At 47.7% G+C, this 72089-nt stretch overlaps 2 protein-coding genes across 3 annotated transcripts; one reads left to right on the forward strand and one right to left on the reverse strand.

Annotated features, from left to right (window-relative positions):
- The first annotated feature begins 8801 nt into the window (after positions 1-8801).
- Positions 8802-10750, forward strand: LOC125538909 (uncharacterized protein At4g06744-like). Its single transcript, XM_048702231.1, has one exon. The coding sequence runs from the start codon at positions 8941-8943 to the stop codon at positions 10294-10296; it is 1356 nt and encodes a 451-aa protein (XP_048558188.1). The 5' UTR covers positions 8802-8940; the 3' UTR covers positions 10297-10750.
- Positions 10751-12128: 1378 nt separating this feature from the next.
- On the reverse strand, positions 12129-15604 carry LOC125533683. Of its 2 annotated transcripts, XM_048697051.1 has the most exons (4): positions 15275-15604; positions 15118-15207; positions 12921-13043; positions 12129-12546 (listed from the first exon to the last, which is right to left on the reverse strand). In XM_048697051.1, exons 1-4 carry the CDS (start codon positions 15431-15433, stop codon positions 12541-12543), a joined length of 378 nt encoding a protein of 125 aa, XP_048553008.1. In that variant the 5' UTR covers positions 15434-15604; the 3' UTR covers positions 12129-12540. The 2 variants fall into 2 exon arrangements, with proteins under 2 accessions (XP_048553008.1, XP_048553007.1); XM_048697050.1 differs by lacking the exon at positions 12129-12546 and having other exon boundaries at positions 12553-13043.
- Positions 15605-72089: the final 56485 nt, after the last annotated feature.

Here is a 72089-nt window from a genome sequence, read left to right on the forward strand (position 1 = left end):
CCTCTAACATCAAAGGAATGTGCTTCATGGCCACTTCATCATTGCAACCGCCAATCTGCACAGCCACTCTGTAATCCTCAAGCCAAGTGTCAGGCTTGAACTCACCAGTGAACTTACTGACTCCAGTCGCCAACCTGAAGTTGGGAGGAATCACCGCAGCCCTGACGGCTCTACTGAAGCACTCTGGACCTGAGACATGCACTCTGCTGCTGGTTGGAAAATCTCTGTCGGGGCCTTCTCTGTGAGCTCTGTTTCTGTCGACCAGACCCTGAACGAGAATAGATCTCGCATCAAAGCCCGGTTCCCTGGGGTCAACTGGAATCCTTCGCCCACCACTGTGAGGATGTCTATCATCTTGCTGCGGAGGCACGTATGATCCACTCCTTGGGGGAGGCGTGGGCACTCGACGATGATCATCGTGATCGAGTCGGTGATCATACTGCTCACGGTTTCTGTACTGATCTCATCGGTCTCCACGTCCCTCACGCCTCGGGGGCGATCTTGGGCTGTGAGCCGACTGGACTTTGTCTGCTACCACGGATCTGCTGTGAATCCTATTCCGCGACTGAGATACTACTGTATTCTGCTCTCCCGCGACCCGGAGCAAAGCGCGGATCTGCACCAAACCTCGACCAGCTTCCGACTGGGAAGGTTGAATTGACTCCGCTATTCGGGCCGCAGCTGCGAGATTCCAGATTGGAGTTCGGTATACCTGAGTCGGAGGTGGAAAAAGTTGACGTCGACTGGATTTGGGAGCACGCTCGTCGAGTGCGCCCTGGAGGTTCTCCAGTCGAGTGCGCTCAGCCAAGTTGGCCAGACACGCCTCCTCCAAGGCCTGGGCCTCAGGGGTTTCTCCAACGATAGGAGTGTGAAGTGCATCCATGTTCCGGCGGCGAAGTTCCTCCCTCCTCTGCGAAGAGAGGGGTTCGGGTCGGTACTCTTCGTGGACACGCGACGGATCGCCGCCACCATCGCCCACGTCCTCACGGGTGAAGCCAGGAGGACTACGTGGTCCATTGACCATCAAAACTTCCGCCGCGGGGTCGCTGCTGTCACACTCGGATGCAGTCTCTATGGAGCCAGTCGACAGGTCGAACAGACCGTAGAGAGTTTCGTCGGGCTTGATTGCCGCGACTTGGGGGTGGCCGACTGGCGAGCCACCGCATGCTTCACCCACCGTTGAAGCCTCGATCGACCGGAACGCTTGCTCCGGCGGGCTGCAGGGAGCGAGGTCGGCACAGGAGCCGACCGATACTGAGTCGACGGCTGCCGTAGGAGGACACCCCCCAAGTGGCGCTTCTTGGAGCCAAGCGGAGTCGTCGGCGACGAATACGAGCGCACCGAGACGGATCTCGTGGCCCTCGGCCAAACCTCCGCCCGAAACCATGTTGATGGGGATCGGAAAAATCGCAACTTCTCCAACAAGTCGCTAAGACACCTGCCCCATGGTGGGCGCCAATTGCCGTGGTTCTAAGTCTGACAGTAAGATAGGGGGTAGGGATGTAGAGGCAAAGATCTTAGCTATGGAGGAGTTGTACACGCGAGTTTTACGAGTTCAGGCCCTTCTCGGAGGAATTAACAGCCCTACGTCTCGGAGCCCGGAGGCGGTCGACTGGATTATATGCGTGTGAGTTACAGGGGGTGTGAACCCTTGTCCCTGAGGAGGGGGGTTGCTTATATAGAGTTCGCCAGACCCCTCTCGCCCTCAGTTACAAAGGGTTTAAAGTACATAAAGATGGAGATGTTACTGGTAACGCATGTATTTAGGTGCTATAAATGACAATTAAGCCTACAAGTAAATGCTCGACCGTTGTTCGTGTAGAGTGACTTTAGCTCTTCTGCCCGTCGAGTGACTTTTGTGACGGTCGAGTGACATTGACTCTTCCGAGTGGAACGTCTATGGTCGAGTGGATGATGATACTCTTTGAATGATCCTGGCTTTAGGGTGCTGTCTTAGGGTAGGATGTCTGGGTCAGGTCCATGACCCTACCCTAGGTACATAGCTTCATCAACTGGGACGGCTCCAATGTCCACGACGGGCACTTGGAGGTTCCTCCACTAGACGCGGTGGCTCCCCCATTCGTCAAACGTCAAGGTGCGCGTCCCCCCTCCCTCCCCCCCCCCCGAAAGGGAGATCTTGCCGGCGCCGGAAGATGGCGAGCGCATTGTCTTCCGGTCGCATTTTCTCCATGGCTTCGGCCTTCCAGCGAGCGGATTCCTTCGCTCATTCATGGATTTCTACGGAGTGCAGCCCCACCACCTTGCTCCAAACACGGTGGTGCTGCTCTCCGCCTTCGTCACCTTATGCAAGGGCTAACTCGGCACGCTCCCCACACTCGAGTTGTGGGCAGAGCTCTTCTACATCAAGCTCGGCACCGCCGCCAAGAACGAGGTGGCCCAGTGCGGTGCCTGCGTCGCGGTGCGTCGCTCCGGATCTGGGATCCGCTTCCCGGCCCTCGCCATTCTGCAGTCTGCCAAGCTGTGGCACAAGTTGTATTTCTACGTCGAGAACGTCAACTCGCCGCAGGACTACATCAACTTGTCGGCTTACGTAGCCGGCCCGCCTGCCGATCCCCGCACCAGCTGGCGGTTCCGGCCAAAGAACCTGTCGGTCGCCTCCTCCACCGCTCTCGCCCTGCTTCACGAGATGATGGAGTCAGAGGGCCTCAGGGCTTCAGACCTGCTGGCCGCCTTCGTGTAGCGCCGAGTGCTTCCTCTTCAAGCCCGACCCCACATCATCAGCAACATGAGTGGGCGCCGGGATCCATGCCGGCTGTCCACCAAGGTGATGCCGGACATGGAGGTGGTCCGCATGATGAACTTCTTCTCCAACTGCAAGCTGTCGGAGACGGAGTGGCGGTTCGGTAAGCCGCCGTACAGCCGGGCCAACCCGCCGCCTCCGATAGGTCTTCTAATTCTTTTTTTTTCTTTGTTTGTCCGGGCTCTCTCTTGCCGCGTGACCAGTCGGCCTTTGTTTGCCCGGCTGTGGTTGCCACGTGATGGCGATGGGAATGTGTAGAAGCATCTGTCGGACTTTTTCTGAGAAATAAAATATGTGATCGACTTAGAGAAACTTTCGAGCATGTTTTATCCTGCAGCACACACATTCACCTGTTCTCTGGCTTCCTGCCAACCCAAGCTCAGCTCCAGTTAATTTGGTTGGTGTCTTGGTGAGTTTTCAAAAATCCATTTTGGCTCCAGGCAACACGTGTTCCTGCATGCCAACAATGTTTACAAATGTCACATTTAAAAGAAATATAGATGTGTTCGTTGTCACGTTCAAGCGGTACATGCAAATTTCTAGAGAAAAGACTTGAGCATTTTAACGTGTGCAGAAAAAAAGAAGTCGAGTGCCAAATGTTACCACCAAATGTTACACTTAATTTTGTTTTTTTTAACCAACGAATCACTGCTATACCATATAGCATAAAAATTGTCAAGCACACTTGCTACACTAATATGAATATCTACAAAAACATCATTTTTAAAAAATTTATTTACTAGTTATTTTGATTTTGCTGTTTATTAGAGAGCATATGCTTTCCAGAGCCAAAAATCCACGTCCGGTGAGTTTGAGCTTTCAAAAGCAAATAGCACGAGCCAAGAAAATAGCATCCATCAAGAAGAAAAACAAATGGCAGTAAAATCAACATCTAGACGCAAGCTTGACACAAGTTAGCAGCCCGCGCCATCTCCACTAGTCTACTCCTTGTCCTTGAATAACAGGAACAAGACTTGGCCTTGGACACGTTGTAGGATGAGACGAATGCATTTTTTTTTTTTTGCGGGAAAGAGACGAATGCATTTTCGACATCAAAATCATAATTGCGTGAGAGAACATACGTGTATATACATAGTCGTGGACGTTTTGTTTTCTCCTGGCATAAAGAACATACTCTGCTTTGTATGGATATTTTGATGTTCGCTGAAATTTCTACCATAATTTCTTCATTTATATGAATAAATGTTACACACTTCCACACGGTTAGTGCACAGGGCATGATAAAAAAAAATGGTAATGCAAACATATATACATGGAGCAAGGAGTGCCCATGACCATGACTGCACGCGTTTCTATTTTTTAACAATGACAAGTTAGCACACACAAGCAGTTAGTCAGACATAATGAACTACTCAACGTACACTTTGCTAGCCCATTATTAAGCCATGCTTTAGCTTGCATGTCTTCCATGCATGGCTGCAGATTCAGCTCGAGCCCACGTACGCCGGCTAGGTTCGGAAGTTCAGATCGATCAAGCCGAGCGGATAAGATTGTACCAGGCTGAAGAGATAAACTCTATTTGCATGTACTACATCAACAACGAACCAGAAAATCAGCAGCGACTCAACCACCTCGGCCGCGCATGCGCGCGCCCTGCTTATCCATCCGCAGCCGGGGTGCGGCGCTCCGGATGTCCCACGACGACGACGGGCGCGCGCCGGAGAACAGGCCGGCGGTGCCTTCTTCTTTCATGCGCGCCAACACACTCCACTACATCAACACGCACAGCCAGGAGGCAGCGAGTACACGCTCCGACGAAGGACGCGGGCACGGCGCCGAGGAGGGGCCTGGCGCGGTGTGTGCATAGCCGAGACGCACGGCCGCGGAGGATGAGCCTGGCGCCGTGTGTGCATAACCCTCTGCCTTCGCTGCCGCCGGGGCGGGAGTCCGTCCACTTGACTTCCACACGTCGTCGTCCTAAGGCCTGTGGTCGAGACGTCGATGAGGCCATCTTCATGAACCTCGTTGTGGGGGAGTCGCAGAAGAGGACCGGGCGTAGCACTTGGTACAAGCTCCCATGGCGGCCGCGGACAGCACTAGAAGAGGCAGCGACGCGGACCTAGGCATCATGCCAAGGAGGAGGATGTGCATGGTACATCCATAGCGAGGCAGACGCGGATGACGAGCCGGCGGCCGCGGCCGAACACGCGCCGGAGAACCAGTCTGCGGTGCCTTCTCCAATCCACTCTGAACATGCTACATCAACCAATATGATACGTACGGCGGCGGTAAGCACACACGTTGGCGGAGGCCACGGACGATGCGCCGGGCTGAGGAGAACCAGAGGCCGGGCACATGAGTCAGCGTTGGAGATGCACTTAACATCACCTTTTGCTTATGCGGTGCCCCGTGATTACAGTCTAATGGCTGAAAAAAGAAATCGACTGGCATTAATTTTATGAGTTTTGCTTTCAGTACAACTCTCTTAAAATTTTGCATGAATCTTAACGTTATTTAAAAATGATATTCTTATACATGTACGATCAACTAATTCTATTCTCTATTCTCTCAATGGATCAAATAAGAGATCAGAATAAACTTTTGCTGGAAGGGGTAACTTTGCATAGAAATCTGTAAACATTTCTAAGTGAGTGCACCGAAGCAACTTACAAATAATTGGTCCCTTTATTTTCTGTAAAAAGAACAATGTTGGGACATATTTGTAATATTTTATGGTTAATGTGCTTGTGAAATTAGTATATTATGTATAAGTTGGCAATTTTGGGACGCCAAAAGAAACTGTTCACTCAAGAAGTTTATTATGTATAAGTTGGCAATTGGCACCTGTGATAAATTAATTATGTGTGGTCGTTGTTGGACTGGCACTATTGCTGCAAAAATGAATTATTGTACTACAAGTAGTGCTCTTGGCTACAATGGCGCCTATGGCGCATTCCAAGACTGACGCATTTCCCAGCAGTCTCCACTAAAATCGCAAACATTGCTGGCACATGAGACATGACGGCATAAATCTCATGTTAGTGAATACTTGTACCTACGGATCCAGACAAACGAAAAATGTTCTTAGCGACATGTGATGCACGGTCACGCATTATTGGACGAATAAGTCTATTTTAAACCTTGTATTTGTAGGCATGGACAAAATCAAATCTGGATCTCCAAATCCCAAGTCGACACCCTATATTCAGCGACCTTGGGCAATTTTGACCCTAGACCTATTTGTCGCATCGGGATGAAGACAATCCCGACCGGGATAACTAGCTTCTCCCACTGACTATTTGGACCCACATGTCATATCCATCTTCCTTTCCTTTTCTTCCCCGCAATAGGTTAATGTCAGTCGACCGACTTTAGCTATTGTGGTCAGTCAATTTTGAAGAAAGAGCAAGGAGAAGGAAGGAGGCCGGAGGGAAGGAAGGAGAAGGAAGGGGCTCACCGGAGGGCTACCCCATCATCTATCTTAGGGTGGGGGTGGGGGCGAAAGAGCGACGATGGTGGGAGCGGAGGTGAGGCGGTGGTGCAAGTTCGCCAGAGAAAATCTCCGTCGGCGCCAGGTCTAGAGGGATGTTCAGGGTGGCGGCAAGACTGACGATGGGGGCGGTTCCGGGGAGGGTGAGGCTACGCATGAGCACCGCCGGCCACGGGTGGTGGTCGCATGCGGTTCGACCGGCGGCTCATGCGGCGGTCTGAAGAAGAAGAAGAAGAAGAAGAGCTCGAGGAAGAGGAATGGCCAAGCGTCGTTGGATTTGGATGTGCATCGGACGTCCAAAAGCATCGACTAACCCAAATTTAAAAATCAGACGACTTACATCTAGACATTCCCTCCCCCCTCTCACCTAACAACAGATCCATCAAAAAACCTTCCTTGTGTGCACGCGTTCTCAGGTTCAGCACGGTCACGGTAGCAAGAGAGGTGGCTCGACGGGAGCCGGTGTACGGCTATGACAGGGGGAGGGGCGAAAAGGTGGGGCAGTGACCGGAGAGGAACACCGGGGGCGTGGCGTGCAGGTCAATCTCGACGGTGACGACGCCGTCTACTGGACCCTCGGGAGGCTAGCAGGCGGGCTAGTTCCGAAACTGACCTCAAGTATGGAGTTGCCTGAGAAGAGCATGGCGCGCCTGCGAGGACATTGAGGACACGCGTTTGCCGAGTAGGTGTTGTCCCTGGCGCCACGGCTTGTACAACCGAAACCACCCGTCCACGCCCGCCCCCATGGCAATACGCCAGTGTCAGCTGTTGTAGGTGCTCGATGTATGTCGGGCACTAGAGCGCCAACATAGTCAACGAGAGTAGCAGGTGATCCCGACCGGGATGACATGTGGATCAACATAGTCAGTGAGAATGGCAGGTCAACATAGTCAGTGAGAGTAGTAGGTGATCATGACGAGGATGACATGTGGGCCAACATAGTGAAAAGTATATCACTAGACTTCCACACGGTTGTACTTTCTAAATATATATTTTTATTACATATAATACATATTTAGATGTAGTTAAATCGTTGATCTAGAACTACGCGAATAATGACTTATTCACAAGAGACGGGAGGTAGTAGAGCCAAAATCCTTGGACCTACGGCAGCTCTCCGCCTCTTTTGCCACGGTGGATATCTGGAGGCTTTTAATGTGTGCAGAGGATCGTGACAAGTTTACGGAGGCGCGTAGATTCAGATACCGGCCGGCAGTCGCACTAGGCGGCACAACCAAACCAAACGCCCTGGCAATGAACAGGGACAGGGACGCCGTGCCCTGCCTGCGACGCAACCTCGATACTCTGCCCGCCCGCGCGCGCTCGCGATGCACGAACAGAGCAGACTGCTCACCTGCCGGGGGCCCGGGAGGCACGCACGTTGCGCATCCGGCCGGGCGCGCCCGCATTATTGGACGCCGCGTTCGGCAAGAGGATTGGACATGACAAGGGCGCCGTACCAATGTGCCGGCCCGTGACCAGGCGACCTTTCGCCTCTATGGCTCTACTCAGCTCGGCCCCCTTTTTTTAAAGCGCGGCTGCGTCGGTTTTGGCCAGATTAGACGAGGAGGAGGATGCATGGATCGACGGATGCGTTTGTACGTGAATATAGTAGCATGCGTGCCGTACCAGCGGGAGGCAAAGCACCAAAGCGAACAGCCAGGCAGAGCGCGAAAGGGGCGTCGCACTCGCAACCACCGTGGCATGTAACCACCACCCTACCCTCCGCATGTACGCTACCAAAGTAGGAGTATACTATACTATGTGGGAGGGGGTCGATCGATGCCTGGTGGAAGCTGCGTCGGCGTACGTTGGCACGTCGCTGTGCTAGCCGACTTCGCAGGTGGAAGTTTCGCCGGTTAGTAGTACTTAGTAATGAAATCGACCAGCTCGCCATGAACATCACATGGTGCATCGGAGTTGATGACGCCCGGGCCGTCAGATGATGGGATCAATGAATAGATCGATCGGGCATCGCCTTTTCTTTTTGAAAGGAGACACAGACACGCAGTTGGTTTGGTTTGACAGTTCGAGAATGGAGTAGCCCGCAGCTCCATGCGATCACTACAGCTCTATTCTACGCGCTTAGGGCCATGATTCGATCTACCCTATGAGCGAACTTACGTCCACCTTTTTTAAAAGTTAATATGATCGATGAGCGTGGACCCAAGAGGTCGTAGATTCTGCATTATCGTTCTTTTAACCGGAAGGTGCGATGTCTTGATCGATCAAGAAATGGCCGCACAGTTATGCCATCTTACGAAAGCGACCAAATCTGGATGCATCTATCTGTGCTCCTCTCGCACGTGAGCTCTTCGAATCATTTGTAACCCGGGGCCACGGAATAGCACGGATATGCTGGCATCCAACAAGCAACAAGACAGCAAAGTTCCAGCTTCTCTGATGAAACAATCCTGGCACTAGTCACCCCAAGAGTAAATCCTCAGGTACAACTGTAGGAGTACAGGTTTCAGCAGGAACAGTAACGGTACCAACGGTGCATGCATGCATGCATGCACATGGCCAGTTCCCGCCGTGTCGCGGTGCAACAGGCCAACAGCGCAGGCGTTTATATACATACCCCTGCGCGCCCCGTAATCGAAGGCCAGGGCCACTCGATCGCGCAGTCGCGCTCCGTCTTCACTTGGCGCGAGGGGACCCTGACACGAGTCAAGCAGGAGCCACACTGTTCCCATTCCTGCTGCCGACACCTCCGGTGAGAGAGAAAATGGCAGGGCGTTCGCTGCCTCGGCGCCTCGCTCTCTTCTGCCTCCTGGCGTCGTGCATTGCGCTCACGGCGCGCACCTCCGACGCCAGCCGGCGGCAGCTCGGCATCAGCATCGGCAACGGCGGCGGCGGGGGGATAGGCATCGGGATTGGGATCGGCGGCGGGGGCGGTGGCGGGTACTCGCCGTCGCCCACGCCGCCGTCGTCATACGGGCCGAAGCCGAGCGACTTCGAGAACGAGCGGCTGTACAGGGCGTACCTGGTGATCCAGAGGTTCAAGCAGACCATAACGTGCGACCCCCAGGGCATCACCAACACCTGGACCGGCACCGCCATCTGCAGCAACACCTCCTACCTGGGCTTCTTCTGCGAGGCGCCGCCCAACGTCAAGGAGCGGGCGCTCGCGTCCGTCGACTTCAACGGCTTCAAGCTGGAGGCGCCCACCGTGGAGGGGTTCGTGGACGCGCTGCCCGACCTGGCGCTCTTCCACGCCAACTCCAACGACTTCGGCGGCGTGGTGCCCATCCTCCGGTCGCTGCAGTACTTCTACGAGCTGGACGTGAGCAACAACAAGCTCGCTCGCTGCGCCTTCCCGGCGGACGTGCTGGGGATCACCAACGCCACCTTCGTCGACATCCGGTTCAACCAGTTCTACGGCGAGGTGCCGGCGGGGCTCTTCCGCTCGTTCCCGATCGTGGAGGCCATCTTCGTCAACAACAACCAGTTCTCCGGCAACATCCCCAGCAACCTCGGCGACTCCCCCGTGAACTACCTCGCGCTCGCCAACAACCAGTTCACGGGGCCCATCCCGTCGTCCATCGGCCGCGCCGGCAACACGCTGCTGGAGGTGCTCTTCCTCAACAACAAGCTCAGCGGCTGCCTCCCCTACGAGCTCGGCCTGCTCGCCAAGGCCACCGTCATCGACGCCGGCACGAACCAGCTCACGGGCACCATCCCGGCCTCCTACGCGTGCCTGCGGAAGGTGGAGCAGCTCAACCTGGCGGACAACCTCCTCTACGGCGAGGTGCCCGACGCGCTCTGCCGGCTCGCGTACAAGTCGTCCGGCGGCCACCTCGCCAACCTCACGCTCTCCGACAACTACTTCACGTCGCTGGGGGCGTGCTGCTGGGCGCTGATCAAGCAGGGGAAGCTCAACGTCGCCCGCAACTGCATACCCTATGCACCCAACCAGCGGTCGCACGAGGAGTGCGCCGGCTTCTTCCACGGGACGAAGACCTACTGCCCCGTCAGCACCTACGTGCCATGCCACCACCCCAAGGACTACGGCGCCGGTGAGGAGGAGGCCTCGGCGGCGGAGGAGTACAAGTACCGGACGTACTCGGCGCTGCACCCGTGAGTCCGTGGCTCCCAGCAGTCAGCACGGCCGGCGAGGGCAGGCGTACACGTGCTGGAAGACAAGGGGGAATGTGATGTGCGTCTCGTGGCGGCTGCTTGGGTCGTTGCGCTGGCTGGTTTGTGCTGATATTGTTTGCAAGTCGTGTGTACTTTTCTATTTGTGTTCCCTTTTTCATACTACTACCAGCAAGGCGTGATTAATAAGTACTCTCTTCGTTTCGAATTACTTGTCTTGAATTTATCTAGACAAGTAATTCGGAAAGGAGGGAGTAGGAGGTATGATGGCTGGGCAGTGGGCACTAGTAGAAGATTGAGCACATGGCGACTTGGCGTTGCTGATTGGGGGGTGCGGCAAGGCGTAGGCTGGTCTGATGCCGGTCGGGCAGCTCCTGCGCAAGCTCTTTTCCCTCCCTTTTGTTGCGCACAGTACAAATTATAAGTAAAGCCAACTCCAACGTGCTGACTCAAACGGACATAAATTTAATCTATTTTTTATCGGTTTGGATCGGTTAAAGATCGGTCGTCCAACCGTATCTATCCAAATCTGACCAATGCACCCAACCGGCCAACCCAATTGGTCCGTCCAGCCGAATTCTTTGGAACAAACATATATTTGTGCAAAATAAAGGTAATTCAGGGCCCGCTGCCGTAGTTCATGCCGAAAGACGTGCCAATGGCTGGCATACATGTCAGCCTACAAAAAAATGCCATAGTTCATGCCGACACACTTGTCCGTGGTTGGCATACATGCCAACACACAAAAAAGATCATACTTCATGCATCTCGGCCGTAGTTCATGCAGGCACACATGTCAACATACAAAAATAATGTCTTGGCCATAGGTCATCCATCTAGCTCGAGCATCTCCGTTTGTCTCTTCTCGAACCAAACCATTCTCCTTGGAGACACTTTGCTCAAGTTAATCGCCATGATCTCCACTTCCTTTGCCATTAGACTGAACTTCACCTCGTTTGCTTTTATCTTTCCAAAGTCCGCCTCGATCTCAAGCTTCTTCTTTTGGACGTTCTCCTCAATCCCGAGCTTCTTCTTTTGTATTTTAATGAAGGCCCTCATTTGCTCCTCTTTCTCTTGGCGCTTCCTTTCCTCCCTTCCTTTTCGGTCATCAACCCCCTCAAAGTTTCTTGCAAGGCGAGTGTCGCCGCATCACGCTGGGCATCCACCTTGGAGTTGGTCTTTCCCCTTGGTCGCTTCTCACCTTCACCATGCTCAATGACCGCCGCCGTCTGTCCATTCTTCTTTACGACAACATATTGCTCCTTGATGTTTGGGCAATCACAAATTATCGTCCAACAATGGGTGAGGGCGAATGACTTGTGCCCATGTTGGGCCTTGAAGGCATCTAAAACTTAAAATGCTTACAAATAAAAATGAAGGCAACATGGATCTCATGTGGTCTCTTCCTTTACGTCCAAATGGGCGGCCACAGGCGTGGCGTTGAGGTCGATGGCCGCGGGCCACAGGCATGGGGTGGCCGGCGCGATCACACTCACTTTCGGCGAGCAGTCCCGAGGCAACACTACTAGGAAAAACCTTACCAGTAGCGTGGGTTTTTGGACTACCAGTAGCGTAGGTTCCCACGCTACTGCTACGACGCTACAGCTATTTTTTAGCAGTAGCGTGTGTTTTACCCCACGCTACAGCTAAAAAGTTAGTAGTAGCGCGCACAACCCACGCTACTACTATTCCTAACCCACGCTACTACTATTCCTAAGTACTAGTAGAATGCCCTTCTTCCCCCACGCTACTGCTAAGTAATTAAAAATTAAAAAAAGTTAGATGCACTATTTATGGATGGAAATCAAGACACATCTAGTGCAAAGGTCACAGAACCATCTTAGCACTTGCAGCGTTCATGTATACAACATTGAAAATCTGAACTCAAAGAAATCATGAGATCCCATTTATACATCAGATGCACACAACCATCACGAAAGGTGGGTACCTTCCCTAGCATCCCACCACCAACCTAACCAGACCACTTTTCTAAATGTATCTCCCAAGGAGTCGAGGTCCTTCACCTCGGCAACCTCCAGACGGTGGCATCGAGGTCCTCCACCTCGGCAACCTCCTGACGGTGGCGTCAAGGTCCTCCACCTCGTCGACCTCCGGCGTCACAATCACCTGGACAATCATCTGTGTGACGCAGTCGCCGGGCTTCATGGTGAAGTCCGTCTCCGAGTTGTTGAAGAGCACGATGCCCACCGGGTGCGGTAGTCCATGACGATCACCCCTGCGCCCATGTCGGGAAAGTGAAAACTGCTTGTTAGTTCTTGTCCTTGTGTAGATCCGGTAGGGTATTTTCTTCATTTATCAATCTCTTTTAGTCTTTTATGAATCTTCGAAATGGAAACACACCTACTAAATGCATACCCTAGCTATACGTGTTCATGCTATCTTGTTCAACATTCTGTTCAACATTTATTGTTGCATGGATAGGGAAATAGACAAGGACTTCAGAAAATCAATTCCCACTGTTTTTTCAAAACAGGGAATAGGCAAAGTCTATTTTGAATTTTGATATTCCATGCCAACTTCAAGTATATATGCTACCATGTAATCTTGGAACGTGGATCAAAATGAGATTTCAGGCTTTGTCAACCTTACCATGATCAGTACTAAATTCTCTAGGCTGCTCAACCTTTCCTTGTAGGGATCATTTCTTTCACCTAGTATCTCGTTGTTAAGTTTGCGAAGAAACCTGCTTACGTTCAGATAGTCATCCATATCCTGAAGAAAAACACAGTATACATTTTCAGTGACTCACAATATATCATCGAATATTGCTCTGGTTTACTCTAAGAATAATTGTTAAAGATCAGCCAATGTTTTCTTACAATCTTCCACTCTGTGAAGTAGAAGTAAAAACTGAAAGCGAAAAACTGAGTGATTTCTATTATCAAGACATCGCCTATGTAATATTGTATTGAAACGAACAAACTAAAATATTAGAACAATCTTATTATCTACTGAACACCGACCCTCACTTGTTAATCTTGTTCGGATATTGACTTACTACACATCTAAACATCTGCATACAGCTACAAACAGGCTTCTGATGACCAAACATATTTTTTCATCAATTAGATTTACATGGCACATTTTTCCCCATCAGTTAGCTACAAGACTCTACATACATACAGGCAAAGCAATTTTCACCAAGAATCAGCTCCTTGCATATATAATGAATTAATTTTCCGTATTATTCTGAATGACAATTTTATAAAAATCAAAAACTACTTTATTTTGAGGTTGTACTTGCAAGTTACATATACTATTCATAAATAAAAAGAAACAGCAGGTGCAGTGTTGTACTTGCAACACAAGCAGAGCACTGAAGCTCAAAATGGAAAACCACTTGGCCAACAGCAAGAAGACAGGGGCAGTTATGAATGACCATTTAATATTGTAGGACACAGAGAACTCCCAACAGAACCCTCAGTCGTTGAACAAATTTAATTCTAAATAAAAGGAATACACATTTATGCAGTATGAGATCATGTTAATTGGTTGCAAGACTGAAGATGGTCCAATGCTAGTGCCATCAGAACTGAGCTATTCAAATTCAGGATACTGAAATGTGAAAACAGTGTGCAGATTACTACTATCCATGGTGGAAAGTAAAAGGGACCCAATATATAACTTAAATACAACCTAGTTAGTTAGTGGAGCTTAATTCATCAGCCACATTAGTACGGACATTACGAATTGCCATAAGCAAAGCAGCAGCTACATGCGGGGCTAATAAGCAGTTGATACGCCACAACAATACAGACAGATTGCGCGGACACAAACATTGGTCCATCCACGATATGATTAGAAAGTTAGTAGCATAATGCATCAAGCATGCTTACTAACTTAGTAGCCACCAGCACAATATTCTGCCGCTTATAATATAAATTTGATTATAACAAGAGGAGAAGAGGGGGTGAGAAGAGTTGCCTGGCGACAGGATTAGCTGGTCCGGCAATAGGGAACTTCAAATACTCAGTATCCCATTCAATTTTGACTACTCATGAATTTTGTGGCATCAAATGTGTCAAGCTAAAGAAATCATAAAGAAGCTATACTATGATAACCCAAGCTGACTGCAATTTGTGAAATCACAAATAGCATTAGTTGACATAAAAAATAAGACAAAAGCTTTGTGCTGATCACAATTTAACTTCATTTTAAAATCCCAGCCACCTTCATTTGTTCACCCATGCCCTTTATCAGCAGCTCAGCTGCCACTAAGTCAACACCACACCTTTTGTGGTCCAGGCTATCTATCCTATAACAGTGCATGACTGAATTCATGACACAAAGTAGTTACAGAACAATGAAAGAATGCCGAAACACATAAACAAGAATTGGCATTTCTTGCTTCCTTAAGAAGGTTTGCTATAAACATAGCTGAGCTAATTAAGGTAGATTAGATTATTGTTATTTGTAAAATAAAAAATGCCATTGCATCTCATTTAAGTAAAATTCAGCTCTAAGTATTGCACTCCTACATTATACAGTGGATAAACATACATTGAGAACCCGAACAACTAAAAATACAACATCTATTATATACAGGAAGAACAATGCATAAATAAGTGTCTGTGAATAATTAAAAAAACTTCAATGTAAATTACTATTTCTGATAAATAAATGAAGATAAAAAAGCAGCAGCAGGTGCAAGCTAACCTAATTAAAGATTCAGTTTTCTCCTCTCTGAAGATAAAAAAGTTTCAGTTTGGTTGTGACACCTAACGCCATTAATTCAGGCAGAGCATGAGAGGGAGAGAGGGACCTTGAAGAGTAGGAAGAAGCATACCCGGAGGAGCAGTGGTCTTCTCTTCACTTGTAGGTGGAGCCCTGTGCGTGACCCCCATGGAGAAGAGAACAAGGATGGAGCCCTGCTGCCCTGTGTGTGAGGAAGGTAATCCAAGATGGTCAAGGAAATCAAGGATGGAGCCCTGCTGGTCTGCTACCTTGGCTTGACGATTTGCAGGTCCGCTCAATCCACTGTGCCATCTCCGTCGAGGTCGTGGCGGATGGATCTGACCTACACGGCCGATCTTCCTCCCGCTTGCCTTGTCTTCCCTAGTGATGAGATGGGGGAAGGAGGAGACGGTGTGGGAGGCGTACATGGAAGAGATGGATCCACGGGGAAAGGGAGAGAAAGTGTGGGGATGGTCGCCGGCGGCGATGGGGAAGAAGGCGCAACATGGCACCGAGGTTGGATCTGGATCAGAGTAGGGAGGAAGAGGGGAGAGAGAGAGAACGTGACGAGGGAGAGAGGGGGACAAGGGAGACAGGCAGGTGTGGTGCGCTTAGTTGTAGCGCATGTCGGTGAACCGCGCTATTACTAAGTTCATAGTGGTAGCGCGGTCTGAAAAACACACCCTACTACTATGGCCAGTTCCGAGGGCATGACGAGAATCACTTAGTAGTAGCGCGACTAGACAAAACCAACGCTACTGCTAAGTTATACCAGTAGCATGTTTGCTACCTGGCGCTACTGGTAATTACCAGTAGCGTGGTGGCCCAAACAGACGTTACTAGTAAATTTCTATCTATAAGCTATTTCCTAGTAGTGCGAGGTGGAGAAGCGGGACGCGCCCAGGTTGTATTGGGGAGGAAACCTGTGTTTCTGCGGCGTCGGGAGGTGTGTGATGACTCCGGACGTGGCGGGCAGGCAGCCGACGAGCTTGTGTCCGCGGCAAAACCCTAGCATGAGGAAGGACTGTTGCGTGGCCTTGGCGACAAGAGCCTCTTTCTCCGCAACGTTGGCCTCCTGTTGCTCGGTGGCGCGACTTTTTTCTCGACCTATTTGGCCCTTCGGCCAACACTATTCGTCGTCTCTTTGGGCCTCTGCTTCAGCGTGAGCTCCTTCTTGGGCTTCTTTTATGGGAGCACGGGGCGGGTGGCCACGCCGTCCATCGTGGCGCCGGAAAGGCAACGGTGGCGGAATTTGGCGCGTCGGCCATTGTGCGGCAGGAGGGCGGAAGGGTTTTGGGAGAGAGAGGGGGAATGGGGTTGATGTGCCACAGATGGGCGGGCCAGGGGTTGTGAAGGGCGGGCGTCGCGTACGTCCACGCCGACGAAACCCAACACTGATCTTGGCTTAAAATGGGTCACAACATACAGAAAAACAGACACCCTTCGTTTGCGTTGGCGTGTTGGGCTGCGGTTTTTGCCCGCGCAAACCCAAACAGACACGAATAGACCAAGTGGGTCGCCGCGTTGGAGTTGCCCTGACTTCGGGTGCTTCGTTCCTTCTTGCAATCATTGTTTTTTAAGCGAAGACATAAGATTTGCCTCGTCTATTTATTAAGGAGGGAATAGAGTTTGTTTATCAGGGATCCTCAAATCAAAAAGATTACTCTCGTAATATTAAATTCCCTAATCTCTTCGCACAAGTGACGTAAATATTCTCCGACTATGCCATGAAAATTTTATTTGATATACATGAGTATTTTATCTACACACACAAATATTCTTTTAGTTTCCTTAAAATAGTCTTTCCTTTCTTAAAACTAAATGATACAACATTTTGAAAACATTCTTAAACAAAAGAAATTGAAATATACAAAAATCATGGTCTTAATGGTAGTGCACGCGACCAACCTATGCAGAGTAAGACAGCTTGAGGCATTTGCGTAGCATGAAATAGGAGGACTCTCCACCGGGCTCCATGCCAATAATTACTATGTCAAAGAACAAATTACACACAGTCCAAATCATAAAGTTAAACATCACATAGTTAACCTTACCCCTATAACCACAGCTTATATTAAAAAAACGGATTTGCTAAATCTTATCTTTTTTTTACAATCTCGCGAAGTTTTTATTCAACCATCACAATGTTTATAGGGACGAAAAGAATACTGATAACCCACAAGTATAGGGGATCGCAACAGCTTTGGAAGGTAGAGTATTCAACCCAAATTTATTGATTCGACACAAGGGGAGCCAAAGAATATTCTCAAGTATTAGCAGCTGAGTTGTCAATTCAATCACACCTGGAAACTTAGTATCTGCAGCAAAGTGCTTAGTAGCAAAGTAATATGATAGTGGTGGTAGCGGCAACAAAAGTAAAAACATCAAAAGTAATGTTTTTGATATTTTGTAGTGATTGTAACAGTAGCAACGGAAAAGTAAATAAGCGTAAACCAGTATATGAAAAACTCGTAGGCACCGGATCAGTGATGGATAATTATGCCGAATGCGGTTCATCATGTAACAGTCATAACATAGGGTGACACAGAACTAGCTCCAATTCATCAATGTAATGTAGGCATGTATTCCGTATATAGTCATACGTGCTTATGGAAAAGAACTTGCATGACATCTTTTGTCCTACCCTCCCGTGGCAGCGGGGTCCTATTGGAAACTAAGGGATATTAAGGCATCCTTTTAATAGAGAACCGGAACAAAGCATTAGCACATAGTGAATACATGAACTCCTCAAACTATGGTCATCACCGGGAGTGGTCCCGATTATTGTCACTTCGGGGTTGCCGGATCATAACACATAGTAGGTGACTATAGACTTTCAAGATAGGATCAAGAACTCACATATATTCATGAAAACATAATAGGTTCAGATCTGGAATCATGGCACTCGGGCCCTAGTGACAAGCATTAAGCATAGCAAAGTCATAGCAACATCAATCTCAGAACATAATGGATACTAGGGATCAAACCCTAACAAAACTAACTCAATTACATGATAAATCTCATCCAACCCATCACCGTCCAGCAAGCCTATGATGCAATTACTCACGCACGGCGGTGAGCATCATGAAATTGGTGATGGAGGATGGTTGATCATGACGACGGCGACGAATCCCCCTCTCCGGAGCCCCGAACGGACTCCAGATCAGCCCTCCCGAGAGGTTTTAGGGCTTGGTGGCGGCTCCGTATCGTAAAACACGATGATTTCTTCTCTTTGATTTTTTTCTCATCGAAACTCAATATATGGAGGTGGAGTTGGAGTCGGAGACGCAACAGGGGGCCCACGAGGTAGGGGCGCGCCCTAGGGGGGGCGCCCCCCACCCTTGTGGAAAGGGTGTGGGCCCCTGGTCTTCATATTTGGCGAGTATTTTTTATTATTTTTTTCTAAGACCTCCCATGGAGTTTCAGGTCATTCCGAGAATATTTGTTTTCTGCATATAAAACAACATCATGGTAATTCTGCTGAAAACAGCGTCAGTCCGGGTTAGTTCCATTCAAATCATACAAGTTAGAGTCCAAAATAAGGGCAAAAGTGTTTGGAAAAGTAGATACGACGGAGACGTATCATCTCCCCCAAGCTTAAACCCTTGCTTGTCCTCAAGCAATTCAGTTGACAAACTGAAAGAAAGAAAGAAAGAAAGAAAGAAAAACTTTTACAAACTCTGTTTGCTCTTGTTGTTGTAACTATGTCAAGCCAGCATTCAAGTTTTCAGCATAGATCATAACTAACCACATTTGCAATAATCCTCAGGTCTCATAATTACTCATATCAATAGCATGATCAACTAGCAAGTCATAATAATAAATCTCGGATGACAACACTTTCTCAAAACAATCATAATATGATATAACAAGATGGTATCTCGCTAGCCCTTTCTGAGACCGCAAAACATAAATGCAGAGCACCTTTAAAGATCAAGGACTGACTAGACATTGTAATTCATGGTAAAAGAGATCCAATCATAGTCACACCCAATATAAATTAACAGTGATGAATGCAAATGACGACTGTGCTCTCCAGCTAGTGCTTTTTAATAAGAGGGTGATGACTCAGCATAAAAGTAAATGGATAGGCCCTTCGCAGAGGGAAGCAGGGATTTGTAGAGGTGGCAGAGCTCGGTTTTGAAATAGAGATAAATTGTATTTTGAGCGGTATACTTTCATTGTCAACGTAACAACTAAGAGATGACGATATCTTCCATGCTAAACACATTATAGATGGTTCCCAAACAGAATGGTAAAGTTTATACTCCCCCTCCACCAACAAACATCAATCCATGGCTTGCTCGAAACAACGAGTGCCTCCAACATACATCAGGTCCTAGGGGGAGTTTTGTTTGTAATTAATTTTGATTTAGTTTGCATAAAGCATGGGACTGGGCATCCCGGTGACCAGCCATTTTCTCGTGAGTGAGGAGCGGAGTCCACTCCTCTTGAGAATAATCCGCCTAACACAGAAGATAAGGACAGTCTTTGTTGATACATGAGCTATTCGAGCATACAAAACAGAATGAATATTTGAAGGTTTAGAGTTTGGCACATACAAATTTACTTGGAACGACAGGTAGATACCGCATATAGGAAGGTATAGTGGACTTATCTGGAATAACTTTGGGGTTTAAGGGTTTTGGATGCACAAGCAACATTCCCGCTTAGTACAAGTGAAGGCTAGCAAAAGACTGGGAAGCGACCAACTAGAGAGCAACAACAGCCATGTACATGCATTAAAATTAATAAACATTGGATGCAAGCATGAGTAGGATATAATCCACCATGAACATAAATATCGTGAAGGCTATGTTGATTTTGTTTCAACTACATGCGTGAACATGTGCCAAGTCAAGTCACCTAAATCATTCAAAAAAGGACACCACCCCATCATACCACATCATAATCATCTCAATAGCATGTTGGCACACAAGGTAAACCAATATAACTCATAGCTAATCAAGCATGGCACAAGCAACTATGATCTCTAATTGTCATTGCAAACATGTTTATTCATAATAAGCTGAATCAAGAACGAGGGACTCATCATATTTACAAAAATAAAAGAGGTCGAGTTCATACCAGGTTTTCTCATCTCAGTCAGTCCATCATATATCATCATAATTGCCTTTCACTTGCACAACCGAACGGTGTGAATAATAATAAGAGTGCACGTGTATTGGACTAAACTGGAATCTGCGAGCATTCAATAAACAGGAGAAGACAAGGCAATATGGGCTCTTGGTTAAATCAACAATAATGCATATAAGAGCCACTTCAACAATTTAATTATGGTCTTCTCCTACTGACCCCCAAAGAAAAGAAAAGAAATAAAACTATTTACACGGGAAAGCTCCCAACAAGCAGAAGAAGAACGGGAAATATTTTTGGGTTTTCTTTTTAGTTATTACTACTACAGCAGAAAAATAAACTACTACTATTTTTTTTGGTTTTTCTTAAGGTTTAACAAACACACAAGAAGAAAGCAGGAAAAAGAAAATAAACTAGTATGGATATTACAGTGAAAAAGTATGAGTACCGACATCTAGCAATGAGTGTATGTGAACATAAATGTAATGTCGGTGAGAAATACGTACTCCCCCAAGCTTAGGCTTTTGGCCTAAGTTGGTCTATGGCCACGGCTGGCCTGGCGGATATCCATAATAGTAGTTGTTGGGGTCGTACTGTGATGAAGAAGAAGAAGGCTCCGATTGCCACTGGCTGGCAATCATCTCTGGATCCCACTGATAGTTAGACTATCGTGAAGGATCAAATTGTGGTTCCGGCTCTGGCTCCTCAGCTGGTGCAGGGTTCCGGTAGGCGTGAATAGCTGCCAACGGAATAAGGTACGTGCCTGCAGTCAAATCAAACAAAGAAGGAGCAGGCAAGGTAATAGTCTCAGGATGATGTTTATTAAAGAACAATTGATATCTAAGCTCCCCTGCCCTATTTTTAATAATAAAATCATGTGCCACCATACTTTTACGATCTAGATAAACACAGGGTAGCACTTTTTCTTCCTTCTCAGCATGCCTAATAGGTATGTTAAAATGTGCTGCTAGGCGTGTGGCATAAATGCCTCCAAAGATGGGGCCCTTAGTACGGTTCATATTTAACCGTCTAGCAATAATACCGCCCAAACTAAAAGTGTTATCACTATATAAAACTTGGAGCAGAATAATTAAATCAGGGATACTAAGGTTTCCAGAATTTCCGCGTCCAATTAAACTACGACTAGCAAATAATGCAAAGTAATGCAAAACAGGAAAATGTATGCTAGTGATTCGTGCATCGGAAACCTTCCTGGTTTCTCCTACAGTGATATTATCAATAAACCCAGCCACATCATCATGATGTGGTTCTTCTGTCTTGCCCTCAAAAGGGACTAAACAAATCCGATAGAAATCAAAAAGTGACATCTCCTTAGGCTCATCATATAAATGAAATTCCACCGTAGGTGGTGAGTTCCTAGGATGAAAATAAAAGTTTTGCACAAAGGTATTTGTGAGTAAGAGATACTGATCGCATTGGTCGTGGAGGAAAGCGGTGAGGCCTGCATTGTGAGCCAATTCATGAAAATCTTCATACATACCGGCTCCTCTCAAGAAATCTTCAGAAGGCCATTCACACGCCCGAATCTCCGCGGTGCGTGGAAAATTATACTTAGGCTTAGGTGCCTCTTCCTTTGAGCTTTGGCTTGATGAGCCCCTCAATAATCTCCTCATCATTTTTCTGAAACAATCTGAAATTTTTAGTAACTTCAAAATAAAAGTAAACAAATTCAATAAAACTGATAGTAACTACTCCTACAAGTGCCTAGAGCCTATATCAAGCATTAGAACTACTTGGAACCATATAAATTTGACATACAAGCTCAAGAACATGGTCACCTATGCAGCACAAATTTGCAAAGAATAAAGCACTAGAACAAAAACTAATTGGACCAATGGAGGAGTCACATACCAAGGAACAATCTCCCCAAGCAGTTTTGCGAGAGGTGCTTTGAGCAAGGAGATCAAAAATCACAGCAAAAGTGGCTGGAACTCGTGCTTGAGTTGGTTTTTCGGGTTTGTGTGAGATAGAGGAAGAAGATGGGTGCTGGGATAAGTGGAGGAGGGCCACCGTGGGCCCACGAGGCAGGGGGCGCGCCCTATAGGGGGGGGGGCGCCCACCACCCTCGTGGCCAGGTGGCAGCTCCTCCCGCGGTAATTTTTGCACAGTAAATTCTCAAATATTCTCGAAAAAATCATATTAAATTGGCATGGCATTCTAAGGACTTTTATTTTCGGGATATTTTTATAGGGACAATTCCATTTCTCCCCCTAACTTGAGCCACCACCTGGCATTTGCCCCTAATTTTCAGGTATGCTCAAAAATACCCCTCTTCCGTCAAGTCACCTTATAGAAATGCCCTTGCCGTCTGGTCAAAGGGCTTTGACCGTCTAGTGAATAGTAACATGGTGAACATTAAATTTGAAAAAATAGCAAAAAAATCAAAAAAAACTGAAATTTTGTCGGCTCGAAGATACTCAAGGGCGCAAGGTGCGTGCAAATTTTCACGCTATTTGGACATTCCAGGAACTCGTGGGAAAGGAAAAAATGTAAATCTATACACTGAGAACAGTAAATTCAAAAAAAAATAGCAAGAAAAATTTAAAAAGTATGAATTTTTCTGGCATCAAAGAGGCTTGGGTGCGCAAGGCGCTTGCAATTTTTTTTGATCAAATGACATGCGAGGTGCTCTAGCAAAAAAACAAAATAGTGCATTTTTCTGCGCCAAATATAGTTTTTTTCTCCAAGAGCTCCTACAGGGTCGAAACACAAAAAAAATTTGCACGCACCTTGCGCAACCCAGCCTCTTTGATGCCAAAAATTTTCATATTTTTTTGAATTTTATTACTATTTTTTTGAATTTACTATTTACAGCGTACATTTTAAAGTTATTCCTTTGACACGAGCTCCTGGAATGTCCAAACTGTGCCAAAATTTGTACGCACCTTGCTCCCTTGAGTATCTTCGATCCCACAAAATTTCAGATTTTTTTGATTTTTTTGCTATTTTTTCGAATTTACTATTCACCATGTTACTGTTCATCGGACGGTCAAACCCCTTTGATCGGACGGTAACGGCAGAAAAGGGCATTTCTGTAAGGTGACTTAATGGAAGAGGGGTATTTTTGAGCATACCTGAAAATTAGGGGCAAATGCCAGGTGGTGGCTCAAGTTAGGGGGAGAAATGAATTGTCCCATTTTTATATTGCACGAATAAGTTAGGAAACAGACAGAAAAATACTATTTTTACTTTATTTAATATAAATAACATAAAGTATAGAGAGGGTACAAAAGTTTGTGCTTCTAGTTTCATCCATCTCATGCTCATCAAAAAGAATCCACTAACAAGGTTGATCAAGTCTTGTTAACAAACTCATTCCGATAATCATGAAACCGGAGAAATTTCGAATAACACTAAGTTACCTCAACGGGGATATGCACATCCCCAATAATAAGAATATCATATTTCTTTTTGACAGTAGGTAGAGGAAATTCAAAACCTCCAAATATAATCGATGGAATTTTTCCAATACAGTTGATACTATGAACTTGAGGTTGTTTCCTCGGAAAGTGTACCGTATGCTCATTACCATTAACATGAAAAGTGATATTGCCTTTGTTGCAATCAATAACAGCCCCTGCAGTATTAAGAAAAGGTCTTCCAAGAATAATAGACATACTATCATCCTCGGGAATATCAAGAATAACAAAGTCCATTAAAATAGTAACTTTTTCAACCACAACGGGCACATCCTCACAAATACCGACAGGTATAGAAGTTGATTTATCAACCATTTGCAAAGATATTTCAGTAGGTGTCAGCTTATTCAAGTCAAGACTACGATATAAAGAGAGAGGCATAACACTAACACCGGCTCCAAGATCACATAAAATAGTTTTAATATAATTTCTTTTAATGGAGCAAGGTATAGTAGGTACTCCGGGGTCTCCAAGTTTCTTTGGTATTCCACCCTTAAAAGTATATTAGCAAGCATGGTAGAAATCTCAGCTTCTGGTATCTTTCTTTTATTAGTAATGATATCTTTCATATATTTAGCATAAGGATTTGTTTTGAGCACATCAGTTAATCTCATACGAAAAAAGATAGGCCTAATCATTTCAGCAAAGCGCTCAAAATCCTCATCATCCTTTTTCTTGGATGGTTTCGGAGCAAAAGGCATGGGTTTCTGAACCCAAGGTTCCCTTTCTTTACCATGTTTCCTAGCAACAAAGTCTCTTTTATCATAACGTTGATTCTTTAATTATGGGTTATCAAGATCAACAGGAGGTTTAATTTCTACATCATTGTCATTACTAGGTTGAGCATCATCATGAACATCATCATTAATAGTTTTACTAGGTTCATGTTCATTACCGGATTGTGTTTCAGCATCAGAAATAGATATATCATTTGGATTATCAGGTGGTTTAGCAATAGGTTCACTAGAAGTTTGCACAGTTCTATCATTTTTCTTCTTCTTGTTTTTAGAAGAACTAGGAACATTAATATTATTTCTTTGAGAATCTTGCTCGATTCTCTTAGGGTGGCCTTCAGGATACAAAGGTTCCTGAGTCATTCTACCAGTTCTAGTAGCCACTCTAACAACATAATCATTTTTCTTACTATTCATTTCATCAAGCACTTCTTTTTGAGCCTTAAGTACTTGTTCTACTTGAGTGGTAACCATAGAAGCATGTTTGCTAATAAGTTTAAGTTCACCTTTAATATCAGCCATATAATCACCCAAGCGTCTAATCATATAAGCATTTTCTTTTAATTGTCTACCAAAATAAGCATTGAAGTCGTCTTGCTTATACATAAAGTTATCAAACTCATCCAAGCACTGACTAGCAATTTTAGTAGGATGGACTTCAGCTTTATAATATCTATAGAGAGAATTTACCTTTACTACCTGTGTCGAGATATCGGGATCAGAAGGTTCTTCAGTGAATAAATAATTGAGATCATATGTTTCTTCAACAGGCGGTGAATTAAGACCATGTATTTCTTCAATAGGAGGTAAATTCTTAACGTCTTCAGCTTTAATACATTTTTCTTTCATAGATTTCTTTGCCTCTTGCATATCTTCGGGACTGAGAAATAAAATACCTCTCTTCTTCAAAGTTGGTTTAGGGGTAGGCTCAGTAATTGGAGCAGGAGATGGCTCGGGAGCTGGCTCAGGAGGTGCCCAATTATTTTCATTTGTCAACATATTATTCAATAGAATTTCAGCTTCATCCGGTGTTCTTTCCCTGAAAAGAAAACCAGCACAACTATCCAGGTAATCTCTGGAAGCATCGGTTAGTCCATTATAAAAGATATCAAGTATCTCAGGTTTCTTAAGAGGATGATCAGGCAAAGCATTAAGTAACTTGAGAAGCCTCCCCAAGCTTGTGGGAGACTCTCTTCTTTAATTTGCATGAAGTTGTATATTTCCCTCAAGGCAACTTGTTTCTTATGAGCAGGGAAATATTTAGCAGAGAAATAATAAATCATATCCTAGGGACTACGCACACAACCAGGATCAAGAGAATTAAACCATATCTTAGCATCGCCCTTTAATGAGAACGGAAATATTGTGAGTAAATAGAGGTAACGTGATCTCTCATTATTAGTGAACAGGGCAGCTATAGAATTTAACTTAGTAAGATGTGCCACAACAGTTTCAGATTCATAGCCATAAAACGGATCAGATTCAACCAAAGTAATTATATCAGGATCAACAGAGAATTCATAATCTTTATTAGGAACACATATAGGTGAAGTAGCAAAAGCAGGGTCAGGTCTCATTCTATCTCTAAGTGATTCTTTGTTCCATTTAATTAATAACCTCTTAAGCTCATATCTATCTCTCCAAGCAGAAATAGCAGCAGAATATTCCATATCAAAAAGATAACCCTAAGGAATAACAGGCATATTTTCATCATCACTCTCATCATCGTATTCAGATTCAATAATTTCTTTTTCTCTAGCCCTAGCAATTTGTTCATCAAGAAATTCACTAAGGGGCACAGTAGTATCAGGCATAGAAGCAGTTTCATCATAAGTATCATGCATAGCAGAAGTGGCATCATCAATAACATGCGACATATCAGAACAAATAGTAGAAGCAGATGTAGGTGTCGCAAACTTACTCATAACAGAAGGTGAATCAAGTGCAGAGCTAGATGGCAGTTCCTTACCTCCCCTCGTAGTTGAGGGATAGATCTTGGTTTTTGGATCTCTCAAGTTCTTCATAGTGATAAGTAGATATAAATCCCAAGTGACTCAAAGAATAGAGCTATGCTGCCCGGCAACGGCGCCAGAAATTTGTCTTGATAACCCACAAGTATAGGGGATCACAACAGCTTTCGAGGGTAGAGTATTCAACCCAAATTTATTGATTCGACACAAGGGGAGCCAAAGAATATTCTCAAGTATTAGCATCTGAGTTGTCTCAACCACACCTGGAAACTTAGTATCTGCAGCAAAGTGTTTAGTAGCAAAGTAATATGATAGTGGTGGTAGCGGTAACAAAAGTAAAGACAGCAAAAGTAATGTTTTTGGTATTTTGTAGTGATTGTAACAGTAGCAACGGAAAAGTAAATAAGCGTAAACCAGTATATGGAAAACTCGTAGGCACCGGATCAGTGATGGATAATTATGCCGGATGCGGTTCATCATGTAACAGTCATAACATAGGGTGACACAGAACTAGCTCCAATTCATCAATGTAATGTAGGCATGTATTCCGTATATAGTCATACGTGCTTATGGAAAAGAACTTGCATGACATCTTTTGTCCTACCCTCCCGTGGCAGCGGGGTCCTATTGGAAACTAAGGGATATTAAGGCCTCCTTTTAATAGAGAACCGGAACAAAGCATTAGCACATAGTGAATACATGAACTCCTCAAACTATGGTCATCACCGGGAGTGGTCCCGATTATTGTCACTTCGGGGTTGCCGGATCATAACACATAGTAGGTGACTATAGACTTGCAAGATAGGATCAAGAACTCACATATATTCATGGAAACATAATAGGTTCAGATGTGAAATCATGGCACTCGGGCCCTAGTGACAAGCATTAAGCATAGCAAAGTCATAGCAACATCAATATCAGAACATAATGGATACTAGGGATCAAACCCTAACAGAACTAACTCGATTACATGATAAATCTCATCCAACCCATCACCGTCCAGCAAGCCTATGATGCAATTACTCACGCACGACGGTGAGCATCATGAAATTGGTGATGGAGGATGGTTAATGATGACGACGGCGATGAATCCCCCTCTCCGGAGCCCCAAACGGACTCTAGATCAGCCCTCTCGAGAGGTTTTAGGGCTTGGCGGCGGCTCCGTATTGTAAAACACGATGATTTCTTCTCTCTGATTTTTTGCTCATCGAAACTCAATATATGAAGGTGGAGTTGGAGTCGGAGACGCAACAGGGGGCCCACGAGGTAGGGGGGCGCGCCCCAGGGGGGGAGCCCCCCACCCTCGTGGAAAGGGTGTGGCCCCCCTGGTCTTCATATTTGGCGAGGATTTTTTATTATTTTTTCTAAGACCTTCCGTGGAATTTCAGGTCATTCCGAGAATATTTGTTTTCTGCACATAAAACAACATCATGGTAATTCTGCTGAAAACAGCGTCAGTGCGGGTTAGTTCCATTCAAATCATACAAGTTAGAGTCCAAAACAAGGGCAAAAGTGTTTGGAAAAGTAGATACGACGGAGACGTATCAAATACCATCGGGGTGGCCCAGCCAAACATGGCGGTCAGCCGACCAGCTCCCAATTTCAGTGTGTACTTCGCTAAATTGTGAGACTCAACATTTGAGATCCTACATTCATGAACTAACCTAAAAGAAATACAACCAGATAAATGAACTTTGATTTCCTTTATAACTGCACCATAAACTGCACCACTTCCATCGTGGGCTTCTTCCACCATACTTTTAGAGTCTGAAGCAACATGTATACGCCTCTGGTTGAGATCATCTGCCAAGGCGAGCCCTTTTCTGATAGCTAGAGCTTCCAATGTGGCTGGATCACCAATGTTGGTAAAGATGACTGCAGAAGTACCCATGAATGTTCTTGCCTGATCCCTGCAAATAGCACCGACTGCTCCATACTTCCCTCTCCGGTGAACACCCGCATCCACATTAATTTTTGCATGGTTCTCGACAGGAGCGATCCAACCTGACATGCGTGTAAGGGAACTTCCAGTAGATCCCTTGATGGGCGCGAGCACTTGCAGGTCCAACATATACGAATTAATGAATCCATGGATAGCATGTGGTGTCTTGAAAATACCTTCATATATTGCTTTCCTTCGAGCACCCCAGATCACCCATAATGTTACAACGAACCTGATAAATTCTTCTGTTGATAGTGCACCTTGTAGAGCAAAAATGCACACCTTTGCTCCCTCCTCCATATGTATACCGAGTTGACCAAGAATAGCATCTGAAGAAAGCGCCCACGTGCTCCGCGACATGGCACAGTCCAGGAGTGCATGCCTCCATGTATCGTGCACTCCACACAAGTTACATGCTCCAGAAGTGGTCATATGACGATGATGGAGGACCTCTCTTGAAGGGATTGATTGTCTGGCCAAACGGCATAAAAACATCTTTAGCTTCGACGGAACCTGTAGGTTCCATAATGACTTCCACTCCCTACTATCTCCCTGGATGTTTGATGTCCCCTTGCGGTCTTCCAGCCAACTTTATCCATTCTTCTTTGTCCGAACCATCATTCTATATGCAGATCCCACAATGAAATTTCCTCTGGGTTCTTCACTCCATGCCCAGTAATCCTCTATCCTGCGTGTACATAGTGGAATCTTCAAAATTGCTTCGGCATCAAATGGGGTGAACACTGAGCGAATAAGCTCTTCCCGCCATGATGCTGTAGTCGGCTCAATAAGCTAAGATATGAAGGAAATATGCCCTAGAGGCAATAATAAAGTTGTTATTTACATTTCTTTATATCATGATAAATGTTTATTATTCATGCTAGAATTGTATTAACCGGAAACTTAGTACATGTGTGAATACATAGACAAACAAAGTGTCACTAGTATGCCTCTACTTGACTAGCTCGTTATCAAAGATGGTTAAGTTTCCTAGCCATGGACAAAAGAGTTGTCATTTGATAAACGGGATCACATCATTAGAGAATGATGTGATTGACTTGACCCATCCGTTAGCTTAGCACTTTGATCGTTTAGTTTATTGCTATTGCTTTCTTCATAACTTATACATGTTCCTATGAGTATGAGATTATGCAACTCCCGAATATCGGAGGAACACTTACTGTGCTATCAAACATCACAACATAACTGGGTGGCCATAAAGATGCTCTATAGGTGTCTCTGATGGTGTTTGTTGAGTTGGTATAGATCGAGATTAGGATTTGTCACTCCGTGTATCGGAGAGTTATCTCTGGGCCCTCTCGGTAATGCACATCACTATAAGCCTTGCAAGCAATGTGACTAATGAGTTAGTTATGGGATGTTGCATTACGGAACGAGTAAAGAGACTTGCCGGTAACGAGATTGAACTAGGTATTGAGATACCGACGATCGAATCTCGGGCAAGTAACATACCGATGACAAAGGGAACAACGTATGTTGTTATGCGGTTTGACCGATAAAGATCTTCGTAGAATATGTAGGAACCAATATGAGCATCCAGGTTCCGCTATTGGTTATTGACCGGAGATGAGTCTCGGTCATGTCTACATAGTTCTCGAACCTGTAGGGTCTGCACGCTTAATGTTCGGCGACGATCGGTATTATGAGTTTATGTGTTTTGATGTACCGAAGGTAGTTCGGAGTCCCGGATATGATCACAGACATGACAAGGAGTCTCGGTGTAACACCCCGGATGTAATTTGCCATATTTGTAACTCCGACTTTGCCATTTTCGGCTTTAATTTATGAGATTTCCCTTCGTGGTTGGGTTGTGTCTTCGTTTTGCATTTTGTTCATGTCATGCATTTCATATCATGTCATCATGTGCATCGCATTTGCATACGTGTTCGTCTCATGCCTCCGAGTATTTTCCCCGTTGTTCGTTTTGCAATCTGACACTCCTACGTGCACCGGTGTACCCCTTTTGTCTCTTTTCGTGAGAGGGTGTTAAACGTTCTCGGAATGGACCGAGATTTGCCAAGTGGCCTTGGTACACCACCGGTAGACCGCCTGTAAAATTTCGTGTCATTTGGAGTCTGTTTGATACTCCAACGGTTAACCGGGGAACCGCAAAGGCCTCGTGTGTGTTGCAGCCCAACACCCCTCCAAAATGGCCCAATAACCCTTCCAAACCACTCCCATGTCCTCCGTCGTCGGATCACAATCGCGTGGTCGAAAACTACACTCCATTTGGACACTCCTACCTATAAATATGTGATCCCCTCCATTTTCTCGCGCACACGAAACCCTAAAATTTTCCCACTCCGCCGCCGAACGTGTCCGTCCAAGCCGAACACCCGCGCCGCCGCCGCCCGGACCAACCCCAGCCTGCCACGTCAGCGCCACCCGGACCAACCCCAGCCTGCCACGTCAGCGCCGCCGCTCCGCACCTTCCACCGACCCGCGGGTCCCATTCCGCCGCCGCCGCCGCCCGCAGGTAGCAGCGCCCGTGAGCGCCAAGCGCCACCGCCGTCCTCTTCGCGTCCAGCCGCCGTCCGCCGCCTCCCACGCCATCCGGTCGCCGCCCTGCCGCCTCGGCTTCCAAGCCACCGCCAAGCGCCGCCCCCTTCGCTGGATCTGGACGCCCCTTTGCCGGATCTGCCTCCCCGCGCTCTCCGGCGAGGCCCCGACGAGCTCCGGCCACCGCGGCGTCGAACCCCGGTGATCCTTGGTTCGCATGCAAGTCAACCCTAGATCCATCCGGGAGGTCGTTTTTCCTCTAAGTCATTTTCCCTCATGTTTTATGCCCCTGTTCATTGCATCATAACTCTGTGACCATAGCTCCATTTCATGCGCATGATATATCAAAATGTTCATTGGGAGGTGCTCTTCATTTCATTCCATTGTGGCATGCTTGTTTGAGTTCATCTTGATGCCCAAATCACTGATGCAAGAGTGCTATAAAATGTTTGCTCCTGTTACTTAGCAGATTATGATGATTTGTCATTTTTGTCACATTTGATGTGTGCTTCATATGGGCATGAGCTCTACATGTGCTTTGAACTATGCCATGTCATCTTTACAGGGGTGCTTGCCATGTATTTTTATGATCAATGTGGTGACTTAGGATTTCAGGGATATTGCTGATTTCAGGGACTTAGGATTTTTTAAGTCCTTGTTCTGCTGTTATTTTTATGCCATGTAAACTTGATGCTACAGTGAGATCCATGCTTGTTTTGAGTTGCTTGAGTAAGGATGTTTTATACATATGGTAATGCCCTATCCATCCATGGCCCTGTTTGCAATTATGGAGTGCCCTAGCATGTCTTAATCTTGCTCTACTTTTGCTATAAAATGTTCCTGGCAGATTGTTTACATGTTAATCAATTTTGCCATGGTTGTTGTTAGTGATCCATGCATGCTATGAACTTGTTCTTGCCATGGTTAGCTTCATGAACATGTCATCTTGCTGTAGGTATGCTTTGTTTGTTATGAAAGGCTTTGTGATGAGTTATTTGAGCTCGCAAAGATGCCTTCATAATTCTGTTTATGGCATGCTCAGTTTTCTGCTAAGTCTGAAACTGTTTATAAAACTTCCTATGTTCACATGGGTGCCATCATATCTTCTGTGCCTTTTTGGCTCATTATCAGTAAGGTACTTTTGTTCTATGCATTTAGTAGAATCATGCCATGCTTTTGTTTGCTATGATATATTCCTGTAGCATGTTGTTTGCTTGCTCTAAACATGGCTTCCTGATGTTATTTCTGGAATGTTAGTATTTTCACCAAGTTTGTGAAGTTGATATCTTTTGCACTTTTGCCATGCTTGTTTGAACCTGTTGTAGTGTGATTTAGCCGTAGCTCAGTGTTCATGTTTTGTCAAGCATCTTGAGTAGATCACTGCCATATGCTTTTTTGCTATGTTAGAGCGCAGTAGCTTAGTTTCTTGTTGCATTCTAGATGGCATCGTGCTGTTAATCGCAGAATTGTGCCATTCTTGTTTTGCTTGCCATTTGCAAACCGTGCATCTGATTCCGGTGATCTTTATATCGATTTCAATCGAAATAATCTCATCTTTCCAGTGGCACACTTGGTTTTCCAAGTTGATGCCTTGATCATTCTTTCCCTTCCGGAGCACGCATATGCATTGCATATCATGTCTTGCATATCATGCCATGTTTTGCATCATGTTGCTTGTGCATTGCACCGTGATTGATTATTGACCCTTTGCTTGTGTTTTTGCTTTGGGTAGAGCCGAGATACGAGTACGTGATCGAGGAACCTGTTGAGTACGCTAACGAGGATCAAGCTTTCGTCAACTTTGAGAACTTTGCAGGCAAGATGACCATACCCTCGAAATCACTTCTATCTTTGCTTGCTAGTTGTTCGCTCTATTGCTATGCTGCGCTACCTACCACTTGCTATATCATGCCTTCCATATTGCCCTGTCAAGCCTCTAACCCACCTTTCCTAGCAAACCATTGTTTGGCTATGTTACCGCTTTGCTCAGCCCCTCTTATAGCGTTGCTAGTTGCAGGTGAGGATGGAGTTTGTTCCATGTTGGAACATGGATATTGTTGGGATATCATTATTATATCTTGCTTCACTTTAATGCATCTATATACTTGGTAAAGGGTGGAATGCTAGGCCTTATGCCTGGTGTTTTGTTCCACTCTTGCCGCCCTAGTTTCCGTCATACCGGTGTTATGTTCCTTAATTTTGCATTCCTTACACGGTTGGATGTTATGGGAACCCCTTGACAGTTCGCTTTAAATAAAACTCCTCCAGCAAGGCCCAACCTTGGTTTTACCATTTGCTTACCTACCACCATATACTTTTCCCTTGGGTTCTGTAGACTCAAGGGTCATCTTTATTTTAAACCCCCCGGTCTAGTGCTCCTCTGAGTGTTGGTCCGAACCGAGTAGACTATGGGGCCACCTCGGGGCAACTTGAGGGTTGGTTTTACTCGTAGGATGTCTCATCCGGTGTGCCCTGAGAACAGGATACGTGCGACTCCTATCGGGACTTGTTGGCACATCAGGCGGCTTTGCTGGTCTTGTTTTACCATTGTCGAAATGTCTTGTAACCGGGATTCCGAGACTGATCGGGTCTTCCCGGGAGAAGGAATATCCTTCGTTGACCGTGAGAGCTTGTGATGGGCTAAGTTGGGACACCCCTGCAGGGTTTTGAACTTTCGAAAGCCGTGCCCGCGGTTATGGGCAGATGGGAATTTGTTATTGTCCGGTTGTAGAGAACTTGACACTTAACTTAATTAAAATTAATCAACCGCGTGTGTAGCCGTGATGGTCTCTTTTCGGCGGAGTCCGGGAAGAGAACACGGTCTCGTGTTATGCTTGAACGTAAGTAGCTTCAGGATCACTTCTTGGTCACTTTTAGTTTCTCGACCGTGCATTGCTTCTCTTCTCGCTCTTTTTTGCGTAAGTTAGCCACCATATATGCTAGTGCTTGCTGCAGCTCCACCTCACTACCTTTTCCTACCCATAAGCTTAAATAGTTTTGATCACGAGGGTGTGAGATTGCTGAGTCCCCGTGACTCACATATACTTCCAAACAGATGCAGGTGCCGACGATGCTAGTGCAGGAGACGCTACTGAACTCAAGTGGGAGTTCGACGAGGATTCGGGCCGTTACTATGTTTCTTTCCGGATGATCAATAGAGGAGCCCAGTTGGGACGATCGGGGATCTAGCATTTGGGGTTGTCTTTCTTTATTTGGTTCCGTAGTCGGACCTTGATTGTATTCTGGATGATGTATGATATATTTATGTATTGTGTGAAGTGGCGATTGTAAGCCGACTCTTTATCCCTTTCTTATTCAGTACATGGGATGTGTAAAGATTACCCTCTTGCTACATGCCTACCATGCGGCTATGCCTCTAAGTCGTGCCCCGACACGTGGGAGATATAGCCGCATTGTGGGTGTCACAAGTTGGTAATCAGAGCCTTCCCCGACTTAGGAGCCCCCTGCTTGATCGAATCGGTGACGTTGTTGAGTCTTGAACAAAATGTTTTGAGTCTTAGGATTATATATATCGGAGAGTAGGATTCTTTTTACTCCTCAGTCCCTTCGTCGCTCTAGTGAGGCCTCCTGACATAGAGTTTTGACTCTTCTCTCCTCAAATTTCACGAAAAAAAATTTAGGATCACGCGGCTATCTTGGAATCGTTCTGATGGTTTTGTGACGAGAAAATTCTTCTTGGTGCCTCCTGACATTTAGGGGTTGTGGCAGTGTCCCAGGGCTCCGAGGTGGTGTCATCACAATTTTATCATTGCAGTTCTGGAATACCTGGGTTCGCCAACATCGAAAATCTCTTTTATGCAGTTATTGGTGAGATAACCTCGACGCCACCCAGTACTGGGACGGGAGTTCGGGAGTATTGCCATAACTCGTATAACGAATGCTTTTCGAAGGTTGAGGTAAATGATTTCCGAAGGTTTCTTGGTTATGTGTTGAAGGATGGACACAGCTGGATGTAGGATTTGCTAGTTTTAGGTGAGATATTATGCTTCCCCTGTATCCCCAACACCTGATTGCATAACTAGAAAGTTTCGGGAGTTTTATAGGTGGGAATTCAAGTAGCTCTAGTATTTCTTTCCACAGATATTTGGTGTGATTGGGTAATCCTTACCACTTATTTGTTCATATTCATACCTTGTTGCTTTATTCATCTACCTTTATCTAAGTGCCTTCTCAACCTTAATGGAAGTGTGATGATTTACTTTGGAATTCATTCGTTCATTCTTGTTCGAATGTTAAGGCTATATGTTGCAATTTCGATCCATTGATTCAGCTTGAATATATGTCTTTCAAGATGCTAACGGATGTCAACCTCTTTAGGATGGCTCCAACGCATCGGAATCCGAACCCTCCGCCACCACCTCCACCTCTGGAGGCATGGCAAGCTGTCATGGCAGCCACCAATGCCAACACTCAGATGCTTTTGCAACTCTTGCAAGAGCACAACCAAGGGCAAGGCAACCAAGAAAATTAAGGCCAAGGCAACAATTAACCTCAGTTTGCTACCCTCAATCAGTTCCTCGCAAACCAGCCGAAGTCCTTCAGCAACTGCGTCGAGGCCACAGACGCCGACGACTAGCTCATGGATATCTGCAAACATTTTGAGTGTAGCAATGTCAGGCCTGAGGACTTTGTCAAGTTTGCTTCGTTTCACAGAGATTCCAGAGGAGGTCGTGTGATTACCCTGGATGATTTCCGCCGAGACTTCAAAGCTCACCACATCCCACAAAGTGTTGCTGAGAGTAAGCGTGAGGAGTTCCGCAATCTCAAGCAAGGCAGCATGTCTGTGTATCAATACAATATCCAGTTTCAGAAACTCGCTCGCTTCGCTAAACAAGACGTCCCTGATGAAAAGAGCATGATTTATCAATTCAGAGGTGGCCTCAGAAAAGATCTGCAATTAGCTCTCGTGCTTCTTGAGACGACTAAGTATGATGAATTCTACAACATGGCACTAAAGAAGCTGCTTAGCTCAAGTGTGATGCTTCTAAGAAGAGAGTCAGGGATGCAGCTCAATCTTCTTCTTCAACTCAAGTGGCAGCTTAAGAACTGGTTGCCTCCTCCTCCTCCGTTTCGTCAGCTCTTACGGCAATGGATCTTCCCACCCACCCAACCCAGGCTATCAGAACAAAGCTCAGTCTCATACTCCAAGGTCAAGTGCTCCTTATCACCGTCCGCTCTCAGAGGTTACTTGCAACAAGTGTCAGCAGAAAGGGCACTATGCAAACAAATGCTTCAACCAAAGGCGCCTTCCGCCTCCTCCTCCTGAGATCTGCCAGCAATGCAGTGGTCAAGCATAATCCCAAGCATGCTAAGGTCAACATGATGAACGCAGCTCAGGCAGAGGATTCTTCAGAAGTGATCATGGGTAACCTTCCAGTTAACTCCATTCCTGCTAAAGTCTTATTTGATACTGGTGCATCGCATTCTTTCATGTCATTCCCATTTGCATCGGAGCACAATGTGACACAGAGGTTTTGTCCAAAGTCATGCAAGTTGTTTCTCCGGAAAGCTTATGACTTCTAGTTTGGTTGCTCTCGATGTCTCTGTTGGGGAACGTAGTAATTTCAAAAAAATTCCTACGCACACGCAAGATCATGGTGATGCATAGCAACGAGAGGGGAGAGTATGATCTACGTACCCTCGTAGACCGACAGCGGAAGCGTTATGACAACGCGGTTGATGTAGTCGTACGTCTTCACGGCCCGACCGATCAAGCACCGAAACTACGGCACCTCCGAGTTCTAGCACACGTTCAGCTCGATGACGATCCCCGGACTCCGATCCAGCAAAGTGTCGGGGAAGAGTTCCGTCAGCACGACGGCGTGGTGACGATCTTGATGTTCTACCGTCGCAGGGCTTCGCCTAAGCACCGCTACAATATTATCGAGGATATGGTGGAAGGGGGCACCGCACACGGCTAAGAAAACGATCACGTAGGATCAACTTGTGTGTCTAGAGGTGCCCCCCTGCCCCCGTATATAAAGGAGCAAGGGGGGGTGCGGCCGGCCCTAGGAGGAGGCGCGCCGGAGGAGTCCTACTCCTACCGGGAGTAGGACTCCCCCCTTTCCCTAGTTGGATTAGGACTTGGGGGGAAGGAGGAGAGGGAAGAAAGGAAGGGGGGCGCCGCCCCCCTCCTTGTCCAATTCGGACTTGGGGGGGAGGGGCGCGCGGCAGCCCCTAGGCCTCCTCTCCTCTTCCTCCACTAGGCCCATTAAGGCCCATTAGGTTACCGGGGGGTTCCGGTAACCTCCCGGTACTCCGGTAAAATGCCGATTTCACCCGAAACACTTCCGATGTCCAAACATAGGCTTCCAATATATCAATCTTTATGTCTCGAACATTTTGAGACTCCTCGTCATGTCCGTGATCACATCCGGGACTCCGAACAAACTTCAGTACATCAAAATATATAAACTCATAATGAAACTGTCATCGTAACGTTAAGCGTGCGGACGCTATGGGTACGAGAACAATGTAGACATGACCGAGACATGTCTCCGGTCAATAACCAATAGCAGAACCTGGATGCTCATATTGGCTCCCACATATTCTACGAAGATCTTTTATCGGTCAGACCGCATAACAACATACTTTGTTCCCTTTGTCATCGGTACGTTACTTGCCCGAGATTCGATCGTCGATATCTCAATACCTAGTTGAATCTCGTTACCGGCAAGTCTCTTTACTCGTTTCGTAATGCATCATCTTCCAACTAACTCATTAGTTGCAATGCTTGCAAGGCTTATGTGATGTGCATTACCGAGAGGGCCCAGAGATACCTCTCCGACAATCGGAGTGACAAATCCTAATCTCGAAATACGCCAACCCAACATGTACCTTTGGAGACACCTGTAGAGCTCCTTTATAATCACCCAGTTACGTTGTGATGTTTGGTAGCACACAAAGTGTTCCTCCGGTAAACGGGAGTTGCATAATCTCATAGTCATAGGAACATGTATAAGTCATGAAGAAAGCAATAGCAACATACTAAACGATCGGGTGCTAAGCTAATGGAATGGGTCATGTCAATCACATCATTCTCCTAATGATGTGATCCTGTTAATCAAATGACAACACATGTCTATGGTTAGGAAACATAACCATCTTTGATTAACAAGCTAGTCAAGTAGAGGCACACTAGTGACGTTTTAGGTTTGTCTATGTATTCACACATGTATTATGTTTCCGGTTAATACAATTCTAGCATGAATAATAAACTTTTATCATGATATAAGGAAATAAATAATAACTTTATTATTGCCTCTAGGGCATATTTCCTTCAGTCTCCCACTTGCACTAGAGTCAATAATCTAGATTATACTGTAATGATTCTAACACCCATGGAGCCTTGGTGCTGATCATGTTTTGCTCGTGGAAGAGGCTTAGTCAACGGGTCTGCTACATTCAGATCCGTATGTATCTTGCAAATCTCTATGTCTCCCACCTGGACTAGATCCCGGATGGAATTGAAGCGTCTCTTTATGTGCTTGGTTCTCTTGTGAAATCTGGATTCCTTCGCCAAGGCAATTGCACCAATATTGTCACAAAAGATTTTCATTGGACCCGAAGCACTAGGTATGACACCTAGATCAGATATGAATTCCTTCATCCAGACTCCTTCATTTGCTGCTTCCGAAGCAACTATGTACTCCGCTTCACATGTAGATCCCGCCACGACGCTTTGTTTAGAACTGCACCAACTGACAGCTCCACCGTTTAATGTAAACACGTATCCGGTTTGCGATTTAGAATAGTCCGGATCAGTGTCAAAGCTTGCATCCACGTAACCGTTTATGATGAGCTCTTTGTCACCTCCATATATGAGAAACATATCCTTAGTCCTTTTAAGGTACTTCATGATGTTCTTGACCACTGTCCAGTGATCCACTCCTGGATTACTTTGGTACCTCCCTGCTAGACTTATAGCAAGGCACACATCAGGTCTGGTACACAACATTGCATACATGATAGAGCCTATGGCTGAAGCATAGGGAACATCTTTCATTTTCTCTCTATCTTCTGCAGTGGTCGGGCATTGAGTCTGACTCAACTTCACACCTTGTAACACAGGCAAGAACCCTTTCTTTGCTTGATCCATTTTGAACTTCTTCAAAACTTTGTCAAGGTATGTGCTTTGTGAAAGTCCAATTAAGCGTCTTGATCTATCTCTATAGATCTTAATGCCTAATATGTAAGCAGCTTCACCGAGGTCTTTCATTGAAAAACTCTTATTCAAGTATCCCTTTATGCTATCCAGAAATTCTATATCATTTCCAATCAGTAATATGTCATCCACATATAATATCAGAAATGCTACAGAGCTCCCACTCACTTTCTTGTAAATACAGGCTTCTCCAAAAGTCTGTATAAAACCAAATGCTTTGATCATACTATCAAAGCGTTTATTCCAACTCCGAGAGGCTTGCACCAGTCCATAAATGGATCGCTGGAGCTTGCACACTTTGTTAGCTCCCTTTGGATCGACAAAACCTTCTGGTTGCATCATATACAACTTTTCTTCCAGAAATCCATTCAGGAATGCAGTTTTGACATCCATCTGCCAAATTTCATAATCATAAAATGCGGCAATTGCTAACATGATTCGGACAGACTTAAGCATCGCTACGGGTGAGAAGGTCTCATCATAGTCAATCCCTTGAACTTGCCGAAACCCTTTTGCGACAAGTTGAGCTTTGTAGACAGTAATATTACCGTCGGCGTCAGTCTTCTTCTTGAAGATCCATTTATTCTCAATTGCTTGCCGATCATTGGGCAAGTCAACCAAAGTCCACACTTTGTTCTCATACATGGATCCCATCTCAGATTTCATGGCTTCAAGCCATTTTGCGGGATCTGGGCTCACCATCACTTCTTCATAGTTCGTAGGTTCATCATGATCTAGTAGCATGACTTGCAGAACAGGATTACCGTACCACTCTGGCGCGGATCTCACTCTGGTTGATCTACGAGGTTCAGTAGTGTCTTTTTCTAAAGTTTCATGATCATTATAATTAGCTTCCTCACTAATTGGTTTAGGTGTCATAGAAACAGTTTTCTGTGATGCACTACTTTCCAATAAGGGAGTTGGTACAGTTACCTCGTCAAGTTCTACTTTCCTCCCACTCACTTCTTTCGAGAGAAACTCCTTCTCCAGAAAGTTTCCGAACTTAGCAACAAAAGTCTTGCCTTCGGATCTGTGATAGAAGGTGTATCCAATAGTCTCCTTTGGATATCCTATGAAGACACATTTCTCCGATTTGGGTTCGAGCTTATCAGGTTGAAGCTTTTTCACATAAGCATCGCAGCCCCAAACTTTCAGAAACGACAACTTTGGTTTCTTGCCAAACCATAGTTCATAAGGCGTCGTCTCAACGGATTTTGATGGTGCCCTATTTAACGTGAATGCGGCCGTCTCCAAAGCATAACCCCAAAACGATAGCGGTAAATCAGTAAGAGACATCATAGATCGCACCATATCTAGTAAAGTACGATTACGACGTTCGGACACACCATTACGCTGTGGTGTTCCAGGTGGCGTGAGTTGCGAAACTATTCCGCATTGTTTCAAATGTACACCAAACTCGTAACTCAAATATTCTCCTCCACGATCAGATCGTAGAAACTTTATTTTCTTGTTACGATGATTTTCAACTTCACTCTGAAATTCTTTGAACTTTTCAAACGTTTCAGACTTATGTTTCATTAAGTAGATATACCCATATCTGCTTAAGTCATCTGTGAAGGTGAGAAAATAACGATATCCGCCACGAGCCTCAATATTCATCGGACCACATACATCTGTATGTATGATTTCCAACAAATCTGTTGCTCTCTCCATAGTACCGGAGAACGACGTTTTAGTCATCTTGCCCATGAGGCACGGTTCGCAAGTACCAAGTGATTCATAATCAAGTGGTTCCAAAAGTCCATCAGTATGGAGTTTCTTCATGCGCTTTACACCGATATGACCTAAACGGCAGTGCCACAAATAAGTTGCACTATCATTATCAACTCTGCATCTTTTGGCTTCAACATTATGAATATGTGTGTCACTACTATCGAGATTCAATAAGAATAGACCATTCTTCAAGGGTGCATGACCATAAAAGATATTACTCATATAAATAGAACAACCATTATTCTCTGATTTAAATGAATAACCGTCTCGCATCAAACAAGATCTAGATATAATGTTCATTCTTAATGCTGGCACCAAATAACAATTATTTAGGTCTAATATTAATCCCGAAGGTAGATGTAGAGGTAGCGCGCTGACTGCGATCACATCGACTTTGGAACCGTTTCCCACGCGCATAGTCACCTCATCCTTAGCCAATCTTCGCTTAATCTGTAGTCCCTGTTTCGAGTTGCAAATATTAGCAACATAACTAGTATCAAATACCCAGGTGCTACTGCGAGCATTAGTAAGGTACACATCAATAACATGTATATCACATATACCTTTGTTCACCTTGCCATCCTTCTTATCCGCCAAATACTTGGGGCAGTTCCGCTTCCAGTGACCAGTCTGCTTGCAGTAGAAGCACTCAGTTTCAGGCTTAGGAACAGACTTGGGTTTCTTCTCTTGAGCAACAACTTGCTTGCTGTTCTTCTTGAAGTTCCCCTTCTTCTTCCCTTTGCACTTTTTCATGAAACTAGTGGTCTTGTTGACCATCAACACTTGATGCTCCATCTTGATTTCTACCTCCGCAGCTTTCAGCATTGCGAAGAGCTCGGGAATAGTCTTATTCATCCCTTTCATATTATAGTTCATCACGATGCTCTTGTAGCTTGGTGGAAGTGATTGGAGAATTCTGTCAATGACGCTATCATCCGGAAGATTAACTCCCAGTTGAATCAAGTGATTATTATACCCAGACATCTTGAGTATATGCTCACTGACAGAACTGTTCTCCTCCATCTTGCAGCTATAGAACTTATTGGAGACTTCATATCTCTCAATCCGGGCATTTGCTTGAAATAATAACTTCAACTCCTGGAACATCTCATATGCCCCATGACGTTCAAAACGTCGTTGAAGTCCCGGTTCTAAGCCATAAAGCATGGCACATTGAACTATCGAGTACTCATCAGCTTTGCTCTGCCAGACGTTCATAACATCTGGTGTTTCTCCAGCAGCAGGACTGGCACCCAGCGGTGCTTCCAGGACGTAATTCTTCTGTGCAGCAAGGAGGATAATCCTCAAGTTACGGACCCAGTCCGTGTAATTGCTACCATCATCTTTCAACTTTGCTTTCTCAAGGAACGCATTAAAATTCAACGGAACAACGACACGGGCCATCTATCTACAATCAAACATACATAAGCAAGATACTATCAGGTACTAAGTTCATGATAAATTTAGGTTCAATTAATCATATTACTTAAAGAACTCCCACTTAGATAGACATCCCTCTAATCCTCTAAGTGATTACGTGATCCAAGTCAACTAAACCATGTCCGATCATGACGTGAGATGGAGTAGTTTCATTGGTGAACATCACTATGTTGATCATATCTACTATATGATTCACGCCCGACCTTTCGATCTCCGTGTTCCGAGGCCATATCTGTATATGCTTGGCTCGTCAAGTATAACCTGAGTATTCTGCGTGTGCAACTGTTTTGCACCCGTTGTATTTGAACGTAGAGCCTATCACACCCGATCATCACGTGGTGTCTCAGCACGAAGAACTTTCGCAACGGTGCATACTCAGGGTGAACACTTCTTGATAATTAGTGAGAGATCATCTTATAATGCTACCGTGAATCAAAGCAAGATAAGATGCATAAAAGATAAACATCACATGTAATCAATATAAGTGATATGATATGGCCATCATCATCTTGTGCTTGTGATCTCCATCCTTGAAGCACCGTCGTGATCACCATCGTCACCGGCGCGACACCTTGATCTCCATCGTAGCATCGTTGTCGTCTCACCAATCTCATGCTTCCACGACTATCGCTACCGCTTAGTGATAAAGTAAAGCATTACATCGCGATTGCATTGCATACAATAAAGCGACAACCATATGGCTCCTGCCAGTTGCCGATAACCCGGTTACAAAACATGATCATCTCATACAATAAAATTTAGCATCATGTCTTGACCATATCACATCACAACATGCCTTGCAAAAACAAGTTAGACGTCCTCTACTTTGTTGTTGCAAGTTTTACGTGGCTGCTACGGGCTTAAGCAAGAACCAATCTTACCTACGCATCAAAACCACAACGATAGTTTGTCAAGTTGGTGCTGTTTTAACCTTCGCAAGGACCGGGCGTAGCCACACTCGGTTCAACTAAAGTTGGAGAAACTGTCACCCGCGAGCCACCTTTGTGCAAAGCACGTCGGGAGAACCGGTCTCGCGTAAGCGTACGCGTAATGTCGGTCCGGGCCGCTTCGTCCAACAATACCGCCGAACCAAAGTATGACATGCTAGTAAGCAGTATGACTTATATCGCCCACAACTCACTTGTGTTCTACTCGTGCATATAACATCAACACATAAAACCTAGGCTCGGATGCCACTTTTGGGTTTCTTAGTAATTTCAAAAAATTTCCTACGCACACGCAAGATCATGGTGATGCATAGAAACGAGAGGGGGAGAGTGTGATCTACGTACCCTTGTAGATCGACAACGGAAGCGTTAACTTGGTTGATGTAGTCGTACGTCTCCACGGCCCGACCGATCAAGCACCGAAACTATGGCACCTCCGAGTTCTAGCACACGTTCAGCTCGATGACGATCCCCAGACTCCGATCCAGCAAAGTGTCGGGGAAGAGTTCCGTCAGCACGACGGCGTGGTGACGATCTTGATGTACTACCGTCGCAGGGCTTCGCCTAAGCACCGCTACAATATTATCGAGGACTATGGTGGAAGGGGGCACCGCACACGGCTAAGAATATGATCACGTGGATCAACTTGTGTCTCTAGGGGTGCCCCGTGCCTCCGTATATAAAGTCTCAAAGGGGGGGGGGGCTGGCCGGCCAAGAGGTGGCGTGCCAGGAGGAGTCCTACTCCTTCCGGGAGTAGGACTCCCCCCCTTTCCTAGTTGGAATAGGATTCGCGGAGGGGGGAAAAGAGGAGAGAGAGGAGGAAGGGGGGCCGGCCCCCTCTCCTTGTCCTATTCGGACCAAAGGGGGGAGGGGCGTGTGGCCCATCTCTGGCCACCTCTCCTCTCTTCCACTAAGGCCCACTAAGGCCCATATACCTCCCGGGGGGTTCCGGTAACCTCCCGGTAATCCGGTGAAATCCCGATTTCACCCGGAACGCTTCCGATATCCAAATATAGGCTTCCAATATATCAATCTTTATGTCTCGACCATTTCGAGACTCCTCGTCATGTCCTTGATCACATCCAGGACTCCGAACAAACTTCGGTACATCAAAATGCATAAACTCATAATATAACTGTCATCGTAACCTTAAGCGTGCGGACCCTACGGGTTCGAGAACAATGTAGACATCACCGAGACACGTCTCCGGTCAATAACCAATAGTGGAACCTGGATGCTCATATTGGCTCCTACATATTCTACGAAGATCTTTTATCGGTTAGACCGCATAACAACATACGTTGTTCCCTTTGTCATCGGTATGTTACTTGTCCGAGATTCGATCGTCGGTATCCAATACCTAGTTCAATCTCATTACCGGCAAGTCTCTTTACTCGTTCCATAATACATCATCCCACAACTAACTCATTAGTTGCTATGCTTGCAAGGCTTCAGTGATGTGCATTACCGAGAGGGCCCAGAGATACCTCTTCGACAATCGGAGTGACAAATCCTAATCTCGAAATACGCCAACCCAACATGTACCTTTGGAGACACCTGTAGAGCTCCTTTATAATCACCCAGTTACGTTGTGACGTTTGGTAGCACACAAAGTGTTCCTCCGGCAAATGGGAGTTGCATAATCTCATAGTCATCGGAACATGTATAAGTCATGAAGAAAGCAATAGCAACATACTAAATGATCGGGTGCTAAGCTAATGGAATGGGTCATGTCAATCAGATCATTCAACTAATGATGTGATCCCGTTAATCAAATGACAACTCTTTGTCCATGGTTAGGAAACATAACCATCTTTGATTAACGAGCTAGTCAAGTAGAGGCATACTACTGACACTCTATTTGTCTATGTATTCACACATGTATCATGTTTCCGGTTAATACAATTCTAGCATGAATAATAAACTTTTATCATGATATAAGGAAATAAATAATAACTGCCTCTAGGGCATATTTCCTTCAAGTACGCCACGGCCGACTCCTCCATGGAGGCGGAGATTCAGATCAGCACAACTGGCAAAGTGGCTCCTCAAGCTCCAAGAACTCCGGCGGCAGATGCCAGCTGGCGACAACAGCAGAGCAACCACAAGCGCAAGGCCCCGCAGCTGGCTTCCAGCAGCCAGCAGGTCGTGACCGTTGAAGCCCAGCAGCCAGATGAGCAGCCCCCGCTCAAGCGATAGAAAGGCGGCAAGCCAAACTGGTTGCCGGCCTTCTCCTATGAGCAGACCTTGGATGGACCTTGCAAGTTCCATAGCGGCGCGAAGCCGTTGAATCACACCACCCGAAAGTGCCACTGGCTCACCAGGATCTCCAAGGGAGACGACCTCCTGCCTCCCCCGCCTGCTGGGCAGCCGCCTCCGCCGCCGCCCCAGCAGCCGGCTGTCAGGCCAGTCGGCACGGTACAAGACGAATACCCTGAAGAGCACGGAGCCTATGTGGTGTTCACCAGTGTGGCTGATGATCGACGCAGCAGGCGGCTGCAGCGACAAGAGATGAATGCAGTAGCATCGGAGACGCCAGAGTTCATGCACTGGTCTGAGAAGCCCATCAGCTGGAGCATGGCTGACCACCCAGAAGGGATGCCGAGTCCGGGCTCCTATGCCTTGGTCCTGGACGCCACCTTTGCTACGGACAGACGGGCCGTGCGTTTCTCGCGAGTTCTGATAGACGGAGGCAGCAGCATCAATATCCTGTACAAGGACACCATGGAGAAGTTAGGAATCAAGCAAAGACAGCTTCAAAACAGCCGAACCGTGTTCCACGGAATTGTTCCTGGGCTTTCCTGCTCGCCAATCGGCAAGATCCTGATGGACGTCCTCTTTGGAGACAAAGATCACTTCCGCAGAGAGTCTGTTTGGTTTGAGGTGGTGGACCTTGAGAGCCCATACCATGCGCTACTTGGCCGACCCGCCTTGGCCAAGTTCATGGCGGTCCCCCACTACGCCTACCTCAAGATGAAGATGCCCTGTTCCAGGGGAATTCTGACTATGGCTGGCGACTACCAGAAGTCGTCTGCTTGCGCGGCTGAGAGCAGTCGGCTGGCCGAGTCCCTGGTAATCGCGACCGAGAAGCGGCTCCTTGAGCGAGTTGTGGCGATGGCCGGCAAGCAGCCTGAGGTATCGCCCAACCCAAAAGAGTCGGAGGCTGAGGGTTCGTTCAAGCCGGCCAAAGAGACCAAGAAGATACCCTTGGATCCGGAGCACCCAGAGAGGTACGCCGTCGTAGGTGCAAACCTCGACAGCAAATAGGAAGGCGAGCTCGTCGATTTCCTCCGTCAGAATCGGGACATCTTCGCATGGTCCACCAAAGACATGCCAGGTGTACCGACGGAATTCGCCGAGCACAAGTTACATGTCCGATCTGATGCAAAGCCGGTCAGGCAGCCCCTGTGCCGCCTATCAAAAGAGAAGAGAAGAGTTGTCGGAGAAGAGATAGCTCAACTCCTAGCAGCCGGCTTCATTATGGAAGTGTTCTTTCCAGAATGGCTAGAAAATCCGGTCCTGGTACTGAAGAAGAACAAGCAGTGGCGAATGTGTATTGACTACACGAGCCTCAACAAGGCCTGCCCCAAGGACCCATTTGCTCTACCAAGAATCGATCAGGTGATAGACTCCACAGCCGGATGCGAGCTGTTGAGTTTTTTGGATGCATACTCAGGATATCACCAGATCAAGCTGAACCCGGCTGACAGACTGAAGACCGCCTTCATCACGCCATTTGGAGCCTTCTGCTACCTCACCATGACGTTCGGCTTAAGGAATGCCGGCGCCACCTTTCAGTGTTGCATGCAGAAGTGCCTCCTCAAGCAGCTCGGCAGGAACGCCCACGTCTACATAGACGACGTGTTGGTGAAGACGGAAAAGCGTGGAACGCTGCTGGAAGATCTCAAGGAGACCTTTGAGAACCTACGCCGATTCCAGATCAAGCTCAATCCCGAGAAGTGTGTCTTCGGAGTACCAGCCGGCCAGCTCCTTGGCTTCCTGGTCTCTGAACGCGGCATAGAATGCAACCCAGTAAAGATCAAGGCCATTGAGAGAATGGAGGTACCCAGCCGACTGCTGGATGTGCAAAAGTTCACTGGCTGCTTGGAGTCCATCAGCCGATTCATCAGTCGGCTGGGCGAGAAAGATCTCCCCTTATACCAACTTTTTTCGAGTGGAACCATAAGGCGGACGAAGCTTTTCTCCAGTTGAAGAAGATGCTGACTACTCCACCCGTCCTAGCGGCTCTGACTCCCAAGGAACCTATGTTCCTGTACATCGCCGCCACCAGCCGGGTGGTCAGCACGGTCATTGTAGTGGAACGCAAGGAGGAAGGCAAGGCACTACCTATCCAGAGACCAGTATATTACCTGAGCGAAGTACTGTCGACCTCCAAGCAGAACTACCCCCACTACCAGAAGATGTGCTATGGTGTACACTTTACTGCCAAGAAATTGAAGCTTTACTTTCAAGAGCATCCAATCATGGTGGTCTGCACGGCCCCACTTGCCGAGATCATTGGTAGCCGAGATGCTTCTGGCCGAGTGGCCAAGTGGGCCATAGAGCTGGCTCCTTACACCATCCACTACCAGCCCCGCACCGCTATCAAGTCACAAGCACTGGCCGACTTCCTCGTCGACTGGGCCGAGACCCAGTACCTACCTCCAGCTCCTGACTCCACCCATTGGCGGATGCATTTCGACGGCTCCAAGATGCGCACCGGCTTGGGAGCCGGCGTCGTCCTCACCTCTCCTAAAGGCGACAAGCTCAAATACGCATTACAAATCCACTTCGCCGCCTCCAACAACGTCACCGAGTACGAGGCGCTCCTTCACGGGCTCCGGCTTGCCAAAGAACGTGGCATCCGCCGGATCTTGTGTTATGGCGACTCAGACTTAGTGGTCCAGCAATCATCTGGCGACTGGGACGCGAAAGATGCAAACATGGTGAGTTACCATTTCCTCGTGCAGCAGCTCAGCGGGTATTTTGAAGGGTGCGAGTTCCTCCATGTGCCAAGAAACGACAACGACCAAGAAGATGCCTTGGCACAAATCGGCTCTACCCGCCAAGCAATACCATCTAGCGTCGCCCTTCAACGCCTCCTCAAGCCGTCTGTCAAGCCTTCACCAGAATCAGACTCCATTTTTGTGCCGGCTCCTCCCGAAGACGTCGGATCCGACTCTAGAGCTCCGGCAATCGGTACGGGGATTTTGGCGGATGACTCCAGAGCCGCCACAGTCGAACCCGGCCCGGGGACTGCGGTGGCGGACTCGTAGACTCCAGAACTCGGCCCAAGGGCCGTGCCAGTCGGCCTGGGGACTTCATTAACCCAACAAGCAGTTGTTGACTCCAACCCGCCGCTTCCCAGCCCAACCGCCCTCATCCAAGTCGTAGTTCTGGCAGTCGAAGAAATAGCAGCACCCTCATGGGCCCAGCCCATCCTCAAATTCCTGGTGAACAAAGAGCTGCCGACTGATGAGACCTCAGCTCGGCAAGTACAACACCGGGCGGCAGCCTACGCCATAGTCAACAGAGAGCTGGTCAGGCGCAGCGTCACTGGTGTCTACCAGCGCTGCGTAGAGCCAGAGCAAGGCCAAGCGATTCTCAAAGACATCCATCAAGGCGAGTGCGGCCACCATGCGGCTTCAAGAGCACTCATCGCTAAAGCCTTTCGACACGGTTTCTTCTGGCCAACTGCCTTGGAAGAGGCCAAGGAGTTGGTCCAAAAATGCAAAGGGTGCCAGAAGTTCAGCTCCAAGCCGCACCAGCCAGCTTCTGCACTCAAGACCATCCCCATTGCCTGGCCTTTCGCAGTTTGGGGTCTAGACATGGTGGGACCATTCAATACAGCATGAGGTGGCTTAACTCACTTACTTGTCGCAGTGGACAAGTTCACCAAGTGGATAGAAGCGAAGTCAATCAAGAAGCTGAATGGTCCAACTGCCGTGACTTTCATCGCCGATATCACAATTCGGTACGGCATACCACACATCATCATCACCGACAACGGCACAAATTTCGCCAAAGGCGCCTTGGCCCGTTTCTGTGCAACACAGGGCATCCGACTGGACCTAGCATCCGTCGCCCATCCATAGTCAAACGGCCAGGTGGAGCGAGCAAACGACATCATCCTGTCCGGCATCAAGCCCCGGCTGATCGCGCCTCTGGAGCGCTCGGCTGGCTGCTGGCTCGATGAGCTACCAGCCGTCCTCTGGAGTCTGCGCATGACTCCAAACAAGTCAATCGGCTTCACGCCTTTCTTCCTCGTCTATGGTGCCGAAGCCGTCATCCCAACGGACATAGAGTTCGACTCCCCACGAATCACCATGTACACCGAGGAGGAAGCAAAAGAAGCACGATAAGACAGCGTCGATCTGCTGGAAGAGGGCCGGCTGTTGGCACTCAGCCAGTCCAACATCTACCAGCAGAGCCTGCACCGATACCACAACAGGAGGGTCAGGCCAAGATCTTTCCAAGAAGGCGACCTTGTGCTCCGGCTGATCCAGCAAACAGCCGGCCAACACAAGCTGTCGGCGCCTTGGGAAGGCCCTTTCATCATCAGCAAAGTACTGGGCAACGACTCCTACTACCTGATTAATGCTCAGAAGCCCCGAGCACGCAAGAGGGACGACTCCGGCAAGGAGACAGAGCGGCCATGGAATGCAAATCTCCTCCGAAGATTTTACAGTTGATGCAGTATGTACCACGCTACCTTTTGTATTAAAGTACCAAGACTTCGGGCCCCCCGAGACGAACTCGGGGACTGCCCTCTTTTGTCTGTATGATAAAGATTATGCCTACAAGTATGTTACTCTTTGTCATGCCGCTTGGCACCGGGCTCGACAAGTAGTCCAGGGACTTGCCGCCTTGCACTATGAAATGCTTCCTGCAGTCGGACAAGTAGTGTGTAAATGCCTAAACTGTCTCCTGTCAGAAGCCGCAGCTTGCAGAGCGACTGAATGGTGGGCAGATGTAAGGTAGAATGGGCATTCGCATGAAAAATGGCTAAGGACTCAAAGCATAAAACATAGCTCAAGACGGCTTCCAGCCTTTCTCGCAAACCGACTCTCGAATAGTCGGATTACCGTATTCTATTCAACTTGCTCAAAAAGCTCTTAAAAACAGCTAAGTACTTGCCTTCCCAAAGTAGCCAAGCATTTGATCCAGCGACAGTCCGTAGAGCGGCTGTCCGATTGGCAAGGCAGGCAACTAAGAGAAAGCAGCAAAGGAAAAAAGCCAAAAGAGCAATGAGCAAGAAAAGATAGAACTCGGATAAATATATTTACATAACATAGGCCCTTGGCCGAATCTTCGAGAAGAAATTCAAAATACACCCCGCGGGTGGAATTGTGCGAATTAATAAGTTCTTCAAAGACTACTGAAGCAGATAAAATAAAGCGGCAGCTTAGGAAGCAGCAGACGGATTCGGAGGGTCGGAGGAGGCGGCAGCATCAAGCGTCGAGGCGGCCGGCTGGCTAGTCTCGGCTTGATCGCCTCCGGCGGCAGTCGGGTTGGTCGCACGCAGCTCATTGCTGGAGGCGCGGTCGAGCTGAGGCTGGCCCTCTGCTCCATCTTCTGGTGCCTCCGTCTCGCCTCCGTCCTCCGCCTCGCCTTCTTCCTCGACGCTGGAGCCAATCACCTCCGCCGAGTCCTCGCCGTAGTCTGGGTTCATCCCAAACCACTCCGGCGGTACCTCCTTGCCGTCTTCAGACCGCTCGGGGACGAAGATGCTGGTGTCGGTGTACTCGGCGATCACCGTAGCACGCTTGACGAGGGCGTCTTCCGCAGCTGCCAGCTCCGGCTGGGCCTCCGACCGAAGCGTGGCCAGCCGGTCTAGATCCAGCCCCGGATACCATGCCTTGACGAACTCCAAGGCCCGGCGCGCTCCAGCTCGGGCCAAAGAGCCCTTCCAGGCCTCAAGACGACCAGCCGCGACCTCTAGCCAGTCGGCCGTCAGGCTGGGGGTGCACGGAGCCTACATGTCCGGCCACAGGGCGGCAATCGCCTGGGCACCAACACGCTGAAGCCGGCGCAGCATCCGGTGAGCCGGCCGAAGGCGTGCCTCGATGCTCAGGATGTGCTCATCAAGAGTTCGGGGGGCGTCGGCGGCAATCTCTGCGCCCTCCGCCCTCCGACCTTCTCGGTCAGCCTCGATGGCTTGGATGGCGGCCTGCGAGTGCCCAGGAAAGAAGTCTGCAAAGACAGGAAGAAACAAAGAAGCAAGTCAAAAACCAGAAGTCGGCACGACTTAAATCGGCAGCTCGAAGAAAGAAAGTAAAGAAACTCACCATCAAGGATGTCTTCAATCTCATGGAAGCCGGAGGCCAGCATCGCCTCCTTGTCAGACCAGGAGGAGCGCTCGCTTGCGAACTCGGCCAGGAGGGCGGTTTTCGTCTCCTCCGCCTCCCTCTGCGTCTTCACAAGCAGCTCCTTCTGCTCTGCCAATTGAGTGGCCAGCAGGTCACGCTCCATGGCGAGCTTGCTGCACTCCTCCTCTTTGGCGCGCAAAGCGGAGTTGGCGTCGCTCAACTGCTGTTGAAGAGCAGCGCTGGCTCCTGAAAAGAAGGAAGAAAGTAGGCGTTAAGTCATCAGGTAAAGAAGGTCGCCGGGGAGATCCGGCCCGACTGCTCAGCATTCGGCCCGAATCTCGGGGACTACAGCCCGCGGGTGCGCCAGCGCGCCCCCGCAAAGAAGGAAAAGGACTTACTCCGGCTCTCCGACAAATCAGCGGTCCGCTTGCCCAGCTCTTCAACGTTACGGTTGAAGGCAGTAACGCGGAGGTTGTGGTAATCCTGCGTCAAATGTTTCAGACAAAACATTAATGCCCAGAGTTCATCAATTGGAGTTCCGGGCCGCCTGCTCAGCAGCCAGCCCGAAACTCGGGGACTACACCCAGTGGGTGCGCTGGCGCGCCCCCACAGAGAGGAACAAGAAAACAAAGACCAAAGGAAAAAACATACCCGGATGGCTGCCCGCGACGCCAGGAACGCCTTGGTGCAATTCTGGAGAGCGTCACCCTCAGCGCGAAGCTTCGCCTGGACGTCCAGGAGTGCCTGGTTCAGCGGCCCTGTGCCGCCTCCTCGCACCCACCCGATGGGCGCGGCGCTTGTCGCTTCGGCGTCTGGGATTGCCGAGCTGGCGGTGCCGGCTTCCAGGGGGCGGGGTGCCGAAGTCGCCTTCTCCAGACGGCGGCGCGTTAGCGAGCCGACTTGGAGGAGCAGCCTTGCCACGGCCTCGTCTTCGGTCGGCGGCACCGGATGGTACGCTGGCTGCTCCCCTTGCGCACTCATAGACGGCGGCGGAGGCAGCGGCGAAAAAATCACGTCCGGCGTAGAGGGGTCGCCGCCTTCCCTCTCCACGACGGGGTTCTCACCGCCGGCTTCCCCAGTCTGCCCCGTGAACTCCGGAGGCGGCGGCGCAGATTTCGACGGGGTGACGAACACCGCTGATTGGCGGCGTGCGGCTTCCACAGCCTGCCGCTTTGTTGCGGCGGCGGCTTCGGCCTCTGCCAGTTTTTTCTTGGCAGAGGCCTCCGCCCTGTCAGCCTCCGCCTTCTCCAGGCGAACGGCCTCTTCTTCGTTGCGCTTCTCCTGCGCATTCCGCTCCGTCGCCTCCCGGAGGTCAGCAGCGGGGTCAATCCGCCGAGTGGTGGCGGACGTCTCCGCTGACCCCATGACGGAGGCGGCGGTGACCCTCTCAAGAGTGAGGGGAGCCCTGAAGCAAGGGGAGCAAGCAAAGACTCAGACAAAGCCACAAACAAAGAATAGAGCATTGAGACAGAATACTCACGCGGAGACCAATGGCGGATTTTTCACTTCCTTACGGAAGCGGATGGCCTTCGCGGCCGCCTCGTCCCGCCGGGTCACCATAGCCGAACCCTTGGGTTTCTTCGACCGACTGCCGAACAAGGTCGGCACGGCCCTGCACTTCTTCCCGCTGCCTGGAGAACCCGGCGCGGCAGAAGAGCCCGCGCCAGGCTGGCTGGCTCCTGGCCGATGGCGGGGGGCGACTTCCCCCTCGGGGTTGTCGTCAGGCCAGTCGGCGAAAGTGGCCGAAGGCCTGAAGTCGCCTGCTGTTCCTCCTCCTCCCTCGGCATCGTCCTCCAGAGCCGCCGCCCCCAGATCGGGGTCGTCGACGTCGCTCTCCGCCCGGTCGGCGAGGAACTCGCGGGCCGGCCCCGAGGTGCCGGCTGGCGGGTGGAGGAGGGGATTCTGACCAAAGCCAACTGGTCAAAACAAACTCGGCGAGAGAGAAGACAATCCAAAGAAAGAAAGGACATGCAACTCACCACGGGCGGAGGGTTTGCGCGGGAGTACGGCTCCTTGCCAAACTGCCAATCCTCCAGGAGCTTGCTATCCGAGAGGTAGTTCACCATGAAGGCCCCCTCTTCGTGAGGCATGTCCTTGGTGCACATCCGACTCGGGTCGCGGTGCCCGCACATTTAGCATATCATGTGGGGGCGGCCTTGGAGCGGGAGAACTCGGCGCGCCACGAAGGCGGCCAGTAGGTCTGGACCAGTCAAACCCTCCGACTGCGTCAGCACTCAGAGTCGCGCGATGGCGCCGGCTCCCGCAGGCGTCAGCGACTTGGCCCGGTACGACCAGTTGGGCAGTCGCCCAGCCGGCGGGCCAGCTTCGAAAGCCGGCAGGTTGACCCAGTCCCCCCTCGCGGAGACACTCCTGACGTAAAAGTAGGATCTCTGCCACATCTTCACCGACTTTATCAGCAAGATGGAGGGGAAGGGGTTGTCGGCCCCCGACCTTCGCACGTCGATGAAAGCGCCGCACTGAGCCGGCACGCCCGCAACCTGGGTGCCGATCTTGGAGAAGAAGAACTCCCCCCAGAGCTCTAGGGTGGGGAGGACTCCGAGGAAGCCTTCGCACAAGGCCACGAAGGCGGACAGCAGCACCACTGTGTTGGGGGTGAGGTGGTGAGGCTGGAGGCCGTAGAACTCCAGGAAAGATCGGAAGAAACTGCTCGCCGGCAGCCCCAACCCGCGCAAGCAGTGCGAGCGGAAGATGACCCGCTCGCCCTCCTGTGGCGCGGGGGAAATCTCCCCCTTCGACGCAAGGCGCACCCGCACGTGATCCTCGCCGGGAAGCCGACGAGTCCGGCGAAGGAACTCGATGTGGTTGTCGTGAACTTCGGAACCATCCAAAGTGCCGGAGCGCACCAGGGGAGGCGCGGCGGAGGAGGAAGAACTCATCGCGAGCTGATCGCCGTGGCGTTCGCCGGAGATTGGGCGCGCGGCGAAGCGAAGAAGAAGAATAAGAAGAAGGAGGAGAGCGAGGAGCAGTGAGAAGGAAGAAAGCGAGGAGTGGTGGGAAGGAGGGGCGCGTGTGCCCCCCTCTTCCCCCTACTTATAGCCCCGTGGGCTGCGAAGCCAAGGGGGCGGACGTGGGGATTTACTGCGCCCACGGCCCCATGACCCCCATGTTCCACGATAAAGTTACTGCGCGCAGTAACTCCACGGGAACCCCAACCGTCCGCCGGGGCCGCAGCGGATCCGCTCGGGCACCGAGGCGCGGTAGTGGCGGGCCCCGCCTATGGGCCTGTCCCGTCGCTCGCATAGGCTGGCAGGACGGCCCAGCCACGTGTCATCGCATGACAGGCCTAGAACGGGCGGCGGCCTGGAGGCTTAGCCAGCACGCTACTTGGATCCCGCCGCGACGTTCGAAATATTGTGCGAGTCGGAATTGAGTGAGTCCGAATTGAGCAAGTCCGACTCCTTCTAGTCGGCCCGGCAGGAGTCAATCAAAGACCATGTGTTGAGCACCCGGAAAGAGAAACTGCTGAGGCTTCTCGGCCGACCGTCCGCGGCGCCTCACCAGCTTTGGGGACTACTGTCGGAGTAATGGGCCACGGGTAGGCCAACCCGAGCCCCAGAACCTTTCAAGACATCGGGGCAGGCTGCACCCCTCAAGACCCCAGGACGGAGAGCTGCCTTCAAGAAGTCCACGGCAAGACGGCCGACTGACCACTCGCGGCCGAGTCCCAGGGACGACCGCAGGGTAAGCTGACTCCTGACTGGCGACTTCCGGAGAAGCCGAATTTGGGGAGTCGGCCTGCGATTCCAACAAACCCCGTGACCTCATCAAGGGGGACGGGGCAGGGGAGTGGCTACAGTGAAGCCCAGTCCCGCCCCTTACCAAGGGAGGGCATGGCCATAGCACGCCGTACCCCGGAAGATCTCTGTGCGGCGTGGCACTGTTGCCGTGCCGGCCCTGACATCAGCACCGCGGGACCAAATCCTGCACCCACGACGGCTTGTCTGTACGGCTCAGAGGCAGCGGGACCCACCAGTCGGTGAGACCCCAAGAGACGGCAAGAGGACCACCAGTCGGACCCGCGGAACTCGGCTTGGGGGAGTCGTCCAAGCCCTCCCCCGGGGCCCACGCACCATTAATCAAGATGTGATGGAGAGTGGCAATAGTGATCGCCCGCCAGGCGGCGGGGCTGTTGCCACGACCCCATGATCAAGCCCGCGTCATCAGAAGCACGGCTATAGTAATTAGCAGCCGGCAAGACCCGCCCGCAGCGGACGCGGCTTGTCGGCTCCGTACCAGGCCAGTCAGCGGGGCCCGTCAGTCGGCGGGCCCCAGCAGTCGGCAGAGAAGACGGAGTCCAGAGGCGCTGACGGCTGGGCCCACGTCCAGCCAGATTACCATTGTACCCCTGGGGGGTAGGCCTATATAAACCACCCAGGGCACCCATGCAAAGGGTTGGGACTCATTAGCTCTAGACCAGATCATATAGAACGGAGAGAGCTAGCCTTGCCCTCTCCTACCTCCAAGAAACAGCTCAAGGAGCAACCATGTAAACACTTTGCCATAGTGATCATGCGGAGGCCCCGCAGAGCAGCAGTAGGGGTGTTATCTCCTCGGAGAGCCCTGAAGCTGGGTAAGATTCGCCAGCGTGCATGTCTTCGCCTCATCCCGTTTCCAGGCATCGACGACGTTCTTCTCGCCCCCACCATGATAAGCCATCCTTTGGCATATGTCGCACCAAACCCCCGACAATATGTTTGATGCTATGGTTAGGTTTACCTTAATACTTCTGTTGTAGTTGCAGATGCTTGCAATAGGGGTTAATCATAAGTGGTATGCTTGTCCAAGGAAGGACAATACCCAAGCACCGGTCCACCCACATATCAAATTATCAAAGTACTGAACGCGAATCATATGAACGTGATGAAAACTAGCTTGACGATAATTCCCATGTGTCCTCGGGAGCTCTTTCCTTTATATAAGAGTTTGTCCGGGCTTGTCCTTTGCTACAAAAAGGATTGGGCCATCTTGCTGCACCTTATTTACTTTTATTACTTGTTACCCTTTACAAATTACCTTATCACAAAACTATCTGTTACCGATAATTTCAGTGCTTGCAGAGAATACCTTACTGAAAACTACTTATCATTTCCTTCTGCTCCTTGTTGGGTTCGACACTCTTACTTATCTAAAAGGCTACGATAGATCCCCTACACTTGTGGGTCATCAAGACTCTTTTCTGGCGCCGTTGCCAGGGAGTGAAGCACCTTTGGTAGGTGGAATTTGGTAAAGAAAAATTTATATAGTGTGTTGAAATTTACTGTCACTTGTTACTATGGAACGTAATCCTTTGAGGGGCTTGTTCGGGGTATCTTCACCCCGAATAGTAGAGCAAAGAGTTGCTCCTCAACCTACTGAACCTACTGAAAATGTTTATTCTGAAATTCCTTCAGGTATGATAGAGAAACTGATAGCTAATCCTTTCACAGGTGATGGAACATTACATCCCAATTTGCACTTAATCTATGTGGCTGAAGTTTGTGGGTTATTTAAGCTTACAGGTATGCCCGAGGATGCTATCAAGAAGAAGGTATTCCCTTTATCTTTGAAGGGAGAGGCATTGACATGGTTTAGACTATGTGATGATATGGGATCATGGAACTACCAACGATTGAAATTGGAATTTCATCAGAAGTTTTATCCTATGCATCTTGTTCATTGTGATCATAATTATATATATAATTTTTGGCCTCGCGAAGGAGAAAGCATCACTCAAGCTTGGGGGAGGCTTAAGTCAATGTTATATTCATGCCCCAATCATGAGCTCTCAAAATAAATGATTATTCAAAAAATTTATGCTCGGCTTTCTCTCAGTAATCGCTCCGTGCTCGATACTTCTTATACTGGTTCTTTTATGATGAAGACTATTGAATTCAAATGGGATTTATTGGAAAGAATTAAATGCAACTCTGGAGATTGGGACCTCGACGAAGGTAAGGAGTCAGGTATAACACCTAACTTTGATTGTGTTAAATCTTTTATGGATGCCAATGCTTTTCGTGAATTTAGCACTAAATATGGACTTGACTCTGAGATAGTAGCTTCTTTATGTGAATCCTTTGCTACTCATGTTGATATCCCTAAGGAGAAGTGGTTTAAATATAATCCTCCCATTGAAGGAAAAGTAGTTGCACCTATTAAAGTTGAAGAAAAGACTATCACTTATAATGACCCTGTTGTTCCTACTTCTTATATTGAGAAACCACCTTTCCCCGTTAGAATAAAGGATCATGCTAAAGCTTCAACTGTGGTCAACAAAAGTAATATTAAGACACCCAAACCCCCTGAGAAAATTAAAGTTGAACCTAGTGTTGCTATGGTTAAAGATCTCTTGGCTGATAATATTGATGGGCATGTTGTTTACTTCTGTGATGAAGCTGCTAGAATTACTAGAACCGAAACTAAAAATAAACATAGACCTGTTGTAGGCATGCCAGTTATTTCTATTAAGATAGGAGATCATTGTTATCATGGCTTATGTGATATGGGTGCTAGTGCAAGTGCAATACCCCATTCCTTATACAAAGAATTTATGCATGATATTGCACCTGCTGAGATAGAGGAGATTGATGATACAATTAAGCTTGCCAATAGAGATACTATTTCACCGGTTGGGATTGTTAGAGATGTTGTAGTCTTGTGTGGGAAAGTTAAATACCCTCCTGATTTTCATGTTCTTGGTTCCCCACAAGATAACTTTTGTCCCATTATATTTGGTAGACCCTTCTTGAATACTGTTAATGGTAAGATAGATTGTAATAAAGATATTGTTTCTGTTGGTTTAGGGGATATGTATCATGAATTTAATTTTGCTAAATTTCGTAGACAACCCCATGATAAAGAATTGCCTAGTAAAGATGAAATTATTGGTCTTGCTTCTATTGCCGTGCCTCCTAGTGATCCTTTAGAACAATATTTGCTAGACCATGAAAATGATATGTTTATGAATGAAAGAAGGGAAATAGATGAAGTATTCTTTAAACAGGGACCTATTTTGAAGCACAACTTTCCTGTTAAAATTCTAAGGGATCCTCCTCCACCTAAGGGTGATCCCATGTTTGAGCTTAAACCTTTACCTGATACTCTTAAATATGCTTATCTTGATGAGAAAGAGATATATCCTGTTATTATTAGTGCTAACCTTTCAGAGCATGAAGAAAAGAAATTATTGAAAACTCCGAAGAAGCACCGTGCTGCTATTGGATATACTATTGATGATCTTAAGGGCATTAGTCCCACTCTATGCCAGCACAAAATAAAACTGGAGAAAGATGCTAAACCGGTTGTTGATCACCAACGACGGTTAAATTCTAAGATGAAAGAAGTGGTAAGAAAAGAAATACTAAAGCTTCTGGAGGCAGGTATAATTTATCCCGTTGCTGATAGTCAGTGGGTAAGTCATGTTCATTGTGTCCCTAAGAAGGGAGGTATTACTGTAGTTCCCAATGATAAAGATGAATTGATTCCACAAAGAATTGTTATAGGTTACAGAATGGTAATTGATTTCTGCAAATTAAATAAAGCTACTAAAAAGGATCACTACCCTTTACCTTTTATTGATCAAATGCTAGAAAGATTATCCAAGCATACACATTTTTTCTTCCGAGATGGTTATTCTGGTTTCTCTCAAATACCAGTGTCAAAAGAGGATCAAGAAAATACAACTTTTACTTGCCCTTTCGGTACCTTTGCTTATAGATGTATGCCTTTTGGTTTATGTAATGCACCTGCTAACTTTCAAAGATGTATGACTGCTATATTCTCTAACTTTTGTGAAGAGATTGTTGAGGTATTCATGGATGATTTTTCTGTTTATGAAACTTCTTTTGATGATTTCTTGAGAAACCTTGATCGAGTTTTGCAGAGATGCGAAGAAACAAATCTTATATTGAATTGGGAGAAGTGCCACTTTATGTTTAATGAAGGTATTGTCTTGGGGCATAAAATTTATGAAAGAGGTATTGAAGTTGATAAAGCTAAAGTTGATGCTATTGAAAAGATGTCGTGTCCTAAGGACATCAAAGGTATAAGAAGTTTCCTTGGTCATGCCGTTTTTTATAGGAGGTTCATTAAGGACTTCTCTAAAATTTCTCAGCCTCTGACTAATCTCTTACAAAAAGATGTTCCTTTTGTTTTTGATGATGACTATGTAGAAGCATTTGAAATACTTAAGAAAGCTTTGATTTCTGCACCTATTGTTCAGCCTCCTGATTGGAATTTAACATTTGAAATTATGTGTGATGCTAGTGATTATGTTGTAGGGCTGTTCTAGGATAAAGAGTTGATAAGAAATTAAATGTTATTCAATATGCTAGTAAAACTCTAGACAATTCTCAAAGAAATTATGCTACTACTAAAAAAGAGTTTTTAGCAGTTGTGTTTGCTTGTGTTAAGTCCAGACCTTATATTGTTGATTCTAAAGTAACCGTTCACACTGATCACGCTGCTATTAAATATCTCATGGAAAAGAAAGATGCTAAACCTAGACTTATTAGATGGGTTCTCTTGCTACAAGAATTTGATTTGCATATTATTGATAGAAAGGGAGCTGAGAACCCCGTTGCAGACAACCTGTCTAGGTTAGAGAATGTTCTTGATGACCCACTACCTATTGATGATAGCTTTCTTGATGAACAATTAGCTGTCATAAATGCTTCTCTTACTGCTCCATGGTATGCTGATTATGCTAATTATATTGTTGCTAAGTTTATACCACCTAGTTTCACATACCAGCAAAACAAAAAATTATTCTATGATTTAAGACATTACTTCTAGGATGACCCGCATCATTATAAATAAGGAGTAGATGGTGTTATTAGACGTTGTGTACCTGAGCATGAACAGGAACAGATCCTATGCAAGTGTCACTCCGAGGCTTATGGAGGACACTGTGGGAGTCCTAGATTAGGGGGTCTCCGGACAGCCGGACTATCTCCATTGGCCGGACTGTTAGACTATGAAGATACAAGATTGAAGACTTCGTCTCGTGTCCAGATGGGACTCTACTTGGCGTGGAAGGCAAGCTAGGCAATACGTATATGGATATCTCCTCCTTTGTAACCGACCTTTGTGTAACCCTAACCCTCTCCGGTGTCTATACAAACCGAAGGGTTTTTAGTCCATAGGACAACCATCACAACATACAATCACACCATAGGCTAGCTTCTAGAGTTTAGCCTCTCTGATCTCGTGGTAGATCTACTCTTGTAACACCCATATCTTCAATATTAATCAAGCAGGACGTAGGGTTTTACCTCCATCAAGAGGGCCCGAACCTGGTTAAAACTTCGTGTCCCTTGCCTCCTGTTACCATCTGGCCTAGACGCACAGTTCGGGACCCCCTACCCGAGATCCGCCGGTTTTGACACCGACATTGGTGCTTTCATTGAGAGTTCCTCTGTGTCGTCGCCGTTAGGCTTGATGGCTCCTACTATCATCGATAGCGATGTGGTCAAGGGTGAGACTTTTCTCCCCGGACAGATCTTCGTATTCGGCGGCTTTGCACTGCGGGCTAATTCGCTTGGCCATCTGGAGCAGATTGAAAGCTATGCCCCTGGCCATTAGGTCAGATTTGGAAGTTTGAATTCCACAGCCAACATCCGTGGGGACTTGATCTTCGACGGATTCGAGCCACAGCCGGGCGCGCCGCAATGTCGCGATGGGTATGACCTAGCTCTGCCACCGGACGGTACCCCAGAGGCCGCGCCCACATCAGCTCCGACCCTTAGCTCGGAGCCAGCTGTGCCAATCAAGGACGGGCGGCTAGGCACCGCCTCAGGGGCTGCAGTCTCGACGGCGATCGAGCCAAACACCAGCATAATCCTCCGCACAGCCCGTGACTCCAAGGTGCCGGATTCTCTTCCGGACCCTGAACCATCCGCGCCCCTGCCAATCGAATCCAAGTGGGCGCAGATCATGGAATTCACCGCCGCAGATATCTTTCAGCACTCGCCCTTCGGCGACATTCTGAATTCACTAAGGTCTCTCTCTTTGTCAGGAGAGCCCTGGCCGGATTATGGCCAATAGAATTGGGATACAGACGACGAAGAAATTTGACGCCCACCCACCACCCACTTTGTAGCCACTGTCGATGATTTAACCGACATGCTCGACTTCGACTCTATAGACATCGACGGTATGGACAACGATGCGGGAGGCGAAGATGAACCACCGCCCACAGGGCGCTGGACGTGCACTTCATCATATGCCGTATACATGGTGGACACACCAAAAGAAGACGACGACGAGGAACAGAAGGACGCACCGAAGGCTTGTTCCCTCGAGAATCAGTCAAAGCGGCGGCGCAAGTGCCGCCCCAAATCCCGCCTCGCCAGAAATAACGATCACACAGACCCAGCGTTGGAGCAGGGCGAACCACTGCTGGACCATGGCAATACGGAAAATCAAACCGAACAAACCAATTCTGTCAAAGATAATAGTCCGGACGACACAACGCCGGACAGGCACCCGGAACAGCAGAATGCCCGTCAAAGGCTTGTTGCCACCGCGAGGAGCCTAAAAAAGCAGAAGCAAAGGCTCAAGGCTGCGTAGGACACACTCCAAATTAGATGGAGTAAAGTACTCAACACAGCAGCGAAGTACGGTGACAATCGCCCCACCAAGAGCTACCCAAAGCGGAAGTTGCTACCTGAATTTGATGAGGAGGCCTCAGACCCCTCACAACCAAAAATCAAAACAGCCACCTGGCCGGATAGACGACCTCACGACCAACATAGAGCGGCAAACAATGCCACTCACAAGACAATACACGATTCACGCGGGGGCTTGCACCAAAAGGACAGCGCAACCGGATCCATCTATGGACCACGCAAGCACGCCCCAGCATACGATATAACATCCGAACAACGCGGTACACCCAGATATAGGGGTGCCGCGCACCCCCTATGTTTCACCGATGAGGTGCTGTATCATGAATTTCCAGAGGGATTCAAACCTGTCAACATAGAGGCATACGACGGAACAACAGACCCTGGGGTCTAGATCGAGGACTATATCCTCCACATCCATATGGCTCGAGGAGATGATCTCCACGCCATCAAGTACTTACCACTCAAACTCAAAGGGCCATCCCATCACTGGCTCAAAGGCCTCCCCGAAAACTCCATTGGAAGCTGGGCAGAGCTCGAAGACGCTTTTTGGGCAAACTTTCAAGGACTTATGTCCGACCTCCGGACGCGGATGATTTGAGTCATTTAACTCAACAGCCCGGAGAGTCAGCCCGAAAGCTTTGGAATAGGTTTCTTACTAAAAAGAACCAAATTGTCGACTGTCCGGACGCCGAAGCCTTGGCAGCTTTTAAGCACAGGGTCCGTGACGAATGGCTTGCCCGACACCTCGGCGAAGAAAAGCCGAGAACGATGGCAGCATTAACAAGCCTCATGACCCACTTTTGCGCAGGTGAGGACAGCTGGCTAGCCAGATGCAGCACCAGCGACCCCAGTACATCCGAAGTTAGAGATGGAAACGGGAAATCACAGCGCAACAGCAATAACAAACACCAGAACAAAGGAGATAGCACGAAGAACACAGCAGTAAATGCCGGATTCAAAAGCTCTCGGCCAGGTCAGAAGCCGCCCTCCAAAGACGCCAGAGACAAACTGTCCAGCCTGAATAAAATTCTGGACCAAATATGTCAGGTCCATAGCACCCCTGGCAAACCAGCCAATCATACCCACAGAGAATGTTGGGTCTTCAAGCAGTCTGGCAAGCTCAACGCCGTACACAAGGGGGAGGATACACCAAGCGAAGATGAGGGTGAGCCTCTCAAGGGAGACGCTGGGGAACAAAAGAAATTTCCACGAGAAGTCAAAACAGTAAACGTGTTGCACGTGATCAATGGAAGAAACAAAACGGCACTCCCAGAAAAATACGCTCGACGACCTGTCATCGCGGATTCCTGCCACTGGTCGTCTCAACCGATCACTTTCGACCATCGTGATTACTTAGCAAGTATCCGGCGTGCAGGATGGGCTGCCCTGGTATTAGACCCAACAATTGTCGGATACCGCTTCGCACGAGTCCTGATGGACGGTGGCAGCAGTCTAAATCTGATATACCAGGATACAATCCGCGAAATGGGGATAGACCCAACAAAAATTCGCCATAGCAATATTACCTTTAAAGGAGTAACGCCAGGCCCAGGGGCTCGTTGCACGGGCTCCCTGCTACTAAAAGTTATATTCGGCTTCCCCGATAACTTCTGTAGCAAACATCTAACCTTCCACATCGCTCCGTTCCAAAGTGGCTATCAAGCACTACTCGGACGCGAAGCTTTCGCTTGCTTTAATGCAATACCACACTACGCTTCCCTCACACTCAAGATGCCCGGTCCATGTGGCATCATTATAGTGAACGGAAATATTAAGCGATTTCTGCGCGCCGAAGAGCGTGCGGCTGCCTTGACAGCCGCACACTAAAAACGGCCTCACCAACTAAAACATTTAGCAGGTCGTCACGACCTCGGACACAGTTAGACGAGTCCGGTGCAGCTATATGCAATTTATACCAGATCAATGATCACACCCCTATTACAAATACAAGGGGCTCAGCGTGCGCAGACAAGTGGCAATTCTTACTCACCTTGAATTATACATGGTTTATTTAAAAACTATCTTTTTGCACGACAGCTTTTTTACCTGAGCTCCTCTCTTTTACAGATAATCATCGTGCTACACCCGTCCAGGATACGACACAACAGAGACACAGGCGCAGACGTGCAGCAGGGACCCGCTCCAAGGATTCTTTTTAGATTAAGACCCTGCGTAAACCTTTTTACTGTCTCTTGTTGATACATATCCACCGAATTCTCAGCACAATTGAGAAGGATGCTGATGTCTTGGCATGTGGCCACGTCAGAATAATGCACGTACTTGGACACAAGGGGCTTCTTACAAGCGGCACTATTTCGGCCCGGTTTACACCATAAAGACTGAATACCTTAGGGAGTGTTCGGCGTCGCGAGTTCGGCCTTATATGCATCAGCTCCGAATCATTGTCTTTGGTCAAATGTTGGGTTTGCCTGGCTCTTGTGTTTTGGTGCCTTATGTTCCTCTTTACCAGCTAAGGTAGCACCAGGAGAACTACTGCGATTGTGCCCTGGTTCATCCGGACGAGGGCCTCAGTAGAGAAAGCCGAAAACTGACTGTCATGATATAGCGTGAGACTGGTCAACCACTCGATGACCTATCGGAATGTTAGAATTCCTCCGCCTCGATGAAGGGCCGTTTTTCCGGCCAGGCATATACGCACCCCGCGATCAGGAGAGTGCGGAGCCACTAGGGGCTATCTAGTAGCCCCACTGTCAAACTCCTATGGCTAAGTGAAAGTGTTAAAGCATTATAGTCCGGTTGCCTCGCTCGCTGTGCTATCACCTCCTTATCAGGACCAAGACGTTGGGTTAAGTGTGAACACACGTTTTTTGCTAGCACCTCCGCATTATATGCGTGAGGGTTGAAGCCGACGGCTGCAATCTTTCAGGTTATACACACATATACATAAACGACCGCACAGGAGGCATCATACTACTTTCAGGAAAAAGTATAAACATAGCCTTATAAAATTCATAAAAGCATTATGTTTACAATGAGAATACATATCACTCAAACATAATATTTTTCGAGCACTGGGCCTCTATCAAACGAGCACCCTCGAGAACTTCCTCGAAATAGTGTTCGGCAGCCACACGGCCTATGGCCGAACCCTGCGCCGCAACAGTGGTAGCGTCCATCTCCGCCCAGTATGCTTTAACATGGGCAAGGGCCATCCACGAGCCTTCTATGCACACCGACCTCTTCATCGCATTAATGCGCGGCACCGCATCAAGGAATTGCTGCACTAAGCTGAAATAGCTGTTCGGCTTAGGCCCTTCCGGCCATAGCAGATCCACAACAGACCTCATGGCGAGTCCGGACAACCTATTCAGTTCGGCCCATTCGGCTAGCTGGTCATTCAATGCAAGCGGACGCTCTGGAACGTGGAATTGTGTCCAGAACAGCTTGTCCACTTCATGATCTGTCTGACCTTGGAAGTACTTGGCCGCATCGGCAACGCTCGCCGCCAAATCCATATACGCATCTACCGAGCTCCACAGCCAATCTAGAGGGGCATACCGTGGATCTCCGAACTTTCTCCGTAACATGAAGGGTTTCCCAGCCGCAATATTCCCGGCTTCCCGCAGCTCCTCCTTCTTCGCTCTCATAGCAGAACAGGTGTCTTTGTCTGCCGCCGCGGCCTTCTCAAGGTCCGTTGCCTTCGCTTAATTTTCTTTCTCAAGGACCCGGCAACGGTCGGCAGTGACTTTTAACTCTACGGCCATCTTGGCCATCTTCTCCTGGCTCTCGCAATGTGCGGCCTTCTCGGCTTTCAGCTCTTCGGCTGCCTTCAAAGCAGCCACATTACTAATCCTCGCTTGTTCCTTGGCTCGGGCAAGTTCCGCCCGTAAGGCTTCCACGGTGGCAGCTCCATCTGCAGTCACAACATATTAAAGATACTGGCATTATGCTGCTCTCACTATGTGGCGTTCACCAGATAATAACACTTACCCTGTGCCTCGTCAAGCCTCTTGTTAACAAGCTCGATGTCGGCGTCTGCCGCATCCAGTTGCCGTTTTAATTGGGCAAACTCCCTAGTCCGGCTAGCCACCGGATCTCCCACCACCTGCACATGAAGGCAGTTTGGTTATTACCTGGGAATACGATCCTCTGTTCACCGCCGTTCTCAACGACAACCAGAGTCTCAGGGGCTACTATAACATGTGGAGTACTATCACATATTATCTCACATACCTCAAAGCCTGTCAATAGACTCATAAAGGCTTCATGTAATCCGCTTTCAGCGGACGAGATTCTCTCCATGACCGTACCCATCAGCGTACGGTGCTCTTCTGAGATGGCTGCTCGCCCCACCAACTCCCTCAGAACGTCCGACCGCACACCAGGCAGTGCCGGACTCTTTCGTATGCTCTCTTCGGGAGCCGGACACTGGGGACTTCTGGGGTCTACGGGACTATCTTCTGGCCTCACCGGATCCGGAGAGGCCCTCCGCGATGACACTTCGGGGTCGCCTGCTTCTGGAGCGGAGGAGTCCGGGGGAGGCGTTTCGCTCTCCATCATCTCCGGAAGAAGATCCCCCGAAGACAAACTCATTTGAGAGGGGCTGAGGCCCGAACTGCAAGATATATGCGGTGGTTGTTTTCTCAGAGGAAAAAGATAGCATACTCTTACTATTAAAATATTTTGGGATCACTTATGACTCGTTGGAGGGCTGACCCCCTCGCAGACTTTGTGCGGCAAAAGCATCCCCCGAGGCAGGACCCTCCGTGGGAGACTTCTTCTCCCGTTTGGAGGCCTCGGCTTCCGGATCCTCGGAAGCAGTACTTTTCCTCCCCCGGTTGTCCTCCTTCGTGGAAATGCTCGTTCCCTCGGTCGGAGCGGGTAGCGATGGGGGCCCGCGTTCGCCCGTATTATCCCCCTCGGTATCTTCCTTCAAGGGCTCCGGGCAAGGTGCGACCTCGAGCCTCTTCTCCAATACTGGATTTTCCAAACCCTCAGGGAGGGGGGCCGAACACCGAATCATCTTCGCCTTTGTTAGCCAGTCCTGGTCAAAAAGCGAACTCTCAGAAATAACTTCGAATAAAAGACAATGTGTTCGGCTAGAGGATTTCCTACTTGTTCGGCAGCGCGGTTACTGCTCAGGCCCACGTCCTCGGTGATATCCGGACATTCCACTTGAGGTCCGAAGAATGACTTGTACATCTCCTCGTGCGTCAGGCCGAGGAAACCTTGAATGGCACGTGGTCCCTCTGGGTTGAACTCCCACAAGCGCAGGGGTCGGCGTTTGCAAGGCTGGACTTGGCGAACCAGCATAACTTGTATTACCGCAACCAAATTGAAATCTCCCTCAAAGAGATCTCGGATGCGGCTTTGCAGTATAGGCACGTCCTTGGCTGGACCCCAGATCAGACCCCTGCTAATCCATGACATCAGTTGTGGTGGGGGGGCCGAGCGGAAAGTGGGGGCAGCCGCCCACTTGGCACTTCTGGGAGCCATGACATAAGACCACTCCCGTTGCCATAATTCGGGCACCTCTGGAAAGGAACCTCTCGGCCATGGAGCTCCTGCCATCTTGCCTATTGATGCACCTCCGCACGCTGCTTGTTGCCCCTCGATCATCTTCGGTTTTACTTCAAAGGTCTTCAGCCACAGGCCAAAGTGAGGGGTAACGCGGAGGAAGGCCTCACACATGACAATAAATGTCATGATGTGGAGAAAGGAGTCCGGGGCTAGATCATGGAAATCTAGCCCGTAATAGAACATCAAGCCCCTGACGAAAGGATCCAGAGTGAGGCCTAGACCTCGGAGGAAGTGGGAGACGAACACAACATTCTCGTTGGGTTCGGGAGTAGGACGACCTGCCCTTGGGCAGGCAGCGGATGCGAAACCTCGGCGGTCAGGTATCTGGCCTCCCTCAACTTCTTAATGTCCTCTTCCGTAATGGAGGAGGGCGTCCATCAGCCTTGAAGGCTGGATCCGGACATGATTGAAGATCCGGAGCACCTGACCTGGGCTTTGGGTGTTAGAACTCGAGGTGGGGGAAGGGTTTGATTGAGCATGAGAGGGAAAATGCGAAAACCTTGTCCCCTTATAAAGAGGGTGAATATCAAGCGTCCTCTCTGTAGCCGTTTAGGACTTACCTATAATCTAGGAGTCCTAGACATGGTTGGGTTACCCACGAACCGCATTAATGAGAATCTCGTAATTAGGGGAACACGATCTCCGCTTCGGCAAGACGTGTCAAGAAACCGCCTCGCGTTATGTGTGGAGCTGGTTAAGAGAAACAGTTCGAATAATCACCGGGCCATGACATGATGTCATGTTGTCAAAACAATCCAGCAAATTAGATATGCGGAAAAATTATTCTCTCTACGGCGGAATGTGGAACTTATTTTGCAGTGTCGGACACTATCCTCGTATTCAACTTCTTCTGTAATGTATTCGGAGAAGGAACCCGCCTTGCAATGCCGAAGACAACTACGCACCGGACTCGTCATCATTGAAGCCTGGTTCAGGGGTTACTGTGGGGGTCCTGGATTAGGGGGTCTCCGGACAGCCGGACTATCTCCATTGGCCGGACTGTTAGACCATGAAGATACAAGATTGAAGACTTCGTCTCGTGTCCGGATGGGACTCTACTTGGCGTGGAAGGCAAGCTAGGCAATACGTATATGGATATCTCCTCCTTTGTAACCGACTTTGTGTAACCCTAACCCTCTCCGGTGTCTATATAAACCGAAGGGTTTTTAGTCCATAGGACAACGATCACAACATACAATCACACCATAGGCTAGCTTCTAGGGTTTAGCCTCTCTGATCTCGTGGTAGATCTACTCTTGTAACACCCATATCTTCAATATTAATCAAGCAGGACGTAGGGTTTTACCTCCATCAAGACGGCCCGAACCTGGGTAAAACTTCGTGTCCCTTGCCTCCTGTTACCATCCGGCCTAGACGCACAGTTCGGGACCCCCTACCCGAGATCCGCTGGTTTTGACACCGACAGACACCATGCTGCAGATAGAACTGCTCATAAGGTATTGCAATCCGGTTTTTATTGGCCTACTCTCTTCAAGGATGCTCGTAAGTTGGTTTTGTCTTGTGATGAATGTCAAAGAATTGGTAACATTAGTAGGCATCAAGAAAGGCCTATGAATTATTCACTTGTTATTGAACCATTTGATGTTTGGGGCTTTGATTATATGGGACCGTTTCCTTCCTCTAATGGGTATACACATATTTTAGTTGATGTTGATTACATTACTAAGTGGGTAGAAGCTACTCCAACTAGTAGTGCTAATCATAACACCTCTATTAAGATGCTTAAAGTAGTTATTTTTCCGACGTTTGGAGTCCCTAGATATCTTATGACTGATGGTGGTTCACATTTTATTCATGGTGCTTTTCGTAAAATGCTTGCTAAGTATGATGTTAATCATAGAATTGCATCTCCTTATCACCCACAATCTAGTGGTCAAGTAGAATTGAGTAATAGAGAGCTTAAATTAGTTTTGTAAAAGACTGTTAATAGATCTAGGAAGAATTGGTCCAAGAAACTTGATGGTGCATTATGGGCTTATAGAACTGCATATAAAAATCCTATGGGTATGTCTCCGTATAAAATGGTTTATGGTAAAGCATGTCACTTACCTCTCGAACTAGAACATACGGCATATTGGGCCATTAAAGAGCTCAATTATGGTTTCAAACTTGCCGGTGAGAAGAGGCTTTTTGACATTACCTCACTTGATGAATGGAGAACCCAGGCCTATGAGAATGCCAAATTGTTTAAAGAAAAAGTTAAAAGATGGCATGACAAAAGGATACAAAAACGTGAGTTTAATGTAGGTGAATATGTATTGTTATACAACTCTCGTTTAAGATTTTTTGCAGGCAAACTCCTCTCTAAATGGGAAGGTCCTTACGTCATCGAGGAGGTCTATCGTGTTGGTGCCATAAAAATCAACAACTTCGAAGGCACAAATTCGAGGGTGGTGAACGTTCAAAGGATCAAACATTATATCTCAGGTAATCTATAAATGTTGAAACCAATGTTATTGAAACCGTAACCCCGGAGGAATACATAAGAGACACTTTCCAGAATTTTCAGACTCCGAAAAGGAATAGGTACGTGGTACGGTAAGTAAACAGACTCCAAAACAGTCCTAATGGCAATTTTTCCCTGTTTTGGAATATTTAAGAAAATAGGAAAATAAGAAGTAGTCCGGAAAGGACACGAGGCTTCCACGAGGGTGGAGGGCATGCCCTACTCCCTGGGCGCACCCCCTGTCTTGTGGGCACCTCATGTGCCCTCCGGACTCTGTTTTATTGCACGATACTTCTTTTGGTCGGTAAAAATTCATTATATAATCTCCCGAAGGTTTTGACCACCGTATCACGCAAATATCCTCTGTTTTTGTTTCGAGTTGTTTTCTGTCAGGGTTGTCAAGGCCAGGCATCATGTCTTCTCCTTCCTCTTCCAACAATGAGGGCAACGATGCTTGGCTAATGATGATAGAGCTGAAAAGAGAAGAGCCTGGAGAGATCAACAAGGATGATGGGATCAAGAAGGCTGTGGGGGATCAAGTTCCGACAGTAGTAGAAGAAGACATCCTTCAACCTCATCACAATCTCTTTACCCCAACGGAGATTGAAGCTTTCAAGATGATTGAGTTAGCTCGCATTCAAAACAAGTATCTCACAAGTGAAAATATTTTGTTGAAGGAGCATATCATCGCACTCAAGGGCATTATCCGCAAATTGGAGGATCTCCTACACTCGATGTGCGATTATCCATCATCACTAACACCTTCTTCACTAACAAAGAAGGATACATAAACACATGGGTATGGGCACTCCCCTTGGCAACTGCCAAGCTTGGGGGAGTGCCCTAGTATCGTATCACCATCACTTTTATCTCTACCGTTTTCTTAGTTCGATCCTTTTGGTTATATCTTGATCTAGTAGAATAAAGTTTTAGTATGATCTAGTTTTGAGTTTTGCTTTATGATCCTTCTATGTAATCGAGTCCGTGAGCTTTATAAAATAACGATTAGTGTTGAGTCAAGGGCTTGGTTATCTTGCTATGATCTTGAGGGAATAAAATAAAAGAGAAAGAATAAAAAAGAAATAAAGAGATCATATGGATCTTATGGAGAGTAATGACTTCACATATAAAAAGTATGATGAATAAAAGTTGTTGAGAGTTGACAAACATAGTTTTGGTCATCGTTCCAATTAATAGGAAGTAATAAGGAAACAGAGGTTTTCACATATAAATATACTATCTTGGATATCTTTTATGATTGTGAGCACTCATTAAAATATGACATGCTAAAGAGTTGATGTTGGACAAGGAAGACAACGTAAGGGGTTATGTTTTCTTACATCTGAGATAAATTATATTGTCATGGATCATCCAACATGTTGAGCTTGCCTTTCTCTGTCATGCTTGCCAAATTCTTTGCACCAAGTAGAGATACTACTTGTGCTTCCAAATATCCTTAACCCAGTTTTGCCATGAGAGTCCACCATATCTACCTATGGATTGAGTAAGATCCTTCAAGTAAGTTATCATCGTTGCAAGCAATAAAAATTGCTCTCTAAATATGTATGATTTATTAGTGTGAAGAAAATAAGCTTTATATGATCTTGTGATGCGGAAGAAATAAAAGCGACGGACTGCATAATAAAGGTCCATATCACAAGTGGCAATATAAAGTGACGTTCTTTCGCATTAAGATTTTATGCATCCAACCATAAAAGCACATGACAACCTCTGCTTCTCTCTGTGAAGGGCCTATCTTTTATTCTTGTCTTGTACTTCATGCAAAGAGTCGCGGTGATCTTCACCTTTCTTTTTACATTTTATCCTTTGGCAAGCACAATGTGTTGGAAAGATCCAGATATATATAGTTAATTGGATGTGAGTTTTCATGAACTATTATTGATGACATTACCCTTGAGGTAAAAGGTTGGGAGTGATGACCCACAAGTGTAGGGGATCTATCGTAGCCTTTTCGGTAAGTTAGAGTGTCGAACCCAACAAGGAGCAGAAGGAAATGATAAGCAGTTTTCAGTAAGGTATTCTCTGCAAGCACTGAAATCATCGGTAACAAATAGATTTATGATAAGGTAATTTGTAACGAGTAGCAAGTAGTAAAAGTAAATAAGGTGC

The sequence above is a fragment of the Triticum urartu genome, chromosome 2, assembly GCF_003073215.2.
Source record: "Triticum urartu cultivar G1812 chromosome 2, Tu2.1, whole genome shotgun sequence".
Taxonomy (NCBI): domain Eukaryota; kingdom Viridiplantae; phylum Streptophyta; class Magnoliopsida; order Poales; family Poaceae; genus Triticum; species Triticum urartu.

Bases quoted from the DNA above. Each gene is read 5' to 3' on its own strand.
- LOC125538909 (XM_048702231.1), top strand. From the start codon at position 8,941: ATGGCAGGGCGTTCGCTGCCTCGGCGCCTCGCTCTCTTCTGCCTCCTG.
- LOC125533683 (XM_048697050.1), bottom strand. From the start codon at position 15,433: ATGTACGCCTCCCACACCGTCTCCTCCTTCCCCCATCTCATCACTAGG. The intron at 15,208-15,274 runs GTAGCAGACCAG...CCTCACACACAG, and splicing joins CTGCAAATCGTCAAGCCAAG to GGCAGCAGGGCTCCATCCTT. The intron at 13,044-15,117 runs GTATGCTTCTTC...GTTTTTCTTCAG, and splicing joins GAAGACCACTGCTCCTCCGG to GATATGGATGACTATCTGAA.